The sequence below is a fragment of the Rosa chinensis genome, chromosome 5 (genome assembly GCF_002994745.2).
Source record: "Rosa chinensis cultivar Old Blush chromosome 5, RchiOBHm-V2, whole genome shotgun sequence".
NCBI classification, from domain to species: domain Eukaryota; kingdom Viridiplantae; phylum Streptophyta; class Magnoliopsida; order Rosales; family Rosaceae; genus Rosa; species Rosa chinensis.
The window spans coordinates 45,529,024-45,601,112 of NC_037092.1; the positions used below are offsets into that span (position 1 = coordinate 45,529,024).

Below are 72,089 nucleotides of genomic sequence, written 5' to 3' on the forward strand. Positions count from 1 at the left end.
ACGTTGCTTGGTTGAACTCTTGGAAACAACAATGATGGAGTCATAAAATAAAGCATTAAGATATTTGACCAAGCAATGAAGAAGGGAAATAAAGGAGAAAAGATGTTTTCAGTTGAGGAATAAAAGAGAAAGACGTTTTAGCTGGAAAATAAATAAGAGAAAGACATTTTCAGTTGGGGAATAAAGGAGAAAAGACGTTTTCAGTTGAGGAATAAAAGAAAAAGATGTTTCAGCTGGAAAAATAAATAAGAGAAAGATGTTTCAGCTTGGAAATTAAAGGAATTGCCCAATTATGAGAGGAGTTAAGGCCTTAAAGGAGATATTTCAGTTGGAAAATTAAAGGAATTACGATGCAATCCCATCCGTCGAACGATGAAGGGTATGATCGACAAAAGCCAACCAATGCTCCCCTATAAATAGGCAACGTCCAGAATAGAATTTGCATCACTTCCCAGCCAGGATCACTTCCCAGCCAAGATAATTCATTGCCTATCACTTCATGGCCAAAAACCATTCCAAGACTGCCCAATTCACTCCTCAAACCTCCATCTCCTACAAGACCGTGACCACCATCCATCCATCAATCTACGAAGCTCTTAGGCGCTGAGTCAAGGACGCTCCACCACCATAGCAGAGACAAGTTCATCACCTTGTTGCTAAGCCGCTGAGGAAAGCTTCAAAGTGTAACTATGACTCTACTTATAATTTTTGTTTCGGTTTTGTGTGTTTCAATTTGCGAGTTGTGTAATTGGAGACATGAAATTTTCAGAATATTTTTATTAATATTTTTGAGACTTTCAGTTTATTATTGAGTTAATTTCGAGAATTCTTTTATGATGCATGTTACAATCTTGTGCCCTTTTACGTGTTTAGGTAATTTTCAGAGTTAGGTTAATAAGTTTGCATGCTAGAATAACGGTGAGAGTTCTTGTGTGTTTTCTTAATTTGCCAAGAGTAATTGTTATTTGTTAAGACGCTGAGTTAAACAAGTAGTAATTAGTTCTAACGAGTGGTAAAAATCATGCTTTAATGATTAAATGATTATGGAAATTACGTGTTAAATTCTATGTGTAATGGTTAATTTGCACGTGTGAGTTGATTCGAGGGTTAGATAATACTACTAGTTAAGAGAATTACGCTGAGTGTTTTCGAAAATTAGTAGTATTAGGCTTGGTAAGGACTTTTCCGATACAAACCTGCATTAGAACGAATCAGATAAATGGATTGATCCGCTGAGGCTTTTCATTTGAGCTCTTATCTAGGCATTAAAGATGGGCACATTTTTGTAGCATGTTGAAATGGATTTTCTGTTTTTACACTTAGTAATTTCCGAGTGGTATTGGTCTAGGTTAGGGAAGTCGATCATTGTATATAGTTTTATTTGTTTTGTTTTTATTTTAAGTAGATTAGGAACCAAAATTGAAAACCCCCATTTTATTCTTTTATTTGTTAATTGACCTTTTTGTGTAGGTGTACCCTACAATCCCCGGACTGAATGATCCCTGCTTATCCTATACTGACAACTACATTTTGCAGGGTTAAATTGTGAGGCTGTTTCAGCCGCAGTTGATAGGAGCAAAAAAGTGTGACAATATTATTAATTATGTGCCTCATTTTAGCCTTATTTCTCCCTTAGTTTAGTGTTTTGAGTCATTAAGTCATTTTGAAAGTCTTGTTGAGTGTTTGGAGTGAAATAGGCGGAAAAAGTAAAATTCATGAAAAATCCTAGCTGGATCAGGATTCCTAACTGTCAACTATTTTTGCGGTCTTTACATTTTAATTTCCCTTTATTTTCTCTAGAAAATTCTGATATTCTCTTGCTTGTTGTAGGAAACGTTGCCTGGTTGAACTCTTGGAAACAGCAATGATAGAGTCATAAAACAAAGCATTAAGATATTTGACCAAGCAATGAAGAAGGGAAATAAAGGAGAAAAGATGCTTTCAGTTGAGGAATAAAAGAGAAAGTCGTTTCAGCTGGAAAATAAATAAGAGAAAGACGTTTTCAGTTGGGGAATAAAGGAGAAAAGACGTTTTCAGTTGAGGAATAAAAGAAAAAGATGTTTCAGCTGGAAAAATAAATAAGAGAAAGATGTTTCAGCTTGGAAATTAAAGGAATTGCCCCATTATGAGAGGAGTTAAGGCCTTAAAGGAGATGTTTCAGTTGGAAAATTAAAGGAATTACGATGCAATCCCATCCGTCGAACGATAAAGGGTATGATCGACAAAAGCCAACCAATGCTCCCCTATAAATAGGCAACGTCCAGAATAGAATTTGCATCACTTCCCAGCCAGGATCACTTCCCAGCCAAGATGATTCATTGCCTATCACTTCATGGCCAAAAACCATTCCAAGACTGCCCAATTCACTCCTCAAACCTCCATCTCCTACAAGACCGTGACCACCATCCATCCATCAATCTACGAAGCTCTTAGGCGCTGAGTCAAGGACGCTCCACCACCATAGCAGGGACAAGTTCATCACCTTGTTGCTAAGCCGCTGAGGAAAGCTTCAAAGTGTAACTATGACTCTACTTATAATTTTTGTTTCGGTTTTGTGTGTTTCAATTTGCGAGTTGTGTAATTGGCGACATGAAATTTTCAGAATATTTTTATTAATATTTTTGAGACTTTCAGTTTATTATTGAGTTAATTTCGAGAATTCTTTTATGATGCATGTTACAATCTTGTGCCCTTTTACGTGTTTAGGTAATTTTCAGAGTTAGGTTAATAAGTTTGCATGCTAGAATAACGGTGAGAGTTCTTGTGTGTTTTCTTAATTTGCCAAGAGTAATTGTTATTTGTTAAGACGCTGAGTTAAACAAGTAGTAATTAGTTCTAACGAGTGGTAAAAATCATGCTTTAATGATTAAATGATTATGGAAATTACGTGTTAAATTCTATGTGTAATGGTTAATTTGCACGTGTGAGTTGATTCGAGGGTTAGATAATACTACTAGTTAAGAGAATTACGCTGAGTGTTTTCGAAAATTAGTAGTATTAGGCTTGGTAAGGACTTTTCCGATCCAAACCTGCATTAGAACGAATCAGATAAATGGATTGATCCGCTGAGGCTTTTCATTTGAGCTCTTATCTAGGCATTAAAGATGGGCACATTTTTGTAGCATGTTGAAATGGATTTTCTGTTTTTACACTTAGTAATTTCCGAGTGGTATTGGTCTAGGTTAGGGAAGTCGATCATTGTATATAGTTTTATTTGTTTTGTTTTTATTTTAAGTAGATTAGGAACCAAAATTGAAAACCCCCATTTTATTCTTTTATTTGTTAATTGACCTTTTTGTGTAGGTGTACCCTACAATCCCCGGACTGAACGATCCCTGCTTATCCTATACTAACAACTACATTTTGCAGGGTTAAATTGTGAGGCTGTTTCAGCCGCATCATAAGCAAGAAGGGACTCTTCGGGTCTTGTGAAGTTTCCTTGGCAGGTTGGTGCCACGGGGGCCTCATAGTTGAGCTAGTACCTGCAAATAAGATAAGAGTGTACAAAGAGCATATTGATTGTGCTAGGGCAATGTGAGTGACATTTGAGTCAAATGCATCGAGGTGCATGAATGTTTATATGAGATGCATGTTACACATTGTGTATATGCACGTATTATGTAGTTATTACATACGACGTATAAGTCAAAAAATGTATGTGGTTGTGACAGTATAACGAAGTGCATATGATGCACAGATGTGTGATGAAAAGGATGACAAATGATTTGTATATGTTGTATGTATAGGATGCACATGTGTTAGGTACGAGAGCGTTGTTACTCGCCGAGTCCCCCAAGTCATATAGTAAAACAGAAGTTTGGACTTGGGCAATATTCGACGATGCCGATGAGGCTGAGCATAGAGCTCCGGTATCGAAGTAGCTATTTGCCATACTAGCGAGACTATGGCGTGACCATGATAGTCCCCCAAGTCTAGGTTAAAAGAAGGAACTCTAACTTGCTTAACCCGAATGTATAAGCCATAACTCGATCGTTTGGCTTATGTGCGACTGGAGTGTAAGAGTTGAGCTCGCTCATGTCGAGTTGGTGGTAGGTTGTGTGAGTTTTGTCCTATGGTCTTATTAATGGGATGAAAAAAGAATTTAATTGTTGCGGTCAACAATTGGTGAAAAATTCAATATTTCCATTAATAGACCATAACACGAAACTCACACGTATCGTTAAGGAATAAGCATGATGTTTGCAAATGCTCAGAAAGTATGAGCGTGAAGCTCAATGATAGTTTCGATCGGGTACTACCTCTACTTGTGATAAGTGGTATGTACAAGTCCCCCAAGTGAAAAGAACGCTCAGGAGGTGAGATGACTCAAAAGTAAGGGATTGGACCTTGGCTTATGTAAGAGAGCTACCCTCTAGTTATTCTGTTGGGATACCTCGCTCGGGGCGAGGTTTTGATACAAAGGATTGGACCTTGGCTTATGCAAGGGAGCTACCCTCTAGTTATTTTGTTGGGATACCTCGCTCGAGAATTTATGAGGGCTTGAGCCTCCTTGACCCGGTGGGGTAGAATGAGGGCTTATACCTCGTGACCCGGTGAGGTCACGTGAGGGCATGAGCCACCTTAACCCAATGGGGTAGAATGAGGGCTTGTACCTCGTGACCCGGTGAGGTCACGTGAGGGCATGAGCCTCCTTAACCCAATGGGGTTGACTGAGGGCCTGTAGGCCTCCTTTACCCTGTGGCGTGGCCTCGGGTAGAATGAATGCTTGTACCTCGTGACCCGGTTAGGTCACTTGAGGCCATGAGCCTCCTTAACCCAATGGGGTTGAATGAGGGCTTGTAGGCCTCTTTTGCCCTGTGGCATGGCCCCGGGTAGAATGAGGGCATGTGTTACGACCCAAATCTCAAGTTACTGTTTTACTAGTTTTTCGGGCGGTAAACGAGAGTTATTTTTATTTTCGGCTCCGTTTGGACTTTTTAGGGGCCCCTAAAAGTTGACTTTTTGTTCGGGTCAAAATTTGAGAAAATTTTCTTCATGAAGGTCGTAGAGGACGTTAAACTGAAAGTGTGCATATGTGGTTCGTAAATACCGGAGTTTGTATGCGAAAGTTATAAACAAAATACTAAAGTTACTGTTGGAGGTAAGTGGTATAAATTTGAAAAGTTACTGTGGGTATATGGTAGCTTTCCATTTCTCTCTCTCTCTCTCTCTCTCTCTCCCCTCCGTCCCATGTTCTCTCTCTTCTACAACTCTCTCTCTTTCAGGCATATCTCCGCCACAGGCCACCTGGGAGCAAGCTGCGACCACCGTTCGACTCCTCCCTCTGTCCTCGACTCGTCTATGGTGGTGAAGCACGGTGTTGTGGCCGGACAACGACGAACCAAGCCTTGGAAATTACTGTAGTCGAGAGAGGTCAACGCCGGTTTCTTTGATTTCCAGCCACTACAGATAACCAAACCAGGTCCATTAGAAGCGCCTTGAGCCACTCTTCATGCTCTCCAAACCTCTTGCTGCGATTCGCAGCGTGGAGGAATAAAGAATAATTGGAAAATTTCACTATACTTCGGGTTGCTTAATTGTTCGGCCACTTAGAGGTATTTTCTGACTTTGCCTTAGTTGAGAAAGTTGTTGGAAATGTTGAGACGATGTAGTACATGAAATTTGGTAGCCATTAATGGTGGTGGCCTGCAGCGTGTGAACCTTACACGTCGTCATTGTGGGCGGCGCGTGACGGCGAGTAGGACTGTGATTTAACTTCCCTTTTAATCTAGTTAAATCCTATAATTGTTGTGGAGCTTGTATATGTGATTTTGATGAAAATTTGGATGGTTCAATTATGAATTTTCCGAAATTTAGAATTTCGGTTATCGATTTACGAGAATCCGACCGTCGGATTTCTCTTGAATTTGCCTTAGAATTTGTAAATCGATGTATAGATGTTATTGGTGAAGTTTGGATGAAATCTGATGTGGATTGAAGGAGTTGAGTTCAAAGGAGATGTTTAGAATTTCGATTTCTATTTATCATAAATTAAGTCTCGGTTCTTGAGAAACAATTATTTATTATATTGATTGTTCAGGGCGACGGATTTGCGAGTTTGAGGAAGGAATAGTTGGACGGCCGTCATAGACGCAAACTGTGAGTGGACATTTATTTTAAATTAATTGTGCATGCAGTATATTATTATTATTTTGCGATTGAGATTTAATTTATGATTTGAATTATTGAGTTTTTATGATTTTATGAGCTTAATTTCTTAAGATTTATTTATGCTCTAGGAATTACGAGATTATTAGTGGATTTCCTTCCCGAGGGCTTTCAGTAGATTTTCGAGCTATTTATTTTGGAGTTATGAGAAATATTGAGAAGTGATTTTTGGAAAGTGATTAATTGAGGAAATATTATGAGAATTAAGAATTTTCGAGTATTTGAGTATAGTGATTTATCGAGATTTCTTGATTTATTTAATTAATATCGAGTTTCTTTCCGAAAGCATTTATTTGAAAGAGGTTGATTTCCAGTTTATTGAGGAGGTAAATAAGTCAGCGCACGCATGCATTACCTGGTCGGCAGTTCCTTCTAGGTAATAGTCTGGTCGGCAGTCCCCTCCAGAATATTCCGGTCGACAGTCCCCTCCGATGCGTCATCTAGTCGGTAGTCCCCTCTAGGTGGCATGAGATAGTTAGTCGGTAGTTCCCTCTAACTATCTATGGTTAGTCGGCAGTCCCTTCTAACCATTACCTCCTCGTCTGGTCGACAGTCCCCTCCGATGCGTCCCTGGTCGGCAGTCCCCTTCAGGTGGCATGAGATGACTAGTTGGCAGTTCCCTCTAGTCATCATCTATTTCTGAGATATGAGGTTTTAAAGAGACTTTGAGACGGCTTTTGAAAGGTTTTATAATACGTGTTTGAGATTTCAGTAAAGAGAATGATTAATAGTATTTTTAAGATTTTACTGCATGCTAGGTTTTTAAGAGAATAAATTGGGAAAGCATTAAGTTTCACTTGTTCATTTGAAAGTACTTATTTTTCCGTCAACTCACTCTAACAGTTTTTAAATGCTTTTCCCCTGGTCCCTTCTGTTTCAAATGCCCAGTTTGTAGGCTAGATTAGCTCGAGGTTGGGCGTACAGGGAGCTGAGGTATAGCTATCATAGCTTCCGTCTTGTAGAATGTATCGATCATTTATCTCTCTATTCCATCTTCTAGTATACCTTATGCATTAGATTGCTCCGATAATCGTGTGATTAATATTCTTAAGTGGAGAATTGTTTGTAAAATGGGAAATGTTGTAATTTAGGGAGCATGGTGGCTCCAGAAGAATAAGAGTGGTTTATTTTAGAAGTGTAAATGTTTTTATACAGGTTTTGGGTAGTATACTTTTAAAGGAAGTTCCGCCAAATTTTTGGTAGAATTTCTTCTAAAGTGGGCCTCGCATGGCCACTTCAAATTTCAGAGTGAAATCCGGTGCAGGTCCTGTCAGCTTGTGCCTCTCGTACCCGGTGGGGTAGAATGAGGGATTGAGCCTCTTAACCCCATTGGGGTACCTCGCATGGTTGGAGGGTTTTATGCAAGGATTTGACCTTGGCTTACCCCTTGGGGGTATATCGCTCGGGACGAGGATTTTAAGTGCCGCGTGTTACACTTTGTTTAGTGTCACATGTATATATGTAGTAATTTTAATTGGGTTGCATTTAAGTTGAAACATGGCATAAACACGTAGGCACAACAGATATGCTACTTAAATTATCAAGTGTCGTAGGTATGCTCAGATTATAGTAATCATTATTGAAGATGTTGAGTATAACATTAGCTCTAATTGAATGAGCGTAAATGAAAATTTATCTGGAGCCTTGAAGAAGTTGTATAAATATTGTAATTGTTGCAAATACCAAATCATGTTGGAGTTGTCCAAACATGACGCTCCGTGTCGGTTAGCAAATCCGGTAGTTCGTTTGAACTTGTTTGTTGGGATGATGGTACCTTCTCAAAAATAAATGAGTGGTTAGCACTTTGTTTAGATAATATAATTGACTAATTAAACATAATTTGTTTGTATAGAGTGTGGCAAATATAATAGCAAGAGCATAATTAATTAGATTCACCATATGTATTTATGCTTGAGAGGAGGCTGGGTACAATGCAATTGTACGTTTATAGTAGTACAATATATCTGGAATATCATGCTTTGACTAGCAAAACCTTTTGGCATGCTGTGATTTCATAATAAAGGAAAATAAATGATTAGTCTAAAGTAAGACGTGCTATGATTTTGCTTAATTAGGCCGAGTTTTGTGAGATAGTATAAGAAAATAAGAATAGTCATGCACTGTGATTCAGAAGCCAATTTGATGCGAATGGGTGCGGTAATTGACATGTCCGTGTCCATCATGATTGCGTAAATGGTAGGCATGCAGATTGGAATTTTTGTGAACCATAGAAAAAGAGGTATGCACATGAATAGGCTATGCCGTCCAAACTCCAAAGTTGTCACAGAGCTACTTTGCATGGTCATAGTCATGATAATGAGGACATACAAGAGTCCGATGCTACGTGTAGTGTGGCATGTACAAAGAGCATGTTAATAGCAGACAGGTGTACTGGTGCAACTAATAAGCGGCATTGTGAGTCATGCTACTTAATTGGTAATCCATATTATAATTTATGCAAAATTCAAGAGTGTTAGAAAAAGAATAGCTTGTGGAATGAGATAAGTGCGGAGTTGAGAAGTGAAAAAGCTTAGCTTTCTTCATGTTTGTTCTGCTGTGTTGCTGCTGAGAGAGATCTCTGATACAAATATATTTTACCCTCCTAGTGGGAAGGAACACACAACTTGATGGAGTTTACATATGGGAGCCCAGACTTCAAGTTTTGAATGGCTAAACATCACCGAGTGCTAGATATCGAAGCAGCAGTTAGATTTGCTTATACCGGCAAGACCACAAAGGAAATGTCGAGATTAATTTTCTTGAATCAAGGGAAGCTGCCGCGATGAGATGAGGTGAGTCACCGAGAGAAATGCTTCCGAGCTTGATATCAGTGCCAAGACTGACACCAAGAGGTGGGTCACCGGGAGGAGGTGGTGTTGGTCACCGGGAGAAGATATTGTGCAGCCGGGATGTGAATGTGTCGCCTGGATGTGATGTTGTCGTCGGGAGGTTAACTACTGGGATGCCGTGACTAAGCAGAGGTCACGGGTAGGAGGTGGATTGTGACCGGGTCGGTGCCCGCAAACTGGGATGGGTTGATCTAGTGTCCTAGACTTCTATACTAGTATGTCCCGGCCGGGGTGGAAGGATTGTCGGGTGAAGATGGAGCCAAGCTGAGTCACCGAGAACCGTGGAAAGAAAAGAAAAACATTTTGGGTGCCTAGAGAAGATTTGGGTAGCCAAGGTGTCGGTTTGTGATTCTGTTTCCGGTGTCGTCGGACAGCAAGGTGGTTTGGGCTAATCTACTGGAGGCCTGCGAGGGATACCAGGAGGTGAAGCTCTAAGTGCCGGGAGCAGATATTGGAAATGGGTGCCAGAGGCTTTCTCCGTGTAGTGGTCTGCTGTGAGGTTCACCGAGATGAAGGAATTTTTGGGGAGGTCACGGGGATTTCGTCATAGGCGGTTCCCAGATAGAATACCATACTGTGGTTGTAACTTGAGGGGTTGGTTGTGTTGGGTTTCCAGCCTATAAGTATTTCCTAAGACAATTGTCTTAGAGTATGAGAATTGTTTACCCAGTAGGTTTTGGATTCCAAGGCATAATTGCCTACCACTAATAAGAATAGGTTTCTTAATCGGTGAAGAAAGCTGATATCCTTATGGCTATATAAGGAGGGGTTCTGCTCTAGGTTTTTCATCACAAAGACAGAGAGCAAAGTGTATTCCATTCTCGGAGTTAGAGAGTGAGAGAGGGCAAAGAAGAGAGAGATAGGAAGAGAAGAGAGAGTCCTTGTTTTCTTATTCTTTCTGGTTGTACCCATTATAAATATAGTGGAAGATCTTTTTTCTGCCCGGTGGACGTAGGTAAAAGTTTTGCAGAACCACCTTAAATCAGTGTTCTTGTGCTCGTATCTTTGTGGTTGTTTCTCTTGCTGTGCTGTGCCTGTTTGTGTTTTTCGACTTCACATATTGACCGATTCTTAACAAGTGGTATCAGAGCTCAGGCTCTCGTCTGGGAAATTCAAGGTTTGAATCGGCAGGTTTGGTGTTGTCAGAATGGAAGGAACAAATAACACGATGATCAAACTCACCCATTCAAATTGGGTGACGTGGAAGCCAAGAATGGAGGATATCCTTTATTGTAAGGATTTGCATGAGCCTATTGAAGGTGTGGCTGCCAAGCCAAGCAATATGAATGATAACAATTAGCGAAAGTTGAACCGGAAAGTCATTGGCACGATAAGACAATGGGTGGATGATACCATCTTTCACCATGTGTCGAAAGAAACTGATGTGGAAGAACTCTGAAAGAAATTGGAATCCCTCTTTGAAAAGAAGACCGCTGCGAAGAAAGCATTTCTTATCAAAGAGATGGTCAACATGAAGTTCAATGAAGATGTTAGTGTTGCTGTGCACTTGAATAATTTCCAGAATGTGACCAATCAATTGGCGACAATGGGTATGAAGATTGACGATGAGCTGCTAGCACTGCTGTTGTTAGGAACTTTGCCAAAAGGTTGGGAAACTTTCGTGGTGACTGTAAGTAATTCTGCGTCTGATTAAGTACTGTCTATAGATACCATTAAGGATAACATGCTTAACGAAGAAACAAGAAGGAAAGTTGTGGGCATAGACAATGGACAAGGAAAGCTCCTTGTCACAATGGGTAAAGACAAGAATTCAGGTCGAGGGTTTAGTGGCAAGTGTCACTATTGTGGCAATACGGGCCACATGAAGCGGATGTGTCGAAAGTGGAAACAGGACAAAAATAAAGGCAACTACCAAAATAATGGAGATGCTGACATTATCTTAGGAGATGTTCTTACAGTTCAAGAATGTCTATATGTTGGTGACAAGGGTCATGATTGGTTCGTGGATACCGGTGCAAGTTGTCATGTTACATCCAACTTGGAGCTTTTTTCTACATACGAAGCACGTGACTTTGGGATGTTAAAGATGGGCAATACAAGCTATTCCAAGATTTCAGGAATGGGAGATATTTGTATCGAGACTAATCTTGGTTACCAAATGACATTGAAGGATGTGAGGCACGTTTCTGATTTGCGTGTCAACATATTGTCTTCAAGTGCTCTTGATAGACAAGGTTTCCACAAATATATTGGTGATGGAAAGTGGACGCTTACAAACGGGTCATTGGATGTTGCTAAAGGAGAGCTTTGTCATTCCCTGTACAAGACACATAGCTTGGTATGCAGAGATGACTTGAGTGCAATGGGTGATACTTCTTCACACATATGGCGCCACGGCAAAGGCCATATAAGGAAGAAAGGTGATATGGAAAAGAAGTCCCTAATTTCCTTTTCCAATGATGAGTTTTCTGACCACGAAGAAGATGGTCAAGAGTTGTCCACCAGGAGGGACATGGTGATGGGCTATTCGATTAGGGGTAGCCTGATCAGGGGGAGATACATGCTCCAAACATGAAGTTCTGCATCAAGTCAGCTCGGGCGGACTCCCAGTAATGGAGTCACGCCGGTATTCCTCCCTCATGGTCTGGAGGGGGAGATTGTTGGGTTTCCAGCCCATGAGTCTTTCCTAAGACAATTGTCTTAGAGTATGAGAATTGTTTACCCAGTAGGTTTTGGATTCCTATGATGAATGAAAATCCTTATTGATGTAGGATTATCTGTAATCCTTGTTGATTACAGAGAAGGAGAAAGCATAATTGCCTACCACCAATAGGAATAGGTTTCCTAATCGGTGAAGAAAGCTGATATCCTTATGGCTATATAAGGAGGGGTTCTGCTCTAGGTTTTTCATCACAAAGACAGAGAGCAAAGTGTATTCCATTCTCGGAGTTAGAGAGTGAGAGAGGGCAAAGAAGGGAGAGATAGGAAGAGAAGAGAGAATCCTTGTTTTCTTATTCTTTCTAGTTGTACCTATTATAAATATAGTGGAAGTTCGTTTTTTTGCCCGGTGGACGTAGGCAAATGTTTTGCTGAACCACCTTAAATCGGTGTTCTTGTGCTCGTATCTTTGTGGTTGTTTCTCTTGGTGTGTTATGCCTGTTTGTGTTTTTCAACTTCACGTATGGACCAATTCTCAACAGGTTGATCCAAGCTACTGGACCTGAGGTGAGTTAACCAGCGAGAGGTTGCTGGTGTTTTGCAATGGCTCGGGTATTGAGCGTATCGGCGTTTGAATGTCAAACTTGAAGGTAGATCAGATTCTTGTTCTATTCCGACCACGTTGGTTATGTTGCTAGCATGTGATAGAATAGCTTCATTGCTGTGGATGTTGGTGTCGGTGAAACTGCCACTGGGAAGTGAAGAAATTGCCCAGAGAAGATGACCAGGGCAGGTTGACTATGACGGGGCTTTGTGGTTCCAGGAAGGTGAATGCCACCAAGACCCGTGGTGAGTTGTTGAGCGGGAGCCAATTGCTTGGTAGTGATTGACATGTAAGGTAGATCACCGGTGAAGCATAATCGAAGAAGCGGAGTTGCTGAGTATTGATACTTATGTTTAGAGGCATGGTGCCCAGAGAAGATTTGGCCAGTGAAGAGTTGAGGGTGCGGGGTGTACGCGTACCTGCTGACTCATGAGAGTCCCGGAGAAGAGTGAGGTTTGGGAGTGGGGCTGAGGGTACGGGGATGTGCGCGTACCCACCGACACACGTACCCGCTGGCTCGGACCCAAGGTCGGAGGTTTATATCCTCCTTCTAACGCCAATGTTTCAGTGTGAGAATATGGGAATTAGGTATGAAGCGTGATGGAGAGAGGAATAGTGACATAAGCATGTATAGTGGTTCACCTTGCCCTTGAGGTGAGGCTACGTCCACTTAGAAGTTCCACTATGATCAGGCACGGACACAAGGGTGGGTTGAGGTGTGCTGCATTTTGGGGGGAAAAAAATTAATATATGTATATCAAGTCATAGCACCCCTTAAAAAAAAAGAGTCAACATATATAATTAATGTATGTAGCAAACTAACAAACAAGTCTCTCCTTTTCACCCTTTCTCTGTCCTTTCCTCATCACCTCTTCCCACTGCCCAGTTCTGCGTTTCTCAAGCTCAGACTCTCACCTCTTTCTACCAGAGTCACTCTATCTCTTCTATAATGAATTTTTTTGACGAAATTAGAATGTAATTTAGGTTAGAATTTGGGTATTTCTAGATTTCTTGATATAAGTAATCAAATCTATTGATTTCTAGAAAAAAGATATTGAATTTGATTATTAATATCCAAATGCCCAATTGCCCATGATAGTGGCAATTTATTTATTGTGTTGATTGTTTGAGAGTTGAGTTGATTATACTTTGGCATCTTGTGGATGATATTTTGACAAGTGTTATGCAATTGAGATATTCCATCAAAATAATGCAGACTTTGCCAAATTTTTGAGAATAATTTTTCTTGCCAGTATAAGGTAAATTTAGCACACCTCAAATTTAATTCTTGATTCTATGCCTGACTATGAGTGAGGCTAAGTAGCCTTTGTAGTAGTATACAAATGTGAGGATCATGGATCCCATCCTATTCGAAGAAGGGGAGGACTTCCTTTTATAGTTAAAGGAAGTCTCCTTCTAGTTTACATTTTCGATGTGGGACATAATACACGTATTTGCTTCTCTTGAAGCCTTTTGGAGAGCATGAGAGGGTGGCCTCCAAGCGAGTTATCGGCCGACCTCCACCATAGCGAGGTAGGTTGTCACATCCCAAATTATTATTATTATTATTATTATTATTTTTTTTTTTTGAGATGCAACTCATACTCCAATCATCAAAATACGAATAATTGGAAAGGAACGACACTCGACAAGTTTCCAAAATTGAAACACAACCTTTATTACAAGAGGGGTTTACACCAACAGTTACAACAAAAGACCAACTATACTCCAAGTTCTTGTCTAGGAACCCAAGCATGATTAACAATAACACACATGTATATTACATTATTAAAAACACCCTTGCAGTAAACTAACTTCAAACTTATTTATCCATCACTTGCAAAATGATAAAAGGGGTGAGCATACATTGCCCAATGGGTGAATAAAACCTCTTTGAAGATCATAGTTAGAATAGCAATAATGAATGGATGCAACTACTATCTATTCCCGATAATCCACATTGCAAAATAAACCGAGCCTACATGTCCCATACCATGCATTTTACCACGAAGGTGACTCAGAGTATTCAACAATATGAACTAACCCCCACCCAAAATCAATCCCCCTAACCCTCTTTTGCTAGTCATCTTATCCATTACCCTTTTTCCAGTCTTGAATTACCCTTTCAATATCCTATACTAAGTGCACATTAACAAGTGGGCATACTTGGGATATGGTACTTGCTGAGGTTATAGACTCAACTACGCAAAAGATAAACTATCAACATACTTATTCCAATAGCAAATTCACATTACCATCACCACCCTTATACTTCATGTCTTATTGATGCACCAAATACTTTGAATATATAAGTGCGTTCACTATTCAGCCATACCAAAGAAGTAGAAACAGAGGACATAAATGCATACAATCATGTAAACAACCATCCAATGCAAACATAGAGGCTCCCCAAGTTTTTCCCCTACCTCGATCTATTTTCACGTTAAGTATCCGAATGAAAACAAGTTCCTATTGCAAGAATAGAATTCATTAGTTCCACACACAAAGAATTAAAGCAAAACTCAGCTAAAGTACTTGGAAAATCTGAGCAGTGAGTTATTTTGACCAAAACAGCTTTTTACTTGACAAACTGAAATACTGCAGTTTTCTGACCCAGTCACCTTTACGTTAAAAACTATACAAATCTGTTTAAAATATGTTTTCATGGTCTTCTAACTATTTGTAGCTGATATCCTAAAAAAACTCTCTGAGTTTGAATAACTTGAAAACAATTTTTCTAGAATTAGTTATGAATTTTTAAAGTTCAGCTACAGTCCCATATTTTTCTACAGAAACTGCTACTGTGTGCTAACCTCTTATGTTTTAATGTACTTTCTAAAACTCCAATTTGTGTAAAACTTTTAGTACTGAAAATAGACATTCTAAAGTGTCAAAGAAAAGAAACCACACTTTCAACAAGGCTTTAAAGGATGAGTGAAGGCTTTCTAAATTCAACTTTAAAACTGCATATATTTCCTACTTGGTTCTTGACTCTTCTCAAGTCAGATTCTATTATTCTATGTCTTCCAAAAACTCTAATGACTAAAGTAAACAACAAACCAGATGCAATTGATTTCAAATTCTACTTTGGATAAATTCAAAGATTAAATATATAAACTATTTTCCAGAAAACTAGTGAAATCAAAAATAGAAGATGAGAAAAGAATTAATTTTGTTCGTGACAACAATTTATTCCTAACTGAACTTCATATCTATTGCAAGTTCCTCCATCTATCAACCCAGTTCTTAATAATAGCTTATGGATATTTAAAGCAGAAACATAGCCCAATTTCCAAATTGCATTAACCATTAGAACCAACAAAGAACTTATCAAATCAGAAAAAGAATCACACCTGAGTTTTTACTCCTCCATTTCTAAGATACCAAAACTCTCTCTCTCTCTCTCTCTCTCTCTCTCTCTCTCTCTCTCTCTCTCTCTCTCTCTCTCTCTCTCTCCCTCCCTTGTTTATCTATGTATCTAGCAACTCAAGGAACTGTATGGAAAGCATTGATGGTTTAGCCTATTTATAGTGTCTGGAAAGGAGGTGAAAACGTAGAAAGCAAGATAGGTTTAACAGAAGAAAAATTGGATATTCTAATTGAAATCTTACCCATATAGGTACTAGACTCGCCACCTCCAGATTTCTAGAGTTCCAGCTCCTGATTATAGGGTTTCCAGCTCTAGCTTCATAGCTTTGAGGAATCACCACTTCTGAAACTTGATTTCCAATGCTGTTGACACCTTCTACTTGCCCATGGCGGTGCTTATGACCTTAGTACTTTCCTAAGGCGGTGGCTGATGTATCAGATGGAGGAGAATCCGAAGGTGAGGAAGGCGATGAAGAGAGGGGACAAAGCTTTGAGTTTAGAACGTTGTTTGATCTAGTTTGGTCGTGGAGTTTCTTTCTATAAGCTGTTAAGCCACTTGGGTTTGAGTTTTGGGCCAAATACTTTGGGCTACACTCTATTTACTTAAACCCATAAAAAAGTAAAATCATCTTGACACTATATATATATATATATATATATATAAACAATATTTAAACAAATAGTTTAGCACAATAATTAAAACAAAACTTATTTTTCAGAAAATGTTAAAAATTTTAGGTCGTCACATAGCTCGGGTGTCGGTCTACCGAATGCATGTCGTAGACGGAACTAATCATGTCGCAAGGCCTACCTACGAGGTCGTTGCTTATGCTTGGTGGTATGTAATATAAGTGGTTTCAACAGGAGTTTTATTACTCCATTCTTGATATTTATACCAAGAAAATCAACTTCATTTAGGATAAAGAAGTCTTTCTTTTCTCCTAAGATGATTCCATGCTGAATTATCAGCTTAACAACCTCATAAAGGTGTTTCATATGTTCTTCTCTATTTTTGGAGAAGACAAGAATGTCATCAATGTAGATGACACATAATTCAGTAACATGTTTGAAGATGTCATCCATCTTGTAGAAGAACCAACAGATCCTATCACTGAAGAAGAACTAGAAGCTGATCTAAATAGACTAGTAAATATACTTAGAGCAAAAAAGCTCTATGAACTCTATGATGAAGCAGAAGCTTGCAAAAATACTGAACAATTAGAACAACTAATCAAACAAATGAAAATTTTCAAAATAGGGAAGGTAAGAAAAGTCCTTCCTTATCAAGATATAGAAATGGAAGACAGAGAAAGCTCCAATTCCAAAACTTTTATCACCAGAGAAAAGGGAAAACTGAAACTCTCTATACAGAAAGCTCCTACAGGTAAAAAAGAAGAAAGAAATTCTCAAAGATTTGTCCCAGAGGACAATATGCCTAGGGTACCAATCACAAAGTATATGGGTAAATCTATATAAAGCTCTAGATAAAAGAAAAGCTATTGACCAATGGGTAGATAGCCTCATGATGGCTGCTGCTCTCAGCCTCGGAAAATTTGAAGCACCAGATCTTCAAGTGTATTTTCCCTCACTGGAGTAGCCAAGAAATATTACTTGTCTTTCAAAGAAACTGATAGAGGAAGAGACTAGTTAGAAGAAATAAAAAAACTCGAAATCACCATATGATTTTGCAGTACCCCTGTACGATCAATTCTGTGGAGATCTCTCAAACCTGAGTCAAAAGGCCAAAGAAGCGGCCAAATTAAACATTTATGCTCTCAAAATCTGCGACATGAGATATTTTGAAGAATATCTAAATGAATTCCAAGAATACTACTGTACAATAGGTGAACTAAAAAACACTGATCTAGTAAACCTGTTACACTAAAAACTTCCTAAACCATGGAGAACAGCTGTGAGAGAAAACATAGCTGAAAAACGAATTGAAAGATTTTCAGTTGGAGGAACCGCCGACAGAATCAAGCAATTACTAAAAGAACAATGCAAAGTGAATCTTAGAGCCAAAATGGCCAAGAAACAGCTCAAATGAGTTGAAAAATTCTATTACGGAATACTGGATATGCCTACCAACTGGGGATGTCATGAATCCAAATTCTGTAAGAAAAGAAAAGAAAAATACTACTCAAAAAGGTTCAGAAAGAGTGAAAACAAAAAAATTGGAAGTTTAAGAAAAGCTCCAACTTCAAGAAACAAGATGGAGATCCAAAGAAGAAATTCTTCAAGAAAAAGAAGAATCACCAAACCAACTATCAGAATAAACAACCAGGCAAGAAAGCTTGCAGATGCTGGTTATGCAAAACAGAAGGAAATTATGCTAATGAATGTCCCGAGAAAAATAAAAGTTCTACAAAAGCTCTATTTGAAGATTATGAGCCTATAGTAGAAACATCGAATATGAAAGGCTATGAAATAGCTTATCCTGATGATGAAGACGATGGCAGGTCTGTCTATTCTGCCTGATCTGAAGAAGACGAAGAATCCTCATTGACAGAACCCGCCCTGGATTTCACCCTGAATTGGCCGAGTCCACCTTAGAGATAACTCTACTAAGAATTGGCCGAGTCACCCCTAAAGTGGACTACCCAAAACATTAACCCACAATAGATCAGAGCCAAATGAAGAAGTACGGAAGCTATTCGTCAACTATGCCTCTAACCATGTACGCCCGACCTCAACTAATAACGCCTGCAAAATGGGCATTAGAAACCGAAAGGCCCAGGGGAAAGTAGATGAAAAACGTTAGCGTGAGTGGACAAAAATAAACAATTTAAAAGAAAAAGGATTTCATACTTTCCCACATTTATTCTCTTAAAAAATATGATGCATGCACAATAAGAAAACACATTTAGCTTTAAATCCAAGGATTTCAAAACGATAAACCGACTAGCCTTGCTAGTCACAACATTCGAAAAATATATTGTAAAACCGAAATGTCGTTGCTCAAGAAGATAAGACCAGCCCTGCTGGCTATAGTGAAAATCGGACTAGCCCCGCTAGTCAAGCAACAATAAGATATGGGGAAGAAGTATCACCATACGAAAGAAGGGAGCCTCCCAGGCTCGGGTCGGAGTGTCTCATACTCTGGAGCATCCCATCCTCTATTCTACTCACCCACGAACACATAGTAAGTAGGGAGGAGTACTAATAGGCCAGCTAGCAATAAAATATAGCGACCCAGGTATGGTGGGTAAAAACCATTCAAATCCAATAAATCTATAAGGTTTCCCCATAAGTCCCGCGAATAAAGAAAACACGGGTACAATTCCCAACCGTAGCCGGAAATTCTCGTAGTAAGTCACAAAAATCAACAACGTGTCCCACACGCTAAAAGAATAATTAAATCCATCGTTTCCTCGACAAAAATTCCATTTAAAATCCGAAAACAATTCATTCCCTAAATCACTTTAAAATATTTCATAAATCTCAAAACCCAATCAAATCCGAAATCACTTTATAATCCGAAAACCAAAATCACTATCGATAGCAAATCATCATATGCTCAAAATATAAAAGATTATAATTAAATAAAGCTTTACTTTAGAGAAATAATTGCATGCATCAATATTCAAAATCAAACGTCCACTCACAGTACTGGTTGGCGACCACATAAACGAGTTCCTTCGTCAAGTGGTAGCTCGATATATCGTCCTGTACACAAGTACACTTCCATAAACAACAATTCAAATAAATAATTACGAACCTAAACGAAACCCGAAAATCCCTATCTCCATTACTTCTCAGATTCAATCCAAATCACACCCATAACACCAATTTCTCGATTTACATATTCCACAATGAAAACGAGGGAAATCCGACGGCCGGATTTCCCACAATTCAATCACAAAACTCCGAACTTCGGAAAATCACAAACAATTCCAAACTCCTCCAAAATTCACCAAACTTCACATACAAGCTCTACAACATTTATAGGATTTAATGGGCTAAATACTAGAATCAAAACACTGCCCTACATGCTGCAACCGCTGCCGCCACCGCCACCAGCTCCGATGGCCACCAAACTTTGGTAGCAGCACCTACTCAACAGACCCAACAACTTTCTCAACTAAGACAAAGTCAGAAAATGAATAGAAGTACCTCAACAATTAAGGAGAAGGTTGAACCCGATCGGTGAATAGTAACCCAGAAATTCATCTCTTCGATTCTTCCTCCACGCTTCAAGTCGTGGCTCAAGGCTAGGGGCAAAATGATCCTTGGCAAAAACCGAACCTTCGATGCCTGTTTGGTGGCCGGAGACGGCCGAAATCCGAAGAAATCGGCGTTGACCCAAACTTCCGTCAAATTCTTCTCAGCATCGAAACTGCATTTTCGGGTCGATTCACGGCGAGCCTCCACCACTAGCGAGTCGAGGAGGAAGAGACGAAGCTAGGGGTGGTCGCAGTTCATCCCCAGGTGACCGGAAACAGAGGCTATTCGGAGCTGCAGAGGAGAGAGAGAGAAAATCGCGTGGAGAGAGAGAGGGTGAGAACAATAAACTCCCCCACAGTAACTTTTCTAAATTTATACTAATCTACCATGAACAGTAACTTTCACATTTTCGCTTATAAGTTAAGCATACGAGTTCCGATTTTTACGTACCGCATATGTAGGCGCTCGGTTTAATGTCATCTACAACTTTCATGAAGGAAATTTCCTCAAATTCTGACCCGAACAAAATGTCAACTTTTAAGGCCACTAAAAGTATTGAAACAAAGTAAAAAGTGAAAGTAATTGTCGTTTACCGTCCAAATGACTAGTAAACGGGTAAATTGAGATACGGGACGTTACACTCATCCTCATCTGAATTAGATTATGAAATAGACTTAGAATCTAGACAGATGAATGTTCTTAAAGTAAAAAACTGGGAAGAAAGTAAGACAGAAACAATGACGTCTTCTTATCATGTTAACCCTGGTACATTCGTTTGTGACTACTGCCTATCTCATGAAAAGAATGGGCTTCATAAGTTTTGTGAAGAGTCAAAAAAGACTTATCACAAAAAATGCTTCATAGCTGAAGCGTGAAGAAAAACCATGAATGGCGCTATCAGCCAATTAATAGAACAAGAATATGAAGAATATTTCTGTGAAAAGAAAGATTCAGAAGTTCTAGATCTGGCATCAACTGTTCTTTCATCTCTAAAAGAAGAAAAGGTGGAAGAACAGGTAGATGAAAACATAGAACTTATTGAACTAGAAAACAATCCAGAAGAGTATAAACCATTCATACTACAAGAACAAGTTCAGGACAAGCTTCAACAATCGAAAATCATCTCTACTAGTAGATACAACAACTACATAAAGATTGGATTAAAATTCCCTGATCACAGAAAATATCATTTACATGCATTTGTAGATAATGGATCAGGATTCACAGTTGCAAAATGATTTGCAATTCTAGAAGAACTCTAGAAAGAAGATAATAAAATAATTGCTATTGGTGACCAATTTGATGGAAGCCATTTAACCATAAAAAAGGTAGCTAGAGATGTTCACATCACCATTGGTGGAGGAACATTTGTCATCAATACTCTTTGGCAATCAGAAGGCCAAGGGTCAGATTTCTTGTTGAGAAATGATTTCCTTCTCCAACAGAGATTTGTTCAAGATGAAGAAGCTATAGGCTTCAGAAAAGGAGACCGAATGTTTTGGGTCGATAGACTTACCCAAGCAAAAAGTGTAGTAGGTCCAAACTTTACTACTCAATATCAGAGATCGCAATGAAATAGTGGTAATCATAAGCCCTATAAGCCCAGATTTGAACCTATACTTCAAATTAGGCAACAAAAAGAATTGCTTATCGAAGATTCATCTGAAGAAGAAGAATCTAGCGAAAATGAAGAAGCTAGTTTCATCCATGAGCATATCTCAAGCACTTTCAAAATAAGCCTGAGTCCCAAAAAATCCCTACTCTTAATAAAATCAAGAAAGTGTTCGAACAAAATATAGGTGTCAACCCTCAGAAATTTTGAGAAAAAGACCCAGTGGTCTGTGAATTAAGATTACATGATATCACTACTATATGTCATGTCAAAGTCATTCCTCAGTATAAAGAGAAAGGTAAAAAAGAATTCGACCAACTACTAGCCCTCATCATGCTCCAGCTTTCTACGTGAGAAACCATGCAAAAAATGTTAGAGGAAAAGTTAGAATGGTGATTGACTACAGAGATGTCAATAAGAAGACCGTTAAAGATGGTTATCAAATAGATCAAGCAAGAGTCTTGATCAATCAGCTCAAAAGAGCTAAAATCTTTTCAAAATTCGATGCAAAGTCGGGTTTTTGGCAAGTCAAGATGCATCCAAATAGTGTTCCTCTCAATGCCTTTGGAACACCACAAGATCATTATGAATGGTTAGTAATATCACTACAAGAATAAGTTAATCACACGACACTCATCACACGACACATGCGTTTTTTCTATCGTCTGAGTTAGTCAGACAAGAGATTTGTTAAACTGGTCGTTTGTTCTGTTCTTAGCCAACACATGGTCAGATTCCATCTTTTTAATCAAATTGCCAAATTCCGGACAACAGCAACAACAACATCTGTTGTCTGACAAGCCCAAAAAAAAAAAAAATTTAATTTACATTTATTTTAAATATTCTGAAACCAAAACACACACTCAAATGCCTTGGCTTTTTTTTAGGTTAGTCCCGCACAAACCTCTTTCCAATATTCCCGCCGCACAAACCTCCCTTGCTCTGAGCCCTAATTCCATTCCCGCACAAACCTTCTCCGCTCTCAGCCTCAGCACAAACCTTTCACTCTCAACCCTCATTCGATGAGTTAAGGCTCAGCTCTCACTCACCCTCTGCGTATACTTGGACCGAAGCTCACAATCGTTTGCTACAGGACGATTAAAGACGCCATCAGCGAGCTTGGTGACCGGAGCTTCTTCTTCATCATCTGCAACCAGCCCTATTCCAGATCACTGCGACACCAAAGACTTCTACTCCTACCTCGTTCACGGCATCCTTAAGCCCCTCAACATTCAACAAGGCTGTGTCATCTGCCCCCTTCTCCATTAAACCTGCTTTTATTGTAAAGTTTTCCATGCTTCTTCTCTCTGTTTTTGTTTAAATTTGTAAGCTTTTTCATTGGTTTGTGTTTGTTTGGTAAAAAGAAAAAAAAAGATTATGAACTAGGCTTTCTACAGGGGAAAATTGGAAGCAAAGATTAGGACCCTTTTTCAAAATTGCTTAGATTCAGTTCCTTTTAGTCGATTTCTAACCTGGGTATTACTTAATCTAAGGCAAAGTAGGATACTTTGCTTTTACATTAAGGTTATCAGCATACATATAACATGTCCAGATGAGAAAATGGATCTGCTTTCTCTACATGTTAAGGAGTATCTATCATTACCAGCTCTAAAACAAGTTGCCAGGGGTCCTTATTAATCAGACTTCAACATTCCGGTCTTACCATTATATTTGTAGGGATCAATGCGTCTGAGGTTTTTTTCTCAAAGAATCCATCTTCAAGCAGAGACTGTTCCAAGGAAGAAAGATTAATCTAATTATTGGAGGGCACAAGGACTCAAAGATCAGGCATTCCACATGTCAAACTGTCAAAGACTCAAATATTGATCCAGCAGGGGCTTGTTTTCTTCAAGATACAGGTAATTGCAGAGCTTTATGCTCAACACTATATAGAAAAAAAATTAAAAGAGGTTGAAGTGTCAAAATTTAAAACTCAGTAATCTATCCACATCACTTACTTGGAGATTAGAAAAACAGCTACAAACTGTGGCAATATGATTATCTTTAATGTTTGTCTCCAATGCTCTGATTTTTATTATTGTTCTTGACCTAGCTATTAGTAAACTTTTAAGAGGCTTGTATGCAGGAAATGATGATTCATGGTATATAGCTGGAAAGATTACTGGTCTTCTCAACACAAGATGGTCCTCCCCCTCAAGTTTGTCTTTTGGAACGTTGACAAATTTCCAATCTATCTTTTGATAATTTGTAATTCATGACTACCTTCTTTCAATTCAATTCAAGTTATTCTTAATGTCCTCTTTTGTAGACGAGAACTGTAGTAGGCTATTTGTACTGCTCACAGTGAAGTTTGATGCATACCTATATGCAGATCATGTAGTTGTCAAGTGATGGAATATTGTGTAAGCTCATTGCCTATATGTAGATTGTATCATGACTTGAAGTTCTTGGTTTTTGAGTTGGAGTGATTAGTTATGTCACGGAAAACCTTTTGGTTAATTAGATGTACCAAGGTTCGAGCTCAGTCGAGCAGCTGAGCATCTCTTACAAGTATCTGGAGAATTATTGGGAAGCTATGCAAGGCGTGTAGCAAAAATGAGATTTCTTGGGATAAAGTTTGTGCTAGCTTGTGTCCCATTCTGCTGATCTGTATAGGTACGACATTATTTTGTTTCTCATGTGGGTAATGTTAGCTTCTTTTCCATTCTTTCTTTTGTTTGTTGATCGGACATGGCTTTGGGATGAAGGCCTTTTTATATGTCACGACTATGATTTTTGGTTTCCTTTGTTGTTGGATCCTGCTATAGAAATTCTAAACTTGCATGTTTTAGTATATCCCGTAATAATCAGTAATCAACAAGGAAAGGGAAAGTGAGATAAGTTCACAAAAACTGCTTGATTGTAAAACCATTATACATTGAATCAGCTGCGAGATTAATCTTTTGACTGTCATGCAGGTGTAAAGCCTTATTAGAACTAGACATCAGCATTGTCTAATTAAGTTGATATTTTTGAGAAGTTTAGAGTTCAAATAAATACTAATACGTTGTATATATAAACTTGTAATCGAAAATAGTTTTATATATATTGAAATCTGTTTGAATTTGAATTTCAAATGGTGTGGTTATCAATATCAATCCAATCTGACAAGGATAAGGAAGTTATGCAGCAGTTCCTTAATGGATGGAACTACATAATTGTTTTGTCTGATATAAAGGATAAACAACGCCTGCATTGATCCCTGCTAGAGCACCACACCTCAATCGAATTGTCCCATTAACAATCTAAGATCAAGGGTGAATCTAGGAGAAGAATAATGCAAGGAGTAGTGAATCTAGTTAGTATCTCTACAATCTCTTTATCTTTGATTTCAATTTATATTGCTTGGTGCGATATATATATATATATATATATATGTATATATGTACTTACTGTGTCATAGGATTGCAATGTCATACGCATCCTAACTTAGGATCAGAACAACATATCAATCTTATATTTGCCATAACTGATCTTCTGTTCATGTTAATTTGCAGACATTAGGATAGATATAAGGTTGCAGTCCTAAATTAGGATGCGACTACAACAGCAATCCTAATATGCAAACTGCAGTATATGTGTTTACTTGTGCTTATTCTGAGATAGTTTATAGTACTCATTTTGTGTAACTTCTTACAATTGGTATCAGAGCTCACTATCTTCATATGAGTTACATGTTACTGATATTCAATTAAACTTACTTTACAACCGATTTCTAGGGATTTCATGTTCATATAATCCGCATGCAGTTATATATATATATATATATATTGCATATCTGATGCATTTATCCACATATGCACGCTCTCACATTTGCAAATCCAATTTGCTCTGGATTGATGCAAGTGAAATTGGGTTCTCCCAAATTTCTTATCCATTACCCTCATTCTTTGAGAGGAGGAGAAAATGAGAGAGCAATTAAGGCAATCACCGACTTCTATCACTTCTGTTGATCACTAAATAGTGCCTTCTACCAAGTTGGTGCATGTAGATCCAGGCCTTGCTTTATGAGCAGATAAGATATGTATCCAAATTATCAGTCTTCGATTTGGTGAGTTCCCTTTGTCACGCCCCTGATTTTACACACATGAAAATCGATATATATAATCCTATAATTATACATGCGTCAACGTTCAGTCATCAATACAAAATACCTGAAATCTTTTTCCCTTAAACTTACACACATATTGATGCCCTGAACCCTCAAAGTTAATATACACTCGCCCCAAAGAGTTATATATTACACAAGCTTACGAATTAAATTGCCAAGAACAAGATAAAACGTAAAAGCTCCTCAAAGTTTACTACAAAGCGGAAGTCATAACAATGGCAAAGCAAAACAAATTGCTTCCTACCAGTTCTGCTGCCAACAAGATACCTCAGCTTTAGCCATGATTTCCATGACCTGCAGAAATAACCCCTACACCGTTTGAATAGTGTACCGGGTTGCCACACAACAAACCCGGTAAGATTTTGCAAGCCCGTATGAGTAACTCAAAACCACACATGCACAACTCGCCCAACGAGGAAACCCATCAACTCGTAAAAAGGGACACACACCCTGTTTTCCCAAAACAGCACATTCTTTTCCCAAAAGAAACAAATACAAGTCACCTCGTGACAAAGCCATATTAATTGAAAACTCTGACAATTCAATATGCATTTCCCAAAAATCACAATAAAGGTCACACCGTGACCAAATCATATAAATTGAAACTCTGACAATTAAATATGATAAACAAGTCCTCACAGGACAAATTAAAAGAAAGAATCCCCGAAACTCCCTTTTAAAAACACATTCCCAAATCAACACAAGTCACCCCGTGACAAAATCATAATAATTAAAACTCTGACAATTAAATATGATAAACAAGTCCTCCCAGGACATTTAAAAGAAAGAATCCCCGAAACTCCCTTTTAAAAACACATTCTCAAATCAACACAAGTCACCCCGTGACAAAATCATAATAATTGAAACTCTGACAATTAAATATGATAAACAAGTCCTCCCAGGACATTTAAAAGAAAGAATCCCCGAAACTCCCTTTTAAAAACACATTCTCAAATCAACACAAGTCACCCCGTGACAAAATCATAATAATTGAAACTCTGACAATTAAATATGATTAACAAGTCCTCCCAGGACATTTAAAAGAAAGAATCCCCGAAACTCCCTTTTAAAAACACGTACTCATGAGCATCAGATAGCTCCCCGCTACCCCCCATGATGTACTATGGCAATAGACTAGAGCTCTAACTAATCGTATCCACAAACCCGGTCAAAGGCGTGAAGTCCCGATATATATGCCTGAGGTTACTCCCAGCAACCCCAAATCCTCAGACCTCCCCGGTCGTCAGATCAAAACCTTTCAAAATGGTCACTCAGGACCCAAAAGTTACTCAACTCACACAAAAGGAGATGTCACCCCATGACCTCCAATCATCAGACCTCCTCGGTTGTCAGATCAAAACCTTAAATCAAACCAAAAGGAGAAATCACAACCTGTGACTCTCAGATCTTCCAACCCCCGGTCGTTAGATCAAAACATTCAAATCACATCAAAGCAACTCACACCAAATCTTGACACTTTTCAAAACAATAGAAATTCCCAATTCCCACAAAATGTTTCCCGAAAAGTCAAGCCCAAAAACAATAGAATGAAACCCATCAATACCTATTGCTTCAATTCACTCATCAACCCACAAGAATATACATATTCCACGTAAATATATATATATATATATATATATAAGTGGTCATTCACTCAGGAAGGCCACTAATACCAACTATAGTTTGCAGTTAACTAAATAACTCTCAAAACAATAAGGTCAACCCATTCATGAATGAACTTCGTGAGATTACTCACCTCGAAACTCCTACTGCGTCTTTAATACAGAACAATGCTGCCAACCCACAAAATAGCCGTCCAAATACTTCGTCAAGTATCTAATCACATACGGTTCCAACTTAGTAACGATTCACATTTGATTTAAGTTCAAAACCCCTGTTTTGAACTAAAATCTCCAAAGTGGCACCAATCGAGGCAAAACCACATCTGAGACCTCCCAAAGTCTCCGGAATACGTCCACGATCGATGTGACCAAACCACAAGTCGATCGGACGCTCAAATCCTCACAGATAGAATAAATCGACGGTATGAAACTGCAAAAATCATAACAATTCCAAACAAACTCCAAAACTTGCATATTATATATCGAAATGTTCGTATCAACGAGTAGAACATATATAATACCAAAAACAGTTCCTTAAGTGGCCAGAACACCGCCGGAACGCCGCCACAGAAGGTGGCGCACCGCCGCCGGCCAAAACTCAATATTTCACAAAACTCCCAACATCAAAATTCTTCATCTAAGCATGCTTGTGAACTTTCCTAACTAGCTCGAAGTTAGAAAACAAGCATAAAGGGTCGAAAACTACCTCACAAGCCGTGAACAGTAATCCAATCTGAGTTGATCGAAGTTTCACGTGAATCGATCCAAACAACCACCAAGGATCGATCAACGAGGCTGCTCTGAGCTCAACCAAGAAGACTTGAAGCCTCGCCGACGTCGGAACAAGGATTTCCGACCGGGTCTGAAAACACCAACCTGCACCGCCTTCTACCGTCGCCACCACCGAGAATCGGTGCTAGAGGACACCACAGGGACGACCAGACGGAGGAGATGAACTGATCTGGAAAGTTTCATCACCGGAGACCACCGCAGTTCGCTGGAAAAGTCGGGTCGGATCGTTCGGGTTCGGGTCGGGTCAGCTGGATAATTTCGATTCTGAAGGTGCAGCCAAGAGAGAAAGAAATGGTTTCCGGAAAAGGAAACTTATGAAAATAGTAAGTTTCTCCTTCGGGAAACTTCTATTTATACCAAAATGGAAATTCCTTCCAATGACCATAACTTTCTCATACGAACTCCGATTCTCGCGTTCCACATGTCCACAAACTCGTATCGACGCACTCTACAACTTTCGTGAAGGAAGTTTTCGGAGAATCCCAACAAATAAAAAGTCAACCTTTGCGCCACCCCGAAAGTCACACTTTCTGAATAAAAATTCGTCCGAAACACTTCCGCTCCATCCACGAGCCACGAAACCGTCCAATAAACATAAAATTAATTCTGGAAAATCCTCGGAAAATAATTACGAATTTCCGGGGCATCAAACCCTTGAGGCATTATAGTGAAACTATAATTTTATTTGGTTGTTTGATATTAATGTATGCTACTTACATTGTTGCTGTGTGGCTAGTTTATTTGGTATGTGTTTATGTATTACTTGGATTATAACTGATGAGTGGATCTTGGAGAAGCATCAATGGATTTTGAAACTGCATCATGTTGGTATTGGTATCACATACTCGATCTTATCAGTTTTGGCATTAATATTTAATTTGCTGCAGATTATATTTTGGCTTTGAAGCATGTTGCTGTTGATTTACAATCTTATATTTGGCATAGTCATCTTAATTATCTAGCAGGTGTTGATCTGTATAATGTCATACTCAGAATGAACCAAAATTCATAGTCAATTATATTTGCATGATTTGCATGATAGATCTTGACAAATGCTGTTGCTTTTTTAATTGTCTTAGTTGCTATATATGTCCAAGTGTTTATATGGTTAGAGATAACTGTTGACTTAATGGTGAGCAACAAGATCAATTATGGCTTTGACATTTCTACATTACATGTTGAGCATTGTATCATGGTTCATTGATGTACTTTCAATCTGAGCAATAGCCTTAGAACATTTCTTAGAAATCACAATACTTTTCTTGGTTAGAAAATTGAGTGATGAAAAGGTTTTTGGCCAAAGAAAGAGATTTTAGCCACTTTCAGATTTTCTGGAATTTCAACCTAGTCACTTACTTTTGCAAAACTGTACAGATCCACTGGGAATTTGAGGTTGGTTTCTTCTAAAGAGTTTTAGTAGACATCTTAGAGAGCCATTGGGAGCTGGAATCACCCAAAACGGAATTTTCTAGGATTCGTTATGAATTTCCAAGTTCAGGAGTCAGTCACAGAAATTTTCTGATATCAGCTTATTAAGTTTAGTCAAAGGTATGTAAGTCTTATAGCACCCTTAATTGATTCAATACAGGATCTCTATTTCATATGAAGATTACATTATATTCATCTGAGTGCATATTTATGTATTTCATATTATTTTGAAATGCTAAATGATGGATATGCATGTTTAAAGGTTTTGATATTAATTTTGAAAACTTCATATGTGGTGTGCTGCCAAAGTGGTCTCATATATGAAGATTCTACAGCATCAGATACACTGATGAAATGTGTAGAATGAAGTCAGTTGCATTTTGCATATGAAAAATGCTATCAAGATAGTTTCACATAGATAGCAATGAAACTGTCTTCAATTTCATCAGAAAAGAGATTATGAAACTTAAAATTAAATTTGATCCTAATTTTCAAAGAAATTCTACATCAAACATTTGGTTTCATAATATTGTGTATATTAGGTGAATGAACATTCAGAACTATTAGAGAATAGTACTCAACAAATCTCGAAAATAGAAGAGTTCATTTTCTGCATATATACATCCATATTTCAGTAAATGGCTTTCAGATAGGTCATGATCACATTGTTGATATAAAGTCAATTAAATCTTCTTAGATGCTAAATGCTGTCAAAATGGCTTAGTGTAAAGGAGATTAATTGTCTTGTTTGGTTTTCAACAATAAAATCAAGCAACTTAAAATTTAATTTGATCCTTATTTTCAAAGAAGTCTGGTATCAAACATTTGGTTCTTGATTTTGTATATGATGAAAATTGAACATTCAGATATCATTAAAGATGAGTACACCCCGAAGGATGTCAAAATCTTAAAAATGGTTGAGTTCTATTTTCTGAACATATGCATTTGGTGTGAAATGAATGTTCAAATCATCAATATTTTCATTTTATTTGGGATATACATGTAATTCTAGTATTGTGGTGAACTAGAATGATTTTATCGATCAACTTCATATACACCTGTGCATTTTCCTTTGAGCATCAATCAAGTTGCACTACAGAATGACTCAAATTTCGGAAAATGGTAAAGTGACATTGAGTTGAACTTGAGAGTACAAGACTAAGATGAATGATTCAAGTGCATCATGTAAGACTCCTTCACATATGTACAGTTTATATACATTGCTGATATCAGGATAGATATGATGTTTAGTCCTATATTAGGATACGACTAGTATATCACTCCTAAATAGTTCATTCAAATATTAGGATAGATATGTTTCTGCAATCCTAATGTACTATGCGTTTACTACTGCAATCCTAAATATAGTTCACGTATATATGTCTGTTATGTTTGTATTCTGTTATTTATGTATTCTGCAGATACAGGATTGATATAGCGACTCCAATCCCAAGCCTGAATACATAATCTGATGATGCACGTGATTTCATTTATATTGCTTTATATATCATAAAGTTTATACAATATGCATACATAGGATATATATGATATTTCAATCCTAAATGCTAATTACAATCACTGCTGCACTCCTACATATTTTTACATAGAAATCTTTGTTTACATGTGTTCATGCTAAGATAGATTTATAGCAGTAGAACAGTGTAATTTCTGACAATTGGTAATGCACATATAGGAGAGCAATATAGTATACTTCAATGTCTTAGTATTGATATTGTTTATATTTGTTTTGTCATGTGAGATATAGTTTAGACTACTCTCATCTATGGGTCATCATTTTAAATTCTTGTTCAATAAATAATAAAAACAGGGGGGAAATATACATGTATATGTGTTTTTATTATCATAGTTATTTTCTTCTTGTACTTGATTTTGATTGTCCCAAATTGTATATTTATCGAGTTCTCTTAAAATCTGCTTCTCATATTGTATTAGAAAAGGTAAAGTGAGGAACAGTGGGAGTAAGTTGTTGGTGAATTACTTATTCTCTTAGTAACTTTTGAGTCTTATATTGGTGCATTCAGTTTACACTTTTTGCTTCAAATTATATTTGTGTGATTTACGAATGCATGATACATTATGGATGATCAAAGTTTTGAGTTTTGATTATATCTCAATAGCATTTGGATCATTATGTTCATTCATAACATATATCTATAGAGTGTATATTACTGTATTACATTATGCTACCAAGGTATACGTGTTTGTGACTTGGATTATCTTACAATTGGTCAATCTTAAGTGTAAGACCAGAAACTGCTGCATTTACATTGTATTACATTATGCTGCTAAAGTAGCCGTGTATGCAAAGTTATATGCAAACTAAAGGTGTTTTTCTTGATTATTTCATGCATCTTATACTTCCTGCCATCAAAGTGGTTGTTGTGTAAATGCATGAATTGATTCATTTGTTAACAGAAAACTATAACTCAAATTAGCTTAAAATTTAATTTGACTCTGATTTCCAAAGACGTCAGTGATCAAACATTTGGCTATTTGAGTTTGCATGTATACATCAATAAACATTCAGATGATATCAGAGATAAGTGTATCACAAATGATACCAATTTCTTGAAAATATCATAGTTAGTTGATCTGAGTATGTGCATTTATTATGATGTTGTTCAAAACTGAACTAACATTTGGGACATACATTTCTGGTGGATAGTTTAGTCACCATAAAAGAAATGACTGGTTGCTAAACTGCGTAGGCAGTTGATAGCATGCAACAGTGACACTTTTGGCCTAAGGTTGAAATCTCAAGTTTTTTGGTTATTTTCATTTGTTTATCAGTGATTCTGATTTTGCTGGTATATTAGGATTCAAATAATGCTGCACTTGTATATTAGGATTGAAACAATATTGCTCTCCTTTTGTACCTTATCTATATATTGTTGTTTATTTTTGTTTCTATATGCTGTGATTATATGTTATATTCAGGGACCCTTCAGATTGATTTAGGCATAATAATTTATGACTTTTATGATGCTCTGCTTCCATAGTATAACTGTAATTCTCTCTTATAGACCTATTTTTTTCAATGATGCCATATGTCTCGATCATGAATTAAATTGTGCATTCTGTAGTATTCTTAACTCATAGCAAGCTTATTGCTTCCCTTTACTATATGTACCTACATGTGCTAGAACGAGCATAATTAGCTATAATGAGCCACACTCATTGTACCGCCAGAGGTACCGACTCTCACCAAGGGGATTACCTGCGAAGTCACGGCCAGGCGGGCTACCGCTCGAGCCCTGGATCGCCCCCAGATGACCGCTGAGGCGCCGCCACGCGCCGCGTCAAGATAGCATCAGAAGCTCCAGACGCTGGGAATCGAAGCACATCAATCCCACATCGGAAACAAGAAGAAGATCAACCTCTTCCTCACCTATAAAAGGTTCTCTCCTCTCTCCTCATTAATTACGCAATTACTACTCATTTATTATTATGCTGCGCATATACAGTGACTGACTTAGGCATCAGAGAAGTGAAGACCGCCCAACGCGGTCTCCCTCTGACGCCCTGTCTATCGTGTTGCAGTAAACAGGAATCACCTAATCCTAGGAGTAGCGGTCCGCCCACCGGACCCGCGTTAAGCAAGGAATCGGCTACTGCCGGACTTGAGCATTAACATTGGCACCATCTGTGGGAAGCCTTGAACAAGAGGTCATCCCGCCACAATCACCATGACTAACGACAGCGGGGGGAACGCTGAAGAGCAGGTAGATCAATCCGCCATTCCCCAACCCACCAACCCAGCGGTAGGCATCAACCGCGCGTTATTCACCACCCCGGTCAACCCCGGCGGTGAGACAAACCCAAGTAGCAGCCGCCCGCCAGGCCAAGACCTCGCCTCCCTATATGAGCTGGCACTGGCGGATCTTCACAAGGCGAACAGAGAACGTGAACAGGAGCGCAAGGAAAAGGCCAAAGCCCAGAGGCAGGTGGCCACGCTTGTGTCCCGCTTCGATGAGCTAAAGAAAACGCTGGAGGCAACAGCCAACCCGGCACGAGGTGAGCAGTCACGAAGCACCAGGCATAGCCGACCCGGCACGGGAGCATTGATACCAGCACTGGTCGTACACATGCAAGTCCCGCTGCACCCACCGGAGCTAGCAGGAATGGGACCACCCCCTGCACCCCAGCTAATGTTGGAACAGGAGGCGGAGTCATCTCTGCACACCCACCGCTCGAGACCTAGGGCGAGAATAGAGGGAAACCCACCCGTTCCCAGGCGAGGATCAGTTCAGCGGAGTACCCGCCTAGACCCCGCCCCGGCGACGCAACCGCTCAAATTCTGGAAAGGATGCAGCAGCTGGAACAAAGATTAATCCGGGCGGAATCGGGCACCCCGGCACCAACTTCAAACCCACTTTTGGCGGCCAGGCCAGGACCATTTACCCCTGCAATTTTACTGGCCGTCAGACCGGCGTATGCAAAGACCCCTAAAATGTCACATTACAGCGGTAAGACTGATCCCTTCGTCCATATGGACACCTTCAAGAAAGTCACCAACAACAAGGGATTCGATGACGCCACCCTGTGCCACTTGTTCAGTGAAATGCTGGACAATGAGGCAATGAATTGGTTCTTCGAGTGCCTGCCGGGATCCATTGACTCATTTCAGGCATTATCGCATGCCTTCCTTTCTCAGTTCATCCTACTGTCCGCCGGGCACCATAACATAAGCCAATTGTTCAACGTCAAGCAGGGTACGGAGGAGACACTGAAGGCGTTCGTCACAAGGTGGCGAGCGGCAGCATCTCAGTGCCGTGATCTCGATAAAACAATGGCTTCGGCGGCTTTTAAGCAGGGACTCCTCAAAGGACCATTTCTCTATCACCTCAACTACAATCATCCAAATGCGATATACGACCACCTCATGAGTGAGGCTGTCATTCATGCCCAAGCAGAATTCATCACATATGGGGAGGCCTTACCGCCACCAGCGGCATTGGCAAAGTCGACACAACCCTCCTCCAGTCAGCAAGGGACCGCTAATAAAACCTCCACACTGCTAACCGACAAGAAGAGGGAGTGGCAGCAGGGTCAGTACCAAAACAAGCGGCAAAAGGATCAGCACTACAAGGGAAACCGCCCATCCCATGGGGATAACCGCAACAAACATGCGGAGTCTTCCCAACGGTATGCAGTATTTACAGTCCTCACGGCTTCACATGAAGAAATATACAATGTGCAAGGATCAGATCCCACCGCCGCCCTCGGGAAAATACCCAAAAACAGGAAAACCAAGGAACACCGGCAGGTGGTGCAAATACCACGAGGACAGCGATCACAATACCAACAGCTGCAACGCCCTCAAAACGGCCATTGAGACCTTGTACCGGGACGACAAGCTTGAGCAGTTCAAGGTACGCCAACCGCCACCTGTGATCGCCGATATTGAGCCCATGGGCCGCATCAACACAATCGACGGAGGTGCTCCAATCACCAGCATGTCTCACAGAGCTAGAAAGCGTTATGCGCGAGCTAATCACCCAAAGGAAGTCTGCAACATCCGCTACTAAAGATCCGCCAAACTCCCAAGGTCTGGTTGGGAACCCATTACCTTCTCAGAGGAGGAGGAACGCGGAGTACATTTGCCCCACGACGATCCTTTCTTGATTGACGCTATTCTGGGCAAAATGTCAGTGGGAAGAATCCTGGTTGACAGCGGTTCCGCTATCAACGTTATATTCAGTGGTTGTTACAACAACCTTAAAAGGAACATAAAATTGCTCCAAGATCATGAACCACTGCTCAGCTTCTCCGGTGACGTCACGCAACCGCTGGGCTCTGACTATATGCGGCTCGTTATGGGTACTAGTCCATGTATGGCTGAAATACATACAGAGTTCATAGTTGTCGATTGTTTGAGTTCATACAATGCCATCATTGGTCGGCCAGCGCTCAACAAGCTCAAGTGCATCATCGCCGGGTACATACTGCTCATGAAATTCCCCACACCCAACGGCACAGGATGTGTCAAGGGAAGTCAACAATTGGCACGCGAGTGTTATTCTACTACCATAGCACAATCAGCCCGCCTCCACGAGATCCTAGCAGTAGGCAGTCAGGCACCGCCACCAAACATTTTTGAGGACCCCAGGGAGGATGAAAAGAAGTACGTAAGGAAGGAGCCGGTCAACCCAGAAACATCACTGAGGGTTGTCAGCATCTCGGACGAGCACCCTGAGCGGACGGTCCGCATAGCGCTCAATTGGACCCAGAGTTGGCGGCGGAGCTCATTCAGTTCCTACGTGACAACGCTACAGTCTTCGCCTGGTCATATGCAGACATGCCAGGTATCTCCCCTGAAATCATCTCCCACAAGTTGAGCATCAAACCATCCTTCTACCCTATCAAACAGAAACGCAGAGCCTTCGACGAAGAGAAGTACAGCGCTATCAGAGAGGAGGTTGCCAAGCTCCAGGGCATTGGGTTCATCCGCCAGGTCATCTATCCCCAGTGGATTTCCAACCTGGTTATGGTTAAGAAGGCTAGCGGCAGGTGGAGGATGTGCGTCGACTTCAAAAACCTTAACAAGGCATGCCCGAAAGATAGCTTCCCGTTACCCCGCATCGATCAACTAGTCGACGCAACCGCTGGACACGAGCTTCTCAGCATGATGGATGCTTTTTCCGGTTATAACCAGATCAGGATGCATCCCGACGACCAGGAATGCACCACCTTCACCACCGACAAAGGCCTGTATTGTTACAATGTGATGCCTTTCGGTTTGAAGAACGCAGGGGCAGCTTATCGGCGGCTGACGAACGCCATGTTTGCTGAACATCTGGGCAAGATAATCGAGGTCTACGTAGATGACATGTTGGTCAAAAGTATAAAGGCCAGCAGACATGTGGCAAATCTGAAAATCATAATAACCATCCTCTTAGCCTACGGCATGCGCCTCAACCCGGAGAAATGTTTCTTTGGTGTCACCGCCAGCAAATTTCTGGGATATATTGTCAGTGAACGGGGCATCGAGGCCAACCCTGACAAGGTACAGGCCATCCTCAACCTGAAGGACCCAGAATGGAAGGTGCACGTCCAATGCCTCCAGGGCAAGCTAACCGCCCTGTCTCGATTCATCTCCAGACTGACCGACAGGTGTGCTCCATTTTTCAAAGTCCTCAAAACAACCCACAAGAAGGTCATCGACTGGAACCTTGACTGCCAGGCGGCGTTCCAAGGCCTGAAGGAATACCTGGCGGCAGTTCCGCTCCTCTCCATTCTTGTCCAAGGAGAAACATTGTACATTTACCTAGCGGTATCTCAGTCAGCGGTTAGCTGCGCCATCGTCCGGCGGGAGGGCCAGGATGAGCTCCCAATTTTCTATGCCGGAAGGGGCATGAATGGAGCAGAAGCACGGTATCCTCCATTGGAGCAGCTTGCTCTCGCACTCATCGTTGTCGCCAGACACCTCCTCCAGTACTTCCAAGCCCATACAATACATGTGCTAACCAATCAACCGCTGAGACAAGTCATGCAGAACCCTGAACATTCGGAGCGCCTCAGCAAGTGGGCCATTGAGCTCAGCGAGTTTGACATTGATTACAAACCACGAACCGCCATGAAGGGCCAGGCGGTGGCAGACTTCATTGCTGAGCTCACCGGGCGTCAGCCCGAAACCGAGATCGATCTACCGCTAGGAGCGAAAATTGCTACGGCCATAGAGCCGGCACCCCAACAATCAGACTGGAACCTAAACGTGGATGGTTCCGCTTCCGCCAAGGCTAGCGGCGCCGGAATTATCTTGACAGGACCAGGGGGCTTAGCATCGAGTATGCATTGAAATTCAACTTCAAAGCTTCTAACAACATGGCGGAATATGAGGCACTCATTGCCGGCCTACTCCTCGCCATTGATTCAGGGGCCGACAGTGTCAACATCTTCAGCGACTCTCAGTTGGTCGTTAACCAGGTCAACTACAGCTTTCAGGCCAAGGATCAGCAGTTAGCGGCATACTTAGGGTACGCCAAAACGCTGCTCAAGAAATTCAAGTTCCACACCATCACACAAATCCTCAGGGAAAAGAACGCCAAGGCTGATTCACTGGCAAGACTGGCAACCGCCCAACCACACCAGAGCCCAGCAGACACAAGGGTAGAGTCTCTGGACAGGCCAAGTATCACCAAAACCCTAGCGGAGATCTTTAGCATTGAGGCCAATCTTAGTTGGATGGACGAGATTATCCAATACAAGCGCAACGGGACATTGCCAGAGGACAAGATCAAGGCGCGACAGCTCCAGCGAAGAGCAACCTGTTACAACATGCAGAGCGGCAAACTTTACCGCCAGGGATTCACTCACCCCAACCTTCGCTGTCTAACCCCAAAGGAGGGAAAGGTCGTGCTGGCAACAATATATGGCGGGGAATGTGGAAATCACTAAGGCGCCAGATCCTTGGCTAATCGCACAATGCGACAAGGCTACTTTTGGCCTACGCTTGGTGATGACGCCCGGCGGATATCAAGATCCTGTCACAAATGCCAACAATTTGCTGATCTTCCACACGCTCCGGTGGGACCTCTGTCGGTTATCGTCAGCCCCTGGATTCACTCAACGTGGGGCCTGGACTTGATGGGAAAATTCCAAACCGCCAAAGGTCAATTCAAATACATCATTGTTGCCATTGACTATAGCAGCAAGTGGATAGAGGCAGAGCCACTGACGGCAATAACTACCGCCAAGGTAATCCACTTCCTCTGGAAGAACATCTACTGCCGCTACGGTGTCCCGCACGCAATCATCACAGACAACGGCACACAGTTCAACAATAAGGAACTCATCTCTTTCACCGCCAATCTAGGCACCAAGATGCGTTTTGCATCGGTCGCCCATCCCCAAACCAACGGCCAGGTCGAGGCGGCAAACAAGATAATCAAGAAACTGTTGCAGAAGCGGCTCGATGAGGCAAAGGGTTTGTGGGCGGAGAAGCTACCGGAGGTTCTATGGGCCATCAGAACAACCCCAACCTCCGCCATAGGTGAAACCCCCTTTTGTATGATGTTTGGGACTGAGGCTGTCCTGCCTATCGAGGTAATCCAACCAACCGCTAGGGTCGAAGGCTACTGCCCCGAGACCAACAGCGACGGCGTTAACCTCGATAGAGATTTACTAGTGGAAAAGCGAGACGCAGCCCATTTGCGCAATCTCCAGAATAAGCGGCGGGTAGCACGTTTCTACAACGCCAGGGTTAAAGCCCGCAACCTCCAACTGGGGGACTGGGTAATGAAAGAAGTCATACCCCCGCCAATGAAACTCCGCCCAACTTGGGAAGGTCCATACAAAATTGTAGAGGTCGTTAGCCCAGGCACCTTTTACTTAATGGATAAGGATGGCGTCACAACGAACACCCTTGGAATACCGAACACCTTCGATATTACTACAAATAGTCATACCGCTACCCAAGAGCATCTTGACTTAGCTAAATTTTTGTTCAATATTTAGCTAAGGGAAGCTACCCAACAGGTACGACCCCGCTTTTGTAAACGCTGTTCAGACAGCTATCAATGAAACGAGGAATTATTCAAACCATTGTTACCAAGTCTAGCACTGAGGGCAACTGGCAACGCCAGTCAGCGGACTACGTCGGCAACATTGTGCACTTGGACCAATTTTAATTCCTTTAATGTTTCATTCATGACCAAAAGCAAGTATCAAGACCTCTAGCAGCACACACATTATCACAAACAAAACGAAACACTAGGAATTTGGGTGCCAACAAATTTCATTTATATCCCAAACTGAATTACATCATTTATGCCTCAGCGGCTACAAAAAAACTTTCCTACTCCTATTTAGGGGTTGGCAGGGTCAGCAGGGTTGGTCAGGTCGGCCCCGCTACCTTCGGCAGTTCCACCGGCGGCCTGCTTAGGATGGGAGCGGCTCGTCTGGTCGGACCCTCGGGCTGTGGGACTGGGAGTCTCTATTGTGCCATCCACCCGAGTGTGGGCCGCCAAGAACCCAACACGGGACACCTCGGACTGCGTAGGCGTCCACTTGGAGTCACCTTCTGGAAGCTCGCCACTCTCCCCGCTACTCGAGCAGACTCCAACGTGACCAGGTGCGGCAGTAGGAGCGGTACTTGTTGTCGGCGGCGCTTCCTTCCTTGGCTGCACGACCAGCATTGCTACTTTCGCCCAGTCAATGGCGCCCTTCTGCCGCAACATCTCCACATTGGCCAGGGCACCAGCCTTGGCTGCGTCGTTCAGTGCCTTCTTATGCTCCGCCGACTGCTTGTACGCTTCAACAGTGGCAGCCGCAGCACGGCCTCCCTCAGTCTCCAAGCGAGCGACTTCACCCTCAAGCCACTTGATCTCCGCTTGTTTGGCGGCGGACTCCCACTGAAGGATCTCAACCTTCTTCTCCTTCGCGGTCACCCGGTCCCGCAGCAGGGACATATCCTGCTCCAGCTTGGCGTACCGCTCATTCTGATCCAGGTGCCGCTCAATGGCAACGTTCAGCTTGCCCCTGGCATCTGCCGCATCGTAGTCGGCCTTTGTCAAACGTCGCTCGACGTCAGCCAGCTTCTCCTGGGCCTTCCCCAAGTCCCTCTGGAGGCCCGCCACTTCCTCCCTCAGCTCCCGCTCAACCAGGGGCCGCTTGGACGCCGCCTGGAACATCTCATGGAGCCCAACCGCGACGTGCCCAAAGGCTGTGCTGAAGGGCGACTCGCTGACGGCGGTCGACCGAACAATTCCTTCCAAGCCGCTCGCAGAGGTGATACAGGAAGTCCCGCTCACCGTCGTTGAGGAACTCGGCGTAGGCAGCAAATGAGTCCAGGCCGCTTGCACCCACCTCTTTCGCCACGTCAGCAACAGCCTCGGGCTGAGCCTGCCTCGACTTCTTCGGCTGCTCTCGGGCCCCCGTTACCTCCACTTCCTCCTCTTCCCCACCCGTGTTGGGCTGACGGCTTTTTCGCTGAAGCACCCGCGTGCTCCCAGCAACGGCAGGCCTCGAACCCCCCGCCGGCGGCGCCAACCCCGCTATGGTAACACCCTCGGTAGGGCGCACCGCTTTCTTCACCAAGCCGCACCGCAGGGCCGACGCTCTCTCTTTCAACGGCGCCGCTTCACTCACCCCGCTGGTCCCCGCCTGAACGGCAGGCATCCCATCACCACTAAGATGGGAGTGGTGCGGCATTGCCAGCACCACAGGAACCTCTGACTGGCTCAGCTCCAGTGTCTCTGGGTCCACCACCGTCTTTTGCGCCTCCATCCCGGAAGCATACATGGCTTCAAGGAAGTTGTCGATTTCAGCGCAGTCCATGGCTTTGGCAAAAGCGTCACGGCTAGCCTTGTTTCCCGGCGGAGTCTCTACAAAAATTAGTGGCAAATCAGTTAGCATGGGACAACCTCACCAAAGGTACGATACAGTTGAGATTACTTACCAACGGCACGCGTCAGTTGTTGAGCTACCAACAACTCCCACCCGCTAAGGAGACGGAAGTCCAGCAAGTTGCGATTCCGCCAGCAATCCCTGATGCGTGCTACCCGGCACTCTTCATCACGAGTTAGGTTGTACCGCAACCCCGCTGCACAAACAGGTCATTATCAGTAGAGTACAAAAAAAAAAAAAAACAGAAACCACCAGTCGTGTTCAGTAGAGACAACAAACAACCTCGGATGGGCTGAAATTCTGACTTAATTCTAAACGACGGCTCCCCCTCATTAGACCCCGCTTGGTACCCCCATCCGGATGTGGCAATGCAAAACGAACCCCGCCAGTACGACATTGAGTCCCGCAGGTTTTCGATCAGCTTGGGCTCTCCTTGCCGACGGCTGAGATTTACTTGCCCTCTACAACCCTGGCGCTTCACGTACACCAGTTCGTAGAAATACAACACCTCCGCCACGGTCGGTCCTTCGCAACGGGACAACCGCCACAACGAGTTCAGCGCCAGCAGTAACCGCCACATGTTAGGGCACACTTGCCCAAAGGCGATGCCAAACTCGTACAGCAGAATCTGAAGATTGGGCACCAGCGGGAGGGTCACTCCCTCGCGGAATATAGCCTCGTGCACCGCGGCATGGCCCACTGGCAGAATCGAAGCTTTCTCCTCTACCGTCAGCGGACGCAGCTTCACCGCGCCGGGCAAACGGAACACCCGCTTCAGCCGGTTGACGGCAACCGCTGTCATCCTACCTCCCGCCTCGTCAACGGGGGTCCAGTCCTCGAACACCCACGCAGACTCGGTATCCTCCCCCGCTCCACCTCCCTCGCCAGCGGAACCGCTGGTGGCACTATTACTTTCTAGCCGCTCTTCGTGCAAAGTATGTGCAGCGGCAGCCTCCTCCGCCCTAGAACTCTCCGGACGTGATGCACGACCCATATCTACGTCCCACGGAATGGTCTGTAGCGGCTCGACCTCTAGCGGTTCTGGCAGTGAGGTTCCTGCACGGGCAGACGGATGCAACGACTCAATAAAATTTCTATCCGCCGCGCTGAACGACACCAGATCCGGAATCCTCACTGCTCGAGATCTCTATGACGTCGGCCATCCCAAAACCCTAAAACCCAAATCAGTTAGCTCACACAGGATCTAACCTATCCCTATATCAGTTAGTGCCCAAGAACATCAACAACACTCAACCCAGAAAATGCCAAAACAAGAACAAACCCACTCAAACCCAGATTCGACCATCTAGAAAAGCCCTAACAACCCCAATTGTCAATCACAACCACCCTTCCCCAAACCCACTCACACCCTCACAGTACGTCGACAAAGAACATATCACAGAAAAACCCAGAAATTCAACGAGGCAGACACCCAATCAAACAGGGAAAAAGGCCAGATTACCAACCTTAACAGTGGAGCCTCTGACAGCAGTGTGTACACTAATCTTCGAAGCCAGAGATCGTCGGTTCTTTCACACACGAAAACTCGCCAATATCACCTCACCTTTGTTCTCCGATCTCAGACACAGGACACTTGAAGACGACGAAGGCACAGTTCGAAGTTTAGAGCAGTGCCAAATATGCTACCTTCCCCCCCTTTTATGTCAACGTCAAACAATCCCACGCCGTCCGTTTAAAAAACAACATCGACTGCCAGCCGTACTCGTGTCCCACAGCTGCAATTACTCTCCGGATTACGGCTCGGCGAAGGTGGCACGCCTCCGCACGCTAACCCTTTAGGGGTTTGCCACGTGTCCACCACCATCAGGCGAAGCGTCCGGTAGAAGCCACAACTTTTGGGCAAAAGGTTCCAAGTATTGAAGTCCGCTGAGCGAAATCTCACTAGCGGAACTTCTCACTTGTCAGGTTCCAAGTATTGAAGTCCGCTGAGCGAAACCTCGCTAGCGGAACTTCTCACTTGTCATCTTCCAAGTATTGAAGTCCGCTGAGCGAAACCTCGCTAGCGGAACTTCACACTTGTCATCTTCCAAGTATTGAAGTCCGCTGAGCGAAACCTTGCTAGCGGAACTTCTCACTTGTCATCTTCCAAGTATCGAAGTCCGCTGAGCGAATTCCCGCTAGACTTCCACGACAATTTGCAAGGGGCAGCCTAGGCTATACATGGCACTGCCGGCAGAACCGCCTCCATCTTGCAAACCCCATGCGTTGTTGAGCGCAGTTTCGCTCAGTAACCACCGTCGAACACGTCTACCCGACGCTGTTTCCTGCTACATCCAGCGGGGGGTATCCGCCAGCGGCGGATCCCAAGGCTACGCCTCATTCTGACAATGACCGCCACGCGGCGTTACGGTCAGATCGTCCCTACGGGACACGGGGACTTGTCAACAGTCTACGACGACCCTGATCAGGTACGTTGACCCCTGCCACTTAGGTACTAAGATTGGGCTCGCTACCCAACACTTTCTGCTCCGCGCAGCTTCCCCTCAACAAACAATTTGCCGACCATCCGGAGGTCCGTCTTGGCAAGGGAGTGGGGGACTCCCTGGCGGGCCTGGTAGGGGCCCACCTTAAAGGGTATAAAGCGTTTGCTCAGTAAATCTATGGTTGACAACGCACTGACGCTAATTATGCTGTTGCAAGTCTAGCGGAAGTAACGCTTCACACCGCCGATCAACTCCCCAACCAAGATTGCCCTCCTTGACTGGGGACTTGGGGGACTTGTACCTACATGTGCTAGAACGAGCATAATTAGCTATAATGAGCCACGCTCATTGTACCGCCAGAGGTACCGACTCTCACCAAGGGGATGACCTGCCAAGTCACGGCCAGGCGGGCTACCGCTAGAGCCTTGGATCGCCCCCAGATCACCGCTGACGCGGCGCGTGGCTCATTGTACCACCAGAGGTACCGACTCTCACCAAGGGGATGACCTGCGAAGTCACGGCCAGGCGGGCTACCGCTCGAGCCCTGGATCGCCCCCAGATCACCGCTGACGCGCCGCCACGTGCCGCATCAAGATAGCATCTGAAGCTCCAGATGCTGGGAATCGAAGCACATCAGTCCCACATCGGAAACAAGAAGAAGATCAACCTCTTCCTCACCTATAAAAGGTTCTCTCCTCTCTCCTTATTAATTACGCAATTACTACTCATTTATTGTTATGCTGCGCATATACAGTGACTGACTTAGGCATCGGAGAAGTGAAGACCGCCCAATGCGGTCTCCCTCTGACGCCCTATCTATCGTGTTGCAGTAAGCAGGAATCACCTAATCCTAGGAGTAGCGGTCCGCCCACCGGACCCGCGTTAAGCAAGGAATCGGCTACCGCCGGACTTGAGCATTAACACTATCTCATACCAAGAAGATATGGTTATTCAGAACAAACAAATTGTGATGCATCATAAATTAACTATCAAGTTATGCATCAATACTTTATTCAGAATTAAGCAGTCAAGTTTAAGTCTTTTGAGACAAGATTTCTGAACTTAGCAACTATAGGCATGAGAGCATGGATGTGACAAATTGTTTGTATAATGTTGTTTAAATATCTCATCCTTTTGTTTATTCCAATTCATCATTGGATGTTGATGTGAATAGATTATGCCAATATGTAATACATTTGTATGAACATATTGTGTGTTTAGTATTATTTGTTAATGTGTCTATTTCAGTTAATCAGTCATTTGTGAATTTATCATCTGGCTTTTGTCATTTGAATAAAATTAGTTTTCAACATTTAGTTGTTGTATAGGTAGAACATGTACATATGCAGAACCATGTACATATAAGGAACTTGATACTGATATACAAAATCAGTGAATATGTACATATGCAGAAGAACCTGATACTTATATGCCAAATCAGTAAGATAATACAGCTCTTCATCTAGTTGAAAATAATTTTGGATCAAATATGTTACAAATCGATTACTGTAAATATTAAACAGGTACAAATCACACTTGAGGTAATTCCTATAATTTTGCTTGCTATATTGTGATTGCAGAAGATCAATGTTTTGCTAATTCATTATAGTCTTCTATAGTTCAATATAGTTCAGGAAAATTGACAGAACTTTGAGAACAGATAGTGTTTTTGAACTCTGGTGCACACTTAAGAAACAACTCATTAATAAAATAGATTATGTGTGATGTCTAGTTCAGTGGGAGATTGTAAAGCCTTATTAGAACTAGACATCAGCATTGTCTAATTAAGTTGATATTTTTGAGAAGTTTAGAGTTCAAATAAATACTAATACGTTGTATATATAAACTTGTAATCGAAAATAGTTTTATATATATTGAAATCTGTTTGAATTTGAATTTCAAATGGTGTGGTTATCAATATCAATCCAATCTGACAAGGATGAGGAAGTTATGCAGCAGTTCCTTAATGGATGGAACTGCATAACTGTTTTGTTTGATATAAAGGATAAACAACGCCTGCATTGATCCCTGCTAGAGCACCACACCTCAATCGAATTGTCCCATTAACAATCTGAGATCAAGGGTGAATCTAGGAGAAGAACAATGCAAGGAGCAGTGAATGTAGTTAGTATCTCTACAATCTCTTTATCTTTGATTTCAATTTATATTGCTTGGTGCGATATATATATATATATATATATATGTATATGTACTTACTGTGTCATAGGATTGCAATGTCATACGCATCCTAACTTAGGATTAGAACAACATATCAATCTTATATTTGCCATAACTGATCTTCTGTTCATGTTAATTTGCAGACATTAGGATAGATATAGGGTTGCAGTCCTAAATTAGGATGCGACTACAACAGCAATCCTAATCTGCAAACTGCAGTATATGTGTTTACATGTGCTTATTCTGAGATAGTTTATAGTACTCATTTTGTGTAACTTCTTACAGCAGGAGCATATGAGATCACCAAAAACCAGGCAGAAAACATGTTCTTGAAGCACTGACGGAACCATGAGGGTACTGCAGGGTCACAGATCTTCCTTATATTCTTCTTTGTCTGATGCGTGAACACGACCCTGTATCAAGTACACCCATGTCGACTATGGAGCTACGAAAAAATGGAAAATGATAGATGTACTATGTCCAACCATGGAGCTGTATCCATCCACGCTATATGGCCATGAAATTACATATGGATTGCAATCAGCATTTTGAGTAGAAAATTTAGATGAGGCCTCAACATTGTGATGACTCTACCTGTCAAGAGTAGATGCAGCTCAGGTACTCTTTATGTTGTGTTGAAATTTTGAGATACTTAATTGTAAAAATCTTTAGGTTATAATTAAGTCCTTTGATTATGCATCCAATATTCTAGAAGAAAATCACACCATGATACATTTATAGCTCACATTGAAGCTCGAATCATTTAGATTGTTATTGGCGTTATAAAGCTTATGGGATGCTGCTCTGGTAGCTTTGTATATCATAACTTGGTGTTCTCGGTTGATGGGTGTTTGTGTCACATATACCTCAGTCAGACTGCTAGTAGTTTTTAGTAAAGCGAGGCAGATTGCCATAATGTTTCTAGTTATTTGTGTGCATCTAGGGTAGAGCTCAAGCAGCTAAATCCCCACCAATCACACGTACACTTGCTTAGTTGCTTACTTGCTTATAGATAAGAAAGGCTTCATTCACTTTTGTTTCCCTTGTCCAATAGGAGATTTATTTTTCCAGAGGATGGGGAAATTGATCATGCATTCAATATTTGATTGGAAGCACAGCTCAACTTCTAAACAGGTAACACTTCCTTATGTCTAACTCTATAATCAACATATATTTGCGATAGTTTCTTTGGTGTACCTAGGTTGTTCTTGTGTCCCTTTAGTTGGTTTGACTTATATCTTCATTGCGTATAATATTCTGCTTCCTTTGGTGTTCTCTAGAATTGATTATTTTCACTCAATTTAGGTTAGCAGTCCTCTAATTTTGTATGTATTGTAGAGGATATATGTAGAGCTCAGATTGAACTTGAAGCCTTTAGAATCGCGTTGGAATTGCAAAACTGATGGGATACTGCTCTGGTAAGCTAACACACCTTTATATCATGATCATTTATACCTTACAAAGTCTTTTATTCTAGATCAAAGCTCTATGATGATCTGGACTACTAGTAACTCTAGTTCAATGACTATTAACATTATTGAACTAGAAACTAAATTTCTATGATAAAAATTGGAACACCTATATGTCCTGGTACAAGTATTAAGTTTTAAGTTTTATACCAGTTTTCTATTGCAACCATTAAGTAGCTTACTATCTTACTTCTTTCCACATTCAGGTCTTGAACTTGCACGCTACTCAAAGAAGACTTGGTAATTTTAGATGAAGTTATCAATCGAGACTACAAATAACCTTGTTTTGTTGGAAATAACTGTTGTCTAACACTTGTAAGTTTACTTCTTCCAAATTTGGCTCTTTAAGTTAGTTGTATTTTTGCGATTTGGTTATTGATGGTGCACTAATAGTATATATCCATATAATGTCATAAGCTTTTAGTTTACTATGTAAGACAACACCATTTGTTGGATTATATTATTTCATGAGGTAAATTTAAGAGTACCTACAGATGCTGGTATGTATAAGCCTAGTTTATATTAGTTGTTGCTCAATTATCACTTAATTATAAAATATAGCTATTATTGAACAAGTGTTTTGTTTTTGCAGGAAGTCCTTTCTCGTTAACAGAATATATGAAGATATGCATTGATGTTGCACTGGGTGCATTGGTGTTGCACTTAGTACTTGGGTTTAGGGACTTATTTTGATAACCTTGATTTTACAAGCTAGTTAAGACAATATGATCGACTTGCTAGATTGAGGTTGCTTTTGGTTAGGATTGCTGGATTTGATCATAAATGGATATGGATATGTACTTTTGGAAATGTTTTGGATTGACAATGTATGAAACAGATGTAATTGATATATGACAATGTTTTATTTTAGATTTGTTTGGGATATGATTGAACATTCATATTTGCAACAATTGTGCAAAGATAATTGTAGTTTCCAAAGGTATAACACAACAGAAGGGTTCACAAAACCATTGTCTGAGATCCACTTACATATCACATCTAAAAACAACAAATAATACATGTTGTCTGAACTTGATTTCAGACAACAGAAATAACAGATTGACATTGTGTGATCTCCATTCTGGTAACATGTATAATAAAGTTACTGTCGTCTGATATTGAAATCAGACAACAGATATAACAATAATATGTTGACTAAGATTCATAAACCACAACTAAATATAATAAAAACTGTGGTCTGAGTTCCTATTAGACGACATATCCCATCAGTAGACTGTTATACCTTATGCAAATCCTACAACACAAACATATTACTAACTATTGTCTGAGTTCCTATCAGACGATAGATTCCTAAATCTTCTGATGTTATATTTGCATAAGACATAACTAAAACAACAATGACGCTTGTTGGAGATTCATTTCAAACATCAATGTCATTATAACTGTGTGGTGTGAAATTCATTTCAGATATCATGTAGTTATGTTGCTGTTGTCTGAGATTCATCACACACAACATAGTTTTCCTAAAATTGTTGATGTAATATATAACTTTTCTCAACAGTTAATAAACGAACTGTCGTGTGAGTTTGTAACAAACAATAGTTAAACCTAATTATTTTAATTTGGATATATTCATACGACACATATTTAGCTATATATGTTGTGTGAATTTTGAACAGACAATGGTTTTTAACTGTCGTCTGAATGAGGTCAATCAGACGACAGGCTACTAGACAACAGCAGCTTTTTCATTCAAACGATAGTTAATGAACTGTCGTCTGTTTAACTTTGTGGTATAGTGTATGCCCTTTGGCCTAAAACAAACCCCTTTAATCTTCTAAAAAAATTTAGTGCGACTAGTACTTACTTCTCTAGTACTGTTGCATCTTCTGAAATTTCTGTTTATCCTGATATTCTCAGGACCGACATCACTTTTCCTGTGATCATCGAAGTTTAGACTGATATCTCCGGTCTTTCTACTTTCATAAATTGCTGTTTTAGCACTTTCTGGTGGTTTATTTGGACTAGATAATTTCCATTTGATAGGAAAAATTACTTCATTCCAAGTACCCTTGTGAATTTATTGTGAATGGTTCTTCTGACTGATGAGAAATCCAGTAGTAAGACCTAGGATATTTGATATCCTTGTCTTTGGTTCTACTGTGGTACTCATCAGTTTATAGTATATTTTGTATACTATTGCAAGTTCTTGTATGTTTTCTTTCATTGATATGCCATCTGTCTTGACTCTCAGTCTCATACAGTGAGCAGCATCTTTCAAGCTTGTTGAGAAATTGGGAAAGCAGTTGAAATACGCTACTTGATTGCATAAAGATGCTTCAAGTGTTCCCAACAGACTAGCTTGGAAATCTGTTAGTCTATTGTCTTGTAAGACACATAGAACTGAACAGTTTATACCTTCTCAAGCAAGAAGTTTTATGTCAACTTGGACTGTTCCAATATGCATAAATTGATAATTTTTTGTCTTTGCTCGGGCAACTTTTTTAGGACTGATCATTAAAAGATCTGTTTCTCCTGTTGTGGATGGAGTTGTGAATTCAAATAATTTGAAATGATGGCTATCCATCAATTCAAACTTTTCTCTTTTATAGATTTGTTTGAAATCAAATTTTAGAATTGCGGAGTTTTTCACCTCCTGTTTTATTTCATTGTATTCAAATTCTTCTGCATTTAGGAGTTGTACTCCTTTCTTTTTTCCAAAGATGCTCATCATCTTGACATCTCTTGCTACCAAGTGCTTTGGTTTTTCATATTTGATACTAGTCAGACTAGTAGAAGGTTCCAGAAAAATCATATTTGGAATAAGATTCTTCTCAGTTTTTTCTAATGGTTTGAATCCATTAGTTTTTTTGGATTTTATTGGAGGCTTTTTCTTCATAAAGTTTTTCATAGAATCCAGCATTTCTTGCTATTCACTGATTTTTTTGCCACCACTTGTTAGCTGTTCTTCTTCTTCCCTTTTAGGAAGTTCTTGATATAATCTGATTTGTACTCCAATTTTTCTAATTGGGAGATTATATTTGGTATTTTTTCTAGATGATCTTGACATCTAGATAATTCTTTAATCAGATTTTGATGTTTCTCATAAGAAGATTTTAATAGAGAATTCAACTTCTCTAATATCAATTCAGACATTGTCCCCATTTGAGCCAAACGGTGAGCCACTTCATTAGCTGCACTATACACATGATGAAGTGTAGAGCCAGGTAGGTCTGCAAGAGACAATGTAACATCCTCGTATAAATACCCAAGGATAGACAAATTAGAAGATACCGAATTGCACGCTTTGGCAACTTGCAATGAGTCTGATTCAAAGACCACAGGTTAAAGCCTATGATCAAGGACAAACCGGACAGCTAGAAGGACTGCCATAAGCTCAACCTGCTCTGGAGACCATATATGTGTGAGAAGGGTAGCATGACCAGCCACAAAATGCCCACTAGAATCATGTATCACCAACCCAATGCCACCCATCTTCATTGACGCATTGAAGGCTCCATCTATGTTCACTTTAAGCCAAGCCTGAGGAGGAGGAGTCCAGCGAGGACGAACTAGCTGCCTAAGGTTAGTTTTGTGGTAAGGGTTTGCAGCGTGAAAAGCTTGAAGCCTCACAATACCCTTAATACTAACATCAGCAGGGGAACTCTCCAAACCATGCCAGAGCTTATCATTCCTTGTCATCCAAATAGTCCAAAATAAAACCATAAATAGATCAACCTGTTCCTTTGTAAAATGCTCCATATAAGACAAAAACCATTCCTTAAAGTTTGTGAAGTCATGGTTAATAGAAAGTTGTAGTGGAGAGGCCATAAATACTTGCCTACTAAAGGAGCAGTCACGTCCAATATGAAGGATGGATTCACCTTCTTCTCCACATAACACACAAGTATTCATAACATGGACTCCTTTAGTTTGAATGCATGAACGAGTAGGAAGAATATTATTACACGCTCTCCACATACATACCTTCACCTTAGCAGGCACATGAGCTTTCCATATTGACCCCCACAACTGAGATGAAGACTGTGACAATGAAGACGAAGAGGCCCCATTATTGATATGTACATAGAATCCTGTCCCTTGCTACCACATAGGCACTTTTAACAGAAAAAATACCTTTAGGATCATAATGCCAAATTATGCTATATCAGGAGGAAGCTGAAAACTTAGAGGAATTGAAGTAGTTATCTCACAATTTTCAGGTGAAAAAGTAGACTCCAACAGAGATGTTTTCCATGTACAAGAGTCTGAATCAATCAGATCACTAACAAACTCCACTGAAGTGGTTGGAGGCCTCAAATATGGTTTGAATAAATTGGGACGAGGAAGCCACCTATCTTCCCATACTTTGGATGCTCTGTTACCCACTTGCCAGTGAGAGCCAAGTTCTAACAATGCTCTAGAAGACAAAATGCTTCGCCAAGAATAAGATGGTGCATATCCCAATTCAGCTCTCTAGAAGCTCTCTAATTGGAAATAAAGAGATTTATATAATTGGCCAATAAGAGAAGAATGTGTTGAGATTATATGCCATGCTTGTTTAGCTAACATCGCCAAGTTATGTGCATAGAGATTGCGAAAACCCAGGCCCCCTGCTGCTTTCAGTGCGCATAAAGCGTCCCAACTCTTCCAATGGATCTTTCGATGATCTGAAAAACTACCCCACCAAAATTTAGCACAATCTTGTTGCATGTCTTCACAAAAAGTTTTCGGTAAAAGAAAGCAACTCATAGCATAGGAGGGAAATGTTTGCGCAACCACCTTGATTAGTAGTTCCTTTCCTGCACCACTCAACAGGTGTCCACACCAACCATGAAGCTTTTTCTGTAATCAATCTCTTAGATAAGCAAAGGTTGACTTTTTTGACCGTCCTACATGGGTCGGTAATCGCAGGTATTTCTCATGATAGTCCACTCTTTTCACCCCCAAAAACTTAGCAAAGAGTTGTTGAAAATTGTCATCTAGATTTTTGCTAAAACAACACTATTCTTTTGAAGGTTAATTTGTTGACCTAAGGCACACTCATAGACGTGAAGCACTTCCATGATTTGTGAACAAGTGGAAAAAGAAGCTTGAGCAAACAATAGGTTGTCATCTGCAAACAATAAGTGACTGATGGAGGGACCTCTTTGATCGATTTGAATTCTAGGCAACAAACCTAGATAAGCCTTCTAAGCAAGTAAAGCTGCAAACCCTTCTGTACATAAAAGGAATAGATATGGGGATAAAGGATCACCTCGGCGAAGCCCTCTAGTTGGAGAAAGATAGCTTGTAGGTTTTCCATTCACTAGAAATGAGTACCGAACAGAAGTGACACACTCCATAACAAAATTAATCCACGACATAGGAACCCTAGCCGTACTAATACAACTTTTAGAAAGCTCCATTCCATGTGGTCATATGCCTTGCTTACATCTAATTTCAAAGCCATGAAACCTTCATTCCCAGACCGTTTAGTATGTAGAAAATGTGAGATCTCATTGGCTACCAAGACATTGTCAATAATCAAGCGCCCTGGAACGAACACACTTTGACAAGGGGAGATAATTTGATCTAGAAGAGGTTTCAACCGGTTCACTATAACTTTAGCACAAATTCTGTAGATGACATTACACAGGGTTATAGGGCGCAAGTCAGACATAGTTTGGGGCTCCTGCACTTTTGGAATTAGTACCACATGAGTATAGTTAATTTCTTTTAGCAGCTGACCTGTATTTAGAAAGAAGTTCTGAATGGCTGCAACTACATCTGTACCAATACAGGGCCAGAACCTTTGATAAAAGAGTGGAGGCATACCATCCAGACCCAGTGATTTAGTAGGATACATCTGGAAGAGAGCCAATTGAATTTCCTCCGAGGCATATGCAGCACATAAAGCCTGAGACATAGACTCTGTAATGCAAGGTTGAACAGCTTCCAAAACAAAACCCAGGGCTTCCGCGTCATGAACCTTAGCCTTGAAGATATTTTTGAAGTAGTCCACAACTACCCTCTCAATTCCATCTGTGGATGTCTGCCATGTCCCATTAACACTAAATAGACCTTTGATTGTATTCTTGCGTTTTCGACTGGTAGCTTTTTGATGAAAAAACCGCGAATTACGGTCACCGTCTTTCAACCAAAGGTTTCAGTTACGCTGCCGCCAAAACAAATTTTCTTGTGAGAGGAAAATTTGCAATTGATCGAGAGGATAGACTTTGTTTTTCTGCAACTAAAGCTGGATCAAAAGGCCTTTTGAGTATATCATCTAATTGTTGTCGAATGATCATCATCTCCTCCTGTCTTTGTCCAAAGATAGAAAGCTGCCAATTCTGTGAAGCTAGCCTAGTGTGCATAACCATAGATGTTAATTGAAACATGGGGTGACCAGACACCTCAGATGCCCAACTTGATTCAATAACTCCAGCACATTCTTCATGATCAAGCCAATACTCCTCGAACCGAAATAGGCGGTGCCTTGGTGGCCTTGAGATCCTTGGCAAATTGTGAATTTCCACCAGCAAAGGTGAGTGATCAGAAGAACTTGGAGGCAACACTTTCACCCTTGAGAATGGTAAAAGCCCCAGCCAAGAGTTTGAAACCAATCCCCGATCCAAACGACATTTGGTAACTGAATCACTCCAAGTAAACTTGCTCCTAATATATCCCAACTCACGAAGGTTACAGTAAGAGACCGCGTCCCTAAAGCCAGCCATTTGACCTTCACGCCCATACTTCTCGTGAGAATAGAGAATTTCATTAAAATTCCCACAAATTAGCCATGGTAAATCAGATACATCATGAAGAGAACGCATGAGTTGCCGGGTGCAAAAGCGTTCACTAGTGACAGGAAAGTCATAAATGCCTGTAAAACGCCACCGGCCAGGGCCAGCAACTGGTCTTATCTCGGCGTCAATGAAATTGGGTGAGAAGTCCCTTAACCGCAGGTCAATCTCTGAAGACCAAAAGAGCGCTAATCCTCCTGATGCACTGTCACTTGGGACTTGATATGCCTCATCACACCCCATTTGTTGTTTAAGATGAAAAAGTTGTTCAGATGTATGGCAATGGGTTTCACTAAGGAAAACCACCTTAGGTTTGGATTGGACAACAAGGTCATGAAGGGCCTGAACTGATTCTGGTTTGTTGCTGTCGCGACAGTTCCAACAGAGGATGTTCATTAGTAAACAAACTCAATCGATTGGGAATCGATGACTATACTGGACGTTGCACACTGATCAAAGAAACTCAGATCGTTGATTGGGTCTCCAATGATCGACGCAAAGGTACGCCGCTAGTGTCTCAATAATCGGGAGTTTCTTTTTAAGCCTTGATCTATAATCTTTTAACTTTCTCAACTTTTCTCTTTCTTCAACTAACTCTTTACCGGTTATTTTGCAAATAGCAATTAAATCTCTTCAGGAAAGGATATAAATTATGAATAGTAAAAATTAACTGTTTACATTCGAATATAGAGGATGAATTTTAACTATAATTGTTATCTAAATAAACAATTTCAAGATATGGGCTCACCATGTTCCGTCATAAAATAAAAGGTACTATTCATAGTAATAGTGAAACGGTAATAATTTAAAAGGAAAGGGTGATGAAAGAAGAAAGGGTATTAATGGGATAATTAAAAAGTGAAATGAATAGTTGGGAGAAAAAGGAAAAACTTTTGTGTGAGTGGGGATAAAAATAAGTTTGTAGGGTGTATGAGAAATATATTGGTATTTTAGGGGTGTATGGGCATTTCCTCTTTTTTTTTAAGTCCAAGTTTCGGGTGGGCTTGAGTCCTTTCATACTCTAAGATCTGCCCCTGCCTAAGATAATTGTCTTAGAGTATGAGAATTATTTACCTAGTAGATTTTGGATTCCTACTAATGAATGAGGTTCCAATAAGGAAAAAAGATCCTTATTGATGTAGGATTACCTGTAATCCTTGTTGATTACAGAGAAGGAAAAGGCATATCCTATTGACTATATAAGGAGGGGTTCTGCTCTTGGTTTTGCATCATAGAGACAGAGAGCAAAGTGTATTCCATTCTTGGAGTTAGAGAGTGAGAGAGGGCAAAGAAGAAAGAGATAGGAAGAGAAGAGAGAGTCCTTTTTTTCTTATTCTTTTTGGTTGTTCATCAGTCTGTTTGAGGCTTGGTATGATTATGTACCCATTATAAATATAGTGAAAGACTGTTTTTCTGCTCGATGGACGTAGGCAAAAGTTTTGCTGAACCACCTTAAATCTGTGTTCTTGTATTTGTATCTCTGTGGTTATTTCTCTTGGTGTGCTGTGCTTCTAAGTGTTTTTTCGACTTCACATATTGGCCAATTCTTAACAATTGTCTCCTTCACGATGAACCAGGATCCACCCAATTTTTATTCCTGATCAACATGCACGTGATTAGACCTATAAATGGAGCGGATTTTGGATTGAAAAATTTGATCCTTTAATGATTCGGATCCATTGATTCGTTTATTAAACGGATTACACACCCGTTGATCCGATAATGATCCAGATCCGTTAATCCATTTATTTAACAGTTCAAACACGGATTTAGGTTGATCCGATCCGTTAATGATCCGGTCCCTTTTTATAATAATAAAATATTATTTTTATTTATATATTATGTTTTTGAAAAAAAATATAAAATATAAAATATTAAAAATACTTTGGAAATTTAGTATTTTAGCTACTTTAGTTTATTGTTCTAGGGTATATTTTGATAATGTAGTTCATTTTTTTTTTTTTGATCGAAAAGTGATTTCATTCATCAAAGAAAACTACATCAAGGAGTATATAGTTGCCTCATTAAACCTACATTTCAACTAGTCGGTTAGGAAGAGTACCACACTCCATTTCAAAGCCTCAATTACAAGGACTCATCAACTATAATTCGACGCAACCAATCCGGCGTCATTCTCCACCAATAAGTAGGAAAATGTAGAGATAATGCGACTTTTGCCACACAGTGAGTAGCATTATTACATTCCCTATGGGTATAAACCTCAACTAAAAGACTGAAAAAAAAAAAAAAAAAAAAAAAAAAAAAAAAAAACTTAAAAGAAACTTGGCTTCATCAACTAATGCACCATCTGAGCTGAGGTCTTCCTTATCAGAATTTAATGCCAAAAACACGTTCTGAGCATCTCCTTCTATTTTCAATCCACTGAACCCAGTTTGGAGATAGAAATGTAACCCATTTAGGCCAAGAACTCACAAAACCCACTGTTGGAACTGCTAATACCCCAATACAAGTGCCATGCTCATCTCTACACACTACTCCCGTGCCAAAGACCCTTTTACTAACCTCAAGTGCCTGATCAAAATTAAGTTTAAGGGCTAAATACTGGTTACTACTCTGTGGTTTAGGTCCAAAATCAATTCAGTCCTGGACTTCTAATTTTATCAAAAATACCCCTGCAGTTTCAATTTTGATCTAATAGGTCCAATCTTAACGTCTTCCGATAATTGAGTCATTTAACTTGTTGACGTAGCTCATATATGGCCTATGTTTTATGATATGGTGTTGAGGTGGCATGCATAGTCAATTTAGGAGTGGGTCTCACTATTAGAAATCTATCAAATAAAAAGTTTTTCATCAAATAATCCAACTATAGGTTGAACCCATAGCAGAATATTAACAAATTGGACCTATTACATCAAAATTGAAAGTACAGGGGTGTTTTTGATGAAATTATAAGTCCAAGGACTGAATTGATTTTGGACCTAAACCACAGGGTAGTAACCAGTATTTAGCCCTAAGTTTAATTATACCCTCCCTTGGTTTCATCCATCTGCGTTGTAGCTGCCCAGCCAGCCCCAAAGCTTGAAACCCACTTCTGCCCAGCCCGTTACTACTGCCCAACCCTTCATTACGTTCCACTCTGCCATAATTAACATAAAATTCCTACCAAGCTGCAGCCTTCATAATTATCTCCTCAGCACCCAACACTTGCATGCCATAAATTCTTTGATTACGCTCGTGCCAAAGTTGTCAAGCTACCACTCCAAACCATTCAAGATCATTCTCCCTAGCCACCATAGCTACATGCAAGAAAAAGCTCTCTCTTTCCATACTTACAAGCAATTGAGCATTCCCATAATGCATGAAGCACACTTTCCTCCCTGTAACCACAGCCCTCACACCTCCCACTTCTACACGCTTCGTTTCATTAGATTATCCGCACAAGGGAGGAAATTATTACACACCCTCCATAAAAAGACTTTAATCTTATTAGGGAGTTTTAAACCCCAAAGCAACCCATAAAAAGGTCTTAATCTTATTTAATTTCCTCCCTGTAGTTCAACTTTTAGCCATACTCTTCATATTATTTTAATATTTTATTAATGTTTTTATGAGGTATAGTGATAAAAAATTAATATTACTATTTAAAATTAACAAATATTCGTAATTATAAACGGATTGGATTAGCGGAACGAGTATCCATTAATCCGGTGGATACGGATTTGGATTGAGCCATCAATTATCCTCCGGGTTAACGGAGCGGGTCGGGTTGAAATTTTTTATTACTAAACTGATTTGGATTTAGGTCGATCCGCTCCAAATCCGATCCATTTACAGGTCTACAGGTGGTGCACTTTTTAAGTGCTCACCACTAACATTACAAACAAGAAAAGGTTATTGTTGGTATATGTAAACAAGGCACCAATATTAAGTTAAGAAAATTCTTCTATGCACCAATTGTTTAGTTCAGATTTTAGGTCCAAATGTGTAGATCACTTCTGCAAATTTTCAGCCAAATTGATTATTGTTAAGGCATTCAAAACTGCGATTTACAATTATATGTATGAACGGTTCAGGTTGGACATATTCAGTTCGTCCATTGATTTAATCTAGTTCGATATCTTAATGATCACTGATTTGACTGAAAATTTTCAGAGGTGATCTATTATGACCTAAAAACTGAACGGTTGAGATTACGAAATGTAATCGAAAAGTTGGTCTAATGCCCTATCCCTAGAAAAGACCAAAAAAGGGATCCCTTAGTGGAAGGGTGTATATATATATATATGCATGTCGCCACACATATGCATATGCATGTTGCCACACAAGCCAATCACCACATAGGTCGCTATACATGCCATTCACCACACAGGTCACCAAATAGGCCAATCACATCTTAAATCACACAATTAAGACTGTCACACTACCTCATGGTACCTTAACAAAACACAATTCTACAATCACAACTCGATACACAATTGCGCACACTCAACTCAAAACACACTATCATAATCTCAACACAATACTCAATGAAACGATTTCACAATTGCACTCTTTACAATTGTCGTTTCCACAACTCAAAACACTTCCAAAATAATATCAAAATCATTTTCAAACTATTGTCTTCACACCTCAAAAAAATCACCAAATCGTACATATTTCTTTCAAAACTCAAGCCAACAATACCGTCATTTCTTTTCCAAAATCATTTATTTTCCTCAAAATCATTTCACAAAACAATAGTGAACAAAACACACAATTCCACCAAGATATATATATTTCACGTAAATACACACACACACACAAGTAGTCATGCACTCAAGGGTGACACTAATATCAACTATAGTTTACAAATTACACAACTCAAAAATTATTTTATAACAAACATTCGTTTTAACTTACCTATGAACCGTTGATGATCTAGTTCATATATTTCAAAACAAATATTTATTTGAGATTATTATGATTTCATAGCTAACAATTAATTCTAATCAAACAATAACATCTAATTCATCACCCAAAACAACTTGAGATTTACTCACCTCGAAATCCCACTGTGTCTTCACACGCTATACGAGATAAAGCACACAACCATCAAACTTCTCTCAAAATGGCTTCGTCAAGCACCTAATCACATCAAGGTTATACGCAACACAACACAAAGTACAAGAGCATTAACAGTTCAAAACACGTAAACTAAAAACCGAAGACTACGTCAATCGAGACAAAACTTCACCCAAGACGCCACAAGGTCTCCAAAACACTCCTAGGATCTTATAGCCCAAATGAAATGATGATCCAAAGGTTGGATCCTCACGGATCGAAAACCGAACGAACCAAAACCAAATATAACCTAACTCGTCCAAAAAATTGAGCAATCACAAAACTAAACATACCTACACGTTTGTATCAACGAACAGAGGCTTACGGAGCAAAGAACTCCTCCAGAGGTGGCAGGACGCGCTGCCACAAGCGACAGCAACTAATCCCCACATGCCACCTAACCAACTTCAAAATCTGGAAAATCAGCTCCGACCAACGTGTAGAGCACAACAAGAGGAGCAACTTTCATACCTGACACTAAGGCCGATTTGGCCTAGATAGAGTTAGATCAAGCTTGAAAATTTTTGGTGGCTAGAAATTCAAATCCCAATTTCGAGCTCCACACTTCAAATCGACCTTCAAGGCTCCATGGATCGAATGAGGAGGAAGAGAGCTTCAAAACCCAACCGGTTTGATGTCCTGAGGTTTCCGAAAAACATAGTTTCGATCATGTTAGCTCCCCCGGTAATTGCGAGCTCCGATCCGCCGTGTACGGTGCATATTAGAGGACATGGCCACCAAGAGTAGGAAGAGGAAGCATGGTGGGATGCCATTTCTTTTTAGTAATTGGATTTTTAATTTTATCCTTTGATGTAATCAAAGCCATTGAGCGTATGTGTCGCCTGATACCTTGGTAGAACATCCGGCCGTAGGTTTGAATACTTGTTCCAAAACTAGTAATCATCAGAATATGCAATTACCGATGATCTGGGTTGGTGGCGCTACCAGATGATGTCAGACGGTTGAATTCCGACCGAGGCGGGTCAGCCGGTTCACTGGTTGTGTCGGGGTCTGGGGAGAGAATCCAGATAGTTTCCCGAAATGGAAACTAAACATATATTCCAAAAAGTTCCTATTTATTCCAAAACTTTTACTAATGGAAAGAACTTCCGATGATTATAACTCCTTCATACGATTTCAGAAAATAGCGTGCCACATGTCCACGAACTCGTATTTATGCGATCTATACTAAGACATTTGTGAAGGAAATTTTTGAAGAAACTCAACGAAGAAAAAGTCAACTCTTGACCCCTCGAAAATTAAATGTTTTAATTAATTATTCATTCGAAACAGTTTCACTTCACCCACAAAACAACCGATCATACCAACCAACAACTTATTAATTTTTGAAAATCGCACGAAAATTAATAAGGAAAATTCGGGGCATTACATTCACCATCCCTTTACGCAGATAAATACGTTGAGTAACGGGTAACCTTTCGTCAAGGTAACCGATGGTAGTATGATCGACCTTGCGTTTTTCAAGTAAAAAATAGGTCGAAAAGAAAAAAATTCTCCTACCTAAGTAACTAAAAAATAAATCCAAAATAATGCAAAAAAAAAAAAAAAAAAAAAGACAAATTAACAACCAAATAAAAATAGCCACCCAAACTAAGATCCAGCCTAGATGCCAGATCCTATTCCGGGCCCAAAATCAGATCTGACTCAGATCCCAGATCCAGATCTAGACCCGATTCCATGTTGGACTAGGATCCCAAATCTGGCTCCCATCCATAAGACCCATCTTCACCCAGCCGTCGCACGGTGTTGCCAGCCCAATTTGATCCCCACTCAAATCGATCGCCGTTGTCCAGCCTATCGTTGCTGTCCTCCATTGCCTCTCCCAACAAAGATCGAGAAGCGACCCTAGCCACGAACGCTTTGTGGCACCGCCGCTCCATTCTAGATCGTCTGTGACGCTTTCCTTGACTCCACCTTTGCCGCATGTGACGACGGTCATGGATCAGGACCACCAGTTGTTGATCGCGGCTGCATAGAAAACCTCCAGATAGATCGAACCACACTGCACCGCCACAACCACCATTCCACCTTTAGAGAGTTGGCCCTGACACGAGAACGCAAATCGGACCACACTCGATCCACCTATCATCTCCCCGCCTCACTGGCCTCCCAAAGCCTCACTTCTCATGGAGGAAGGATTCAAAGACAGATCGCCGTGATGACGACCGCTCTCTACCCTAGCAGGCCGCTAGGTATTTTAACAACTGATATATGTATAACCTACATAAAAAAAAAATGAAATTTTTTTTATGCACTAATGGTGCAAGTGACCAACACTTATAAGATAAGGGTGGTTCTAGTTAGACTTACAAATTTGATATTTGGACCTCTATTTTTTCTTCAATTGTTATTAGAATTTGTCAACTCATATGAAAAGACAAATAAGGACAAAGAGAGAAAAAAAAATACTCTTCGTACTTTCCCTATGAATATAAGTTACCTAAAACAATTAAGTAAAAATAATTAATTTCTATATATGGCCCCCTCCTTTGATATAAAAATAAATTCAAAATGATCTGATTTGGAATTTCCTTAAACTTAATTCACTGAATATTTTGGTGTAATTACTACTAATTAAGATCCAAGGCCAGCTCTTTTTAATTATATTTAATCAATATATATTATTTATTTGAGTACCAAAGTCTTTTTAGAACCATTCATATTGCAAAAAAAAAAAAACATTCATTTGGATTGACAAAAAAAATATCTTTATAATTGTCTACTTGTTCGACCCTCTAAGAATTAATTTTTTGGTTCCACCACTGCATGAAAGTACACCAAAAATGTAGGCAACTACCTTCACAAAATTTTTTGTGGTTGAAATTATAAAGATAAAAAAAAAATTGTTGAAAATATAGATTTGATTGTTCAAGGTAGGGTTGGGCACGGGCCGGGCTCAACAAAAATTTCACTGAGCCCGGACCAGGCCCATTTTTTACGGTTCGGGCCTAAAGCCAGTTTTGGCACCTACAGGGACTGGCCTGGGACCAGCCATTTTTTGTTCGGGCTGGGTTTCTGGGCTTTCGGGCCCAAATACTAGTTTTATACTTTCATTCTTTGCTACCTGCCCACACATATATAACGCAAATTCCATTCATTTCAACGTGTTAAAGTTCAAAACACTATCCATATCCAAAGTTCAACTTGCACATTCAAATATCCAAATATGTAGAGTTCATTATCCAAATTCAAATACAAGAAGTCAAGAACAATCTGACATGCAATTCAACACAAAGTCCCAATTCAAATATAAAGCTGCAATTGAAATAGAAAGTTGAAATTGGAAGGAGCAATTCAGCAGTTTTTCTTTTTTTTCCTGTCTTCTAAGCAATTCAGCAAAGCCAGCCATCAATTGGTAATGACGATTTTCCCTACACCAGCCAATATACAAAAATTATCAACAAGTGATTCAATAGAGTGAAGATAGATCAAAACTGAAGCATAAGTTTAAAATAAAGTGAAGACAAATCAAACTTGACATCAGTTTATGATAATATTGCAGAAAACATAATAATCAGTTTGTAAGCTTATTGATTTGATTATCTTGCAAGCTTATTGATAGGCTGATAGCATGAATAGCTTATTGCAGATCAAAACCAATACACAGCAGCTCACCTGACTTCTCAGCCAGCTTCAATTTTTTTTGCCTTACAAGCAGCCTTTTTTGCTAATTGTTCACCGGATTTCTCCTTTCCATAATCTGCCATTTCATTAAAAAACATTAAATTAACATTGATTCACATCAAAAAGTGAAAAACAATAGCATAGAAGATGAAGTAAACATGTAAAGAGTAAACATACCCTCTTCACACGTCTCATAGAACTCCATCTCCTCGATTGTTGGGAAAAACTCAATACTTTGAACATTCTCTGATTTGATCCAATTCTGTAAGCATATTAATGCTTCAACAAATTTAGGAGTTAGAGAGCTCCTATAAGGATCAATTACTCTATTCCCGGTGCTAAAACACGATTCAGAAGCAACGGTTGACACTTGAATTGAAAGAACATCCCTTGCAACAAGCTGGAGATTAGGATACTTTGAGTCATTAAGCTTCCACCATAGTAAGATGCTAAACTCAGCTGCTCTCGGAGGCTTTTCAAAAGGATTCAACAAATACCTATCTACCTCACTCTCCACGACAAATTCACAGCTGTTTTCTAACTCCCTCTCCCAATCATCGAGCATTTCAACCATTTTGCCTGTCATATTCTTTGTTGCAGAACTACTAGTCCCACTACCACTGTTCACAGCCTCTCTTCCTCGAATTTTTTGACCGTTTTGAGCAGCAACTGATGAAGCATATAAATCTGTCAAGGATACCAATACCAACAACTCCTTCAATTCAGCTAATTTTTTTTTTTCGCACTTTCATTGTCAAAATGCAGCTGCTTCACACAAATATGCTCAACATTCCTAAGTTTGTATCTGGGGTCCAAAACCAAGGCTACCAACAGCAACTGATTCACATCATCTATGTTATCAAAATACTTCCGGAACTTTGTCCTGATCTTCACAGCCATCTGAACCATAAGCTTCTCACCTTCACTTCCATCTTGCATTTCCGGCGTCCTAAATAATGCATTAATCTCTGCATTTACAGCAACAATATCGTGAAATGCTCTATGTGTAGTAGGCTTAGTAGATGCGCTGATCTGGAGTGTGACATCATAGAAGACTTTCAAAAACTCCACAAACAATTCAGCCTTCACCCAATCTTCGTCATTTGGAGGCCCTATCCTCTTCACCGGCTTCCTGCGTTTTGCCTCTTCAAGACCAGCTTCTTCTTCTAATAGTTCCTCATCCTCATCAAAATAGCTAGTATATTTCACATCTTCTTTTTCTACTAGTCTAACAAATGCATTCCTTAACTGAATTGCAATCTCTAACATCATATATGTAGAGTTCCATCTTGTCGGAACGTCGAGTATACACACCTTCGTGCATTCAGGCACTTCTCTTTCAACACACAGCTTAAATACATCTAATCTAGATGAAGAGCTCCTGACATATTTCACTGCATTCCTTATACTAGCTATTGCTCTTTCTAGTATAGTCAAACCAGATCTCACAATTAAGTTTAAAATATGTGCAAGACATCTAACATGCAAATGCTTACCTCCCAAAATAGGGGGTATAGCCCAATTGGTAATTTTCTCCTCAAATAATCAATGACAACCTTATTTGCAGATGCATTATCAACACTCACAGTCAACACTTTATCATTTTTCCACTAAACCAAACAAGTTTCAAGCATTTTTCCTATGGTTGTGCCCTGGTGATTGGAAATGACACAAAAGTTCAAGATTCTTTTGTGCATTTTCCACCCACAATCTATGAAATGGGCAGTCGACACCATGTAGTTCACATTTTGTACCAATCTCCATGTATCGATAGTGAGACAGACTCTACGCTTGCTTAATTAATTCCATTTTCAGCTCCTCTCTTTTTTCATCATACAATTCTAAAAACTTTCTGACAATGAGACATCTAGATGGGACTGTCCATTGGGGGATAGCTACTTCACAAAAATGCCTAAACCCAAGTTTCTCTATATGACTAAATGGTAGTTCATCATCAACAATCATTTTACAGGCAGCTAAAGTACATGCCTCTTTTGTCCAAGTTCTAGACACTAAACTATGGGAAACCATCCCATCACTAGTTAAAGCTTGCTGCCCCTCTATATCAGCCCTACTAGGGTATTTTTTGCACACAGTCTCAATATGCCTTCTTAATGTGCTAGTACCACTAAAAGAAGCATTACTAGAATTCTGTTCATTTACATCAGTCCAGAACCGATGTAAAACTAAATTCTGACCGATGTCTTTGTGGCTGATGTAAAAGATATAGACATCAGTATAAGCGCGTTTTTAACTGATGTCCCAAACAACAATCAACATCGATTCTAAAAAACAAATCGATGTATAATCATTATAATCATCATAATCTTATATGTTAACTTTATTTAATTCTTCAAATTTTCACATTTTATGCTTTATAAAGTATATCTCGAACAATACCTAAGTGAACATTTAAATCGATTACAATTTCAGAATTGATGTCTAATACACTTGTAGACATCAGTCTCCAAAATTTTTTGTTTGTTTGTGTCCATTTTTACGTGCATCTTGCCGCCTTATTCTCCTGAGAACGATGTATATACCTTTAGGCAACATCAGTTAATCTATTAAGAGTGATGTTTTATGTTACTAGGAACATCGCTTTTCGTTTGTTGAAACGATGTCTAGTAGTTTTGTAGACATCATTTTTGGGTGACATTTCAATATGTTCATAATCATGAGACATCAGTCCAGTTTTAGGTATTGATTTGTAATCTCTGAATTGACATCGTTTTCTTTGACATTAGTGTTTTGTTTCCCATTTATATACATTAGTTCATATATATAAGAATGATGTGCAAATAATCATCTAGCTGGTGGTGGTTGGAAAAGATCTAGAAATACATTTCTCATCATCCAAAAATTGGGGCTTTCCATTAATTTTCTCATCTTCATTCATGATTCTACATAATTCACAAAATAAAACCCCAAAACCTACAAAGGCTAGCCCATAAACATAATGGCAACCAACTATATTAGTTCTACATATATACACCAAACTTTCCTTCAAAGCAAAAACTAGCTAGCCTTACTCAAAAATTTCTTCGTAGCCACAAGTCCTACACCCAACTCTGTATATAATCAGCCACTTCAATGCGCATCTCGTCAATTTGAGCTTGGCTATATGATTTGCGCGTCTTTACCGCCCACTAGAAATGTATTAAAGAACATAAGTCACAATGGGGCTAAACAAGCTAATACTTAATTAAACCAAAATGTTCTTCATAATAATGCATATGCCACTAAACTATCAAAGGAAAGCTAATCAACACGACAATATAGCTAATTAGCAAATATACCCCCAGTTCAAAGTTTCAACTTCTCAGCCACAAGCAAGTTCCAAATGATTCAAAGGCTCACTAACATTAATAATCAAATTCTCAGCAATCTATATAATTTCCTAACTCTACAAAGCATTACCAGCTATATATTCAATCCAAAATGCATGAACATCACCTACAAATTCTTATTTTCATACTCCTAGATGCAGGTAACCATCAATATTTCCAAAGGTAACGAGTATATAGTACCTACCGAGAAGATGTTGCATTAGCCTCCATGCTTTCAATTTTCCGTCGGCTGTTCCCCACGTTTAAGAGTTCAAGGATCTTATCAGCTGACTGAACCTGAATTAGTGGCACATGTCATAAGGGATCAGCGAAAATTCTGCCCATAGTACAGACATAGTTGCCCTTGAATTAACACATACTGTTGCTTACTGTAATATAAAAACCAAATTATTTTAAGAAAAACATTTGATATATAAGGCAGAATGGTAGATTGACAACACTTGTGGAAAGTTAAATGGGATGCAACTAAGTGGCCAAGTGTGGACCTTTATACACCTGAGGCCAGCAACAATGATTCCTTGCTCTGGATCCTCTCTGAGTTCCAAATGGCCGGATGACTTTTCAAGCAAATCATAGATAACCTATATTTGATGTAATTAGAATATTTACACATTTTTCTACGAGAATAGAGGTAAAGCATAATAAATTAAATTTTCATAACACATTGCATGACCCACTTCATTATAGACTTCAAGATAGGAGCAGGTAACTTCAAATTCATCAGAGCTCTTGTCCTTTTTTATCAGATCAAATATTGTATGCAAACTGAGAACCATGAGCCCGGGATCATTTTGTGTCCCCACCATTGTATATGTTTTACCACTGAAACCAGAAAGACAAAGATGTAAGACATAATGGAGAATATTTATCAAGTGATCGACAATGCAAATGACAAAAAAGCGTGGTGAAATCACAAAATCAGAAGAATACTTGCACATTGGACATTGACCTCAGAACTCAGACAAACACTCCCAAAAAGTAAATTAGTCACACATGCAATGAACAGTTATTTGAGCATAAACGCAAACTACCTCAGCTCATATGGAGAGCATAAAGATGAAAATGAAACACAAGAATACATGTTCTTAGTACCTTCCCGTAGAACCATACGCAAACACAGTTGCATTGAGACCATGAACAACCCCAGAGATCACGGACGATATGCATTTTGTGTTGACATCCTGTATACATATATAAAACACAGTCAGAAAAATAACTCCAATCACAGCTACCAGAAATCAACAACTACATCTTCTGTGGTTTACGCTAAATTTCAAGAATCAATTTACCAAATTAGTACAGTCAGGATCGAATGCATGATCAAAGCAATACTTCTTCTCCTTGGTTCGATTCTGTATCCTCTCCAGAATTGATAATGTCAGGCCATGCAAGCTGCACAGACATGTAAACTAATTGCAAAAGTTCTTTCTACTGAGTCAAAAGTTGAAAGGAAAAGATTAGAACTTGCCTGAAGCACAACAGAATTGATAACGTCTGCATATCTGACAGCTGAGTTCCATGAAATTAAACAATATCACCAAATACACACACACACACATATAAACAAACCTTTGCTTGAGAAAGCTCATATATTTCCAAGAATAGCTGCTTTGGAAGCTCTTCTAACGATTGCACCTCTGCTTCCATGTTATATATATATATATATATATATATATATATATATATATAGAGAGAGAGAGAGAGAGAGAGAGAGAGAGTATCAGGGAGATAAACTGAATAAAACAACTATGGAAATTCATTATATAGAAATGAAATAATGATGATCCTCTGAAAACTTAATAATACAACAACATATTTTGATTGTTTTAGATGCATGCAAGTAACTTGGCTATGAAAGTATAAAAATTAGAAACGATCAAATTCTACAAGAAAAATATGCAGTACGTATTCTATTCTAAGGAAAAACATAAAGATACCAACCTTGCTCCTTTTGATCCGCTTGCATAGATCGCACAACAGTGCCAATAATTCTTTTAAAGAAAATTCTAGCTTTAATTTTTGCAACATATAAATTTAATAAGGCAAAACCAGGACTTGGGTTTATAAACAATGCTAGTGACTAGAAAGTTATAGCATATACTAGTAGAAATTGAACCAAGGGGCACAAGTACTAGAACTATTGAACCAGAGGACAAAACATCCAGTCATAAACAAACAGTCCAATTAGTCTATCATTCATGGTGCCTGAATACAAATCCTGACCAGAAGTGAATGCCAGAAAAAAAAAAACGATCGGAGTATCTAAATTTTTTTTCTATAAATTCATTACCATAATTTGTAAAACACAAGAACAGAAACTGAATAGCTAAAAATGAGTACCATACAACTAACATACCAATCTTCTCTGCTTGCCGCCACCATTTGACGCAAGTAGTCCGTCCACATGAGGATGATGATATGATCATTTCTGTCTCATTGTTTTGTATCTCACCTTTGTTTCTGTAGTTAATCAATGAATGATACATGAGCTACTTTAAAGCCAAATACCAACACTAAAGATTGAAACAAATTGGGAGGTGGCTAATAAACCCTCTGTCTATACAACACATGGATGAGATAAATAGATAAATTAAGTCTTTTGCCTTTTTTGCTTATGGTTGTCACTGCGATCTTTTCTTTCCCATCTTCCTTTCTTGGGTCCCTGGCATTAGATTATAACAAATCAATTAGCAACTTCTGGTCTCTGCCTACCAACATGAAGTATAATCATGAAGAAATAAGTCCAAAAAGGAAGCTAAAGTATACCTGAGCACTGAGTGACTTAAGGGGGTCCTTATCTTTCTTGAATCCACGGCGACCAGGGTTGTTGTTACCCATTGCAGCTCTCGCAAGCTTAACTTTCTCGTTGGCTTCTTTAGTTGTTGCATCCAACAGATAATCAGGCACAACTCGCAGATGAGGAGTAGGGGGCTTCTTGCTCAGAACCTTGTCACTTTTTAGAGGTGAGAATTTCATTCCTCAAATCCTGAGCTCGGGATTCTCTCACGGCAAGTTTTGTCACACTCTTTGAGACATCCTGCATAATTCACATTTTACCATTAATGACCGTCCACCCTATCTTTCTATCATCCAATGCAATGTCAGAATTAGGAATCACAAGAGTGCAACTTAAACAAGGTGATTAAGACAATTAAAGAATAGTACAGGGGTTCAGAGCCAGCAGAAAAGCATACAACTTTACATCAAAATCCCAACTTCTGGACACCCAAATACACCAAGTCACCAGATCTCAAACAAAACACACAAAACCCATCAACCCAACTATAAATCCATCCTTCACTCACTACCCAAAACCTAATTAAGCAAAATTCCATCAATTTTCTTCAACAATATTCCAAATAAACCAACAAAACCACATCAAAATCGCACCTTGATGAGGATTGTGTCGCACCTAAAGAGCTAAAGCTTCTCCATGGTCTCAGGGTGGAGAGTGACGACGGAGTTGTCATCGTAGATGGCCTCATCGACGACGAGGACATTTACTGCCTTCTTCCGCTCGAGAATCGCAGTGCTGAAATCCCTCTTGGTCCCCTTATTGCAACAATTTTCAAAGCAATCGCATCAAAAATCAAAATCCCTAAAAAATAAAAATTTCAGAAAACCAAAAAAGTTAGGTCAAAATCGAAAAGAAGAGGAATTGGATCTGAGGGATTACGGGTCGGACGATTCAGCTTTATCGGTCATGGTGGAAGAAGAGTAGGAAACTGAGACTCATCCATAACTCATTCTCCTTATATGTGAGGCCGGGCTCTAGCCCACAAATCCATAGAATAAAAGCAACTAGAAGAAAACGTCGAAGAGCGAAAAAGAAAAATAGGGGTTGGATTTAGAGTAAGGACCTCAGAATGGCGGCGAGTTCGAGTGAGCTTAGGGTCCAGAATGGAGGTCGAGTTTGGGAGGAGATCCAGTTTGGGGTGAGTTCAGAATGAAGGAGTGGTCTTCGATCTGTTTCAGTTTTGGGGTCGGGCGCAATTTCTTTTTCTAAGTGTGAAAATTTTAAGTTTTCCTCCCCGCGTACTTGAATTCATTAAAACACTTAGCGCGTCCACGAAAAAGAGGTTCTCGCAAATTTTCAAACAAAACTTTTAACACCGGTCATTTTAAGAACCGATGTTAATAGTATACATTTAAATCGGTATTTTTCTAAAACGATGTTAACTTACTTTTTTACATCATGTGCAAGTCTGACCGATTTAAATGACGTGATGTAAATGAACAGATTTCTAGTAGTGAAGAATCTCCAGCAAGGTCAGTAGAACAATACATGCACTTTGCTCTTACTTGACGTCCAACTTCCTGCTTCTTTCCATCCACCACTTCCACTATTAGCCGATCAAACTTCTCAAAGTGTGCCTAGACGTTGGACCTGGTTGTGACATTCAGTGTCTTGACTGCCTTCTTCTCAGCCCTCTTCCTCTTGGCTTTTGCTCTTGGAGGACGACCAGCTGTTGGAGCTATAGGCTTAATCGGAGCATCAGGCACTGGAGGGTTTGGTTCCACTGGAGCTGTCAGCGATGGTACAATAGCACTCCCATCAATAGCCATGCTATAACCAAAATAGGAAGATGAATTAGGATATTAGATTAGCCATAATATGAACAACTTCGAGCAAAGGATGAAGGGATAGGACGAGAAGAAGGGAGATGAATTTTTACTCACTTAAGCAATCAGACTATCAATTCGAGCTTCTTAAGTGACAATCACAACTCCATCAGACACTTCCAGAGCCACCATTTCGAAGAAGAACACCTTCAGAGCTTCTAAAGCCACAATCACAACTCTGTTTTCAGACACCTCCAAAATCAAACAACAAACTTCACTGTAACAGAATATCACAACATATGAATAGAGATTCAAAGAGATTAAGAGAAAGAATCAAAGAAATTGAGAGAAAGAAACTCACAGCGTTGGTGGATATGGCGAAGGTGGAGGCGGAGGCGGAGGCTCTGGGTTCAGATCGGGTTTAGGAAAGACGACTTAAGGAGGAGGAGAAATGGCTGAGATAGTAAGATTGATTATAGGTTTAGACGTTTAGTCGTTTAGGACTTTAGCCCTTTAGGTATTTGAGTGAGAAACAATTTAGTGTATATGATCCTATGGTAGTATATCAAGTCCAATAATACATGGATATTTGTCTCTTTTGACTAAGACGGGCCTAAACGGGCTTTTCCAACTTTGAAAGGCAGGGTTCGGCCCGAACCGTAACTTTGAAAGTGCAGGCCCGGTCCGAACTGTTTTGGTGACGAAAAAAGTATGGCCCGACCCGTTTGACAGGCCGGTCCGGATTTGCGGGTTTTTATCCCTTTCTAAATATACAAATGGGATTTTTATTTGCTGCTCGATCAAAATAAAGCTCGAGCGACATGAACTTGTGGAGCAAACAGAAGTGAAACTAGCCGGAACAATGGCCAGAGCAGAAGAAGAAGACAACTGGAGTGAGGCAGTGGAAGATCTTGTAACAGCAGGAGACACCGACGGAGCCATAGCTCTTTTGGAATCGGTAATCTCCAATCTCGAAAACAAAGACTCTCCTGAGTTGGCCTCTGCTCTCTGCGACTTGGCCAAGCTCTACTCCTCCAAAGGCTTCTCTCTCAAAGCTGACGACCTTCAGTCTCGCGCTTCCGCCATCAAGCTTCGTCACTCTTCCTCTTCTGGGTACTCACTCTTTTTCTTTGATTTCGTGTTTAGTTGCCAATAATTGCAGGAAAAGAAAAAGTCCGGACTTAAATTTTGATTTGATTTCAGTGTTGCTACAGAGAAGCAGAGCTTGATGCCTGGAAAGAATTCAACAGATGGTACTGTTTCTTTTCATTTTTGTCCTCTGTTTAGTTAAACAAAAAGCTGATCAGATTGCATTATCAGAACTCATTTACATTTACTCGAATTGCGATCGTATCGGAATACTTAATGAGCTTTTGTTCTATTTGTCAAGGACATGTTGAAAACTCAACGAAATCGCAGGGTTCTTCTTCTTGCAATGGGTCTTCGGATGATGGTACCTATCTTTTCCTTTTGTGTTTTACCTTGTGTGAGGGTCAAGTGTAGTATTTTGTGGTGAATAACTAGTGTTTGATCGTTCTGCCTTTGTGGGAGAGGCAAATTGGAATTGTTTAATCAATTGGCATAAGTTGGAGCTTTACTTGACATTCAATCTAGTTGTCAAGCTTTTAGGGGTTGTTTCAAACCATCTGTTAATGGATGGGTAAAACATGGGTGTTGTAAAGCACCTTAAAAGAAAAAGGTCAACCCAATTGTGCTTAGTTGGTCTGAGGAGTACTATCTTGAAGACAAGGTAAACATAGGTGCTGGTTATATTCACTTTGAGAACAAAAAGTAGAGAAATCAGTATAATAGATACTGAGAATTATACAAGGAGAAAATTGTTAATCCAATATAATACCATTGCTTTATCAAATAACTAATCCCACCCTTCTATGAGATTCCCTTTGGCATTCAGCAAGACTTTA

At 40.2% G+C, this 72,089-nt stretch overlaps 1 protein-coding gene across 2 annotated transcripts in view; it reads left to right on the plus strand.

The window, feature by feature from the left end:
• The first annotated feature begins 70,948 nt into the window (after window positions 1-70,948).
• Window positions 70,949-72,089, plus strand: part of LOC112167037 (coiled-coil domain-containing protein R3HCC1L) — a 6,110-nt gene continuing 4,969 nt past the window's right edge. For both annotated transcript variants that reach the window (XM_024303992.2, XM_024303993.2), the window contains exons 1-3: window positions 70,949-71,277; window positions 71,368-71,417; window positions 71,555-71,617. In XM_024303992.2, coding sequence (XP_024159760.1) covers window positions 71,027-71,277; window positions 71,368-71,417; window positions 71,555-71,617 — 364 coding nt within the window. In that variant the 5' untranslated portion in view covers window positions 70,949-71,026. The remainder of the gene's footprint in view (window positions 71,278-71,367; window positions 71,418-71,554; window positions 71,618-72,089) is intronic.